This window comes from Rhododendron vialii, chromosome 5a (assembly GCF_030253575.1).
Source record: "Rhododendron vialii isolate Sample 1 chromosome 5a, ASM3025357v1".
Taxonomy (NCBI): domain Eukaryota; kingdom Viridiplantae; phylum Streptophyta; class Magnoliopsida; order Ericales; family Ericaceae; genus Rhododendron; species Rhododendron vialii.
The window spans coordinates 5,581,302-5,642,249 of NC_080561.1; the positions used below are offsets into that span (position 1 = coordinate 5,581,302).

Genomic DNA, 60,948 nt, shown 5'->3' on the forward strand with positions numbered 1-60,948 from the left:
GGATATGCGGAAGATCTAAAACATTTATGATCGATCATAAATCTTCCGCAGATTTGGATCATAAAAAATACAATTCAATGACTGAGAACAAAAATTCGAATCTAACACAAAATTCGGACATCCTGAATTGATTCTCAGTGTGTAACATATATATGTGTGTGGTGCACAAGTGCTTATCACCTTTGACCGCATGTTCGTCCACACCTAAGGGTGGATACTTTTTTCCTTGGCATTTGGAATTTAATCTGGTCTGGTGCGGAACCTTAGGCTTTTTGGATCTGGTGGGTAACTTTTGGCTTTTCTGATCGGTGGGGAAGACTTGAGGGAAAACTTTGCAAAAATCGAGGATCATAGCAAGGGTGGCCAGCTTCAATAAATATTGGTAGACATATTTTCTGAATTCAAAATTATGGAACCGAGCAATTTCGCTCTTACAAATTTCAGAAAATATATCTACCCGAAAAGATTGATCGATCGGTTTAATTTTTAATTTGGGGTAAGGATGGATTTGATTGGTTTCGGTCCAGACCGAACTGAATTGATCAATTATTTATGCCTGTCAAAAAAAAAGCTTTAATTCTTGATCAGTCAGAAGATATCAAAATGCATAACCCAGACCTGCGCCTTGTTGTCCCAGCACTCATCAACCTCACCCTCTTCCTCCTCCAACACCGCCGGGAAGCCCACTTAGGCCCTGTTATAGAAACTTTCTTACAAAAATAAGTATTTATTTCGAAACTTCTTAAAGAAAAATAAGAAGGATTATTTCACAAACCCAAATAAACAGCTTATTTTACGTTTAGTTTATTTTATATTTTCAAACTAAAAAATAATGTAAATAAAAAAAATTTTCAATTTTTTTTTGGCACCGTATTAAAGATTTTAATGAGATCTATCAAACAATATTCATATTGATAAAAGATTTATTTGCGTAAGAACATAATTTTTGAGCTTAAAATTACCTTCTTAAAAAATAATTACTTATTTACCCTTTTGTAAAATACTCCCTCCGTTCCTTTTTTATAGTCCTGTATTTCATTTTGGGCTGTCCCTTAATAAGTGTCTATTTTGTAAAGTTAGTAGGTAAAGTTGGTGCATTATCTATTTTATCCCTAAAAATAGATTTCTTTTTGAAAAGTAAGTGAGTAAAAGTGTAATGATGATGGGTAAGTATGGAAAGTTGAGGAAAAAATTGATGTGAAAGGTATAATGATGATGTTTTTTTAATAAGTTGAAATTACGAAACAGAACACTTAAAAATGGACAGAAGGAGTATGTCTTATTAGACAAAAAATACTGTTTTTTTTCACGTTGAACGGGCCCTTACACAGTTACATACATGAATGGGAATGAATCTGACCAGCTGGTTCTTTTGCATTAAAATAATCCATCACTGTCACAAGCCCTGCTGACTCTGCATGTCTCCACTTTTTTTTGTTTGATATGCAGCACTCAGGCGTCCGTTCGACTAAATAACTTAAACGGCTTATTTTTTTTGTCTTTATTTAAAAAAAAATCGTATTTGCTAGTTTTTGGTTAATTTTTTGAGAATTATTGCTTCTTCATGATAAGAGGAAAAGTAAAAAATTGCGATCGAAATTCAATTTTTTTGAATAAAAACGAAAAAACTGGCTTATTAGTTTATTTTTGTCTTTATTTAAAAAAAATTAGGTTTCGATCTTAATTTTTTACTTTTTAGATTTCTTTTGTCATAACAAAGCAATAATTCCCAAAATATTGATAAATAACTAATAAATGCGAAATTTTTTTGAATAAAAATAAAAAAATAAGCAACTTATCTTGTTTAGCCGAACGCCCCCGACTACACTCTCTACAGTTAACGCGGGCAACTTCCTAGAAACTTTCCAAAACGAGTGGTGTTTCACTTTCTCTAAAATGAATTTTTTGAAAAAAGAAGGTAATTTCAAATTTAAATATAATGAAAATGAAAAATATTTTTTTAATTTTTTTTGCACCGTTTAAAAGATCTTAATGAAATCTATCAAACAAGATCTGTATTGGTAGGAAAATTATTTGGATAAATATATAATTTTTGAACTTGAATTGGCCTTCTTTTTCAAAAAATTACTTTTCTTACAAAGCGGAACACTGTTGTTTTGCGTATGCATGACACTATGCATGCCCCACTGATGATGTCAAGTTCTCCATATATGTGTGTGTATATATACACACACTCCACGCACATGGAGGTAGGAGACAGCATTCCTCTCATTAATATTATAATACCTTCCTTAGTTCCTTCCGTGGCTTCCGTACGTAGTAAGGCTTGTTTAAGGTAGTACTAGCTTGTACGTTGGAAATCTTACAAGCTTAATTCCTCTGTCAGAAATCGGAATGTATAACCTTGATTTGCGCCTTTTTGTCCCAGCACTTATCAACCTCACCCTCTTCCTCCTCCAACACCACCAACCTGGAAACCCCACTTTCAACATGAATCTGAGCAGCTGGTTCTTTTGCATTGCGGTTCTGATGATCTTCCTCACCACCTCGGTCAAGCTTCCTCTTTCGGTGACCGCGGAGCGCATCCGGGTTCGAGCCGGAGACTTCTCTTTCTTCTTGGCTATCTCATTGTTGGGCTCTGTTTTTCTGCCACAACCCCATTTCTGGTTTTGGTACATAGTCATCATTTGTATCTCTCCTTGGCACGGTTTTGTTTCGGGATTATTGGTGCGATTTCTTTTCTGGATTTGGGATATCTTATGTGGGATTCCTGTTCTCATTATCTCTTGTGTTGTCCAAAAACATCAACAAGATGAAAGAGAAACTGATCCTTCTCCCCAAGTTATACTAATTGTAGCTGATGATGACATAGGATCAGGAAACCCGATATTCCTCGACCAACCTACCTCAGAGCCTAGTACTGTTCTTGCTGTGGAGCCTTGAGACGTCATAGGTTTTTTTTGTTTAGGGATTGGACAATCTCCAATTCTATAAATAGACTTGAAGGTCCAGTTTCGGCCCATTTGGGGCCATTTTCGGGCTCAACCGAATGATCCAAAGAATTCTCTTTTTACAATTCATTGAGAAAATGTACCTAACCAAAAATCAAATTAATCGCATACCGTTTGATATTGTTTTTAAACACAATTATATTGAGAAAAAAAGAGAGAAGGAAACACTTGGATCGAAACCCAAAAAATCCATTTTATCTCAAAATAAACTCATTTTCAAAATCATTTCAAATGTTATACTGATTAACTTGATTTTTAAAATACTATATACGTTCTCAACGTATTCTAAAAAATGAACAATTTGAATCATTGACGCGGACTTGAAAAAAAATGCCTTAAACGGGCCGAAACTTGACCGTCCAGTCCATTTATATATTACTGGAGACAATCCAATTCTTTTTGTTTATTTGTGTATTCACCTATTTAGTCCGTATCTTCTTTTCTTTTCTTTTCTTTTTTCCTTTGGATTTCTCTATTTGAGACCAATTATGACTATATTTGGACCGCGACCCTAAAAACTTCAACGACAAAAAAAAAAAAACGCCGGGATATGATAGTCCAAATTAGTTTGATGTTATTGATGTATGCTACTTTCGGCTTATTCTATTAGCTAGTATTTACATTTGTGTTCTGAAATAGTTACAGAGAACCTTAATCTCAACAATTCGATCAGCTAGTGCTCATCCTTGTTCGGTTGTGGGTTTGGAAAAAAAATTTCAAACCCAAATTCACTCATTACCTATGCTTTCAATCATTACTTTTATTTATCTCTCCACTCATTATTCCTATATCCAATCATTAATCTCATTTCTCTCTTTATCTCTATCCACTCATTATCTATATTTCAAATTATTATCCTATTTTCTTTCCTCACTCATTATCCAAAAATCAAACCCAATATTTTTTCAAACACACAACCGAACAAGGTGTAATATTTCTCAAAATAGACAAGCAAATTTGGTAGTATGAAAACTCTATTTTATTTGGGCGTGGTCCTAGCTGATATGACATATTGTTTGCTTTGTTTGGTTGAGAATTTAGTTTAATTTAGTTTTGGTAGTGGGTGAAGAGAGAAATAGAGTAATGATTGAAGATATGAGTAATGATTGGAGAGAGATAGAGAAAGATAAGAAAGTAATTATCCTATTTTCTTTTTTCACTCATTATTCAAAAATCAAACCCAATATTTTTTCAAACACATAACCGAACAAGGCGTAATATTTCTCAAAATAGACAAGCAAATTTGATAGTATGAAAACTCTATTTTATTTCGGCGTGGTTCTAACTGATATGACATATTGTTCGTTTTGTTTGGTTTGGAGTTTTGTTTGGTTTAGGTAGTGGGTGGAGAAAGAAATAGAGTAATGACTGAAGTTAGGAGTAATGATTGGAGAGAGATAGAGAGATATAAAAAAGTAATAATTGGAGAAATAGAGTAATGATTGGAGAAAGAAATATGATAATAATTGAAAACTAAAATAAAAATAAAAATAAAAGGTTAACCGAACAAAGCCTAATACTGTGTTTGGATTTGGATTTGAAATTTTTTTTGAAAAAATAGTAGGCATATAAATGGAAAGAGATAGAGAAAAATGTTGAAAGTAGAAAAAATCTAGGGAGAATCTAGGAATATTTTTTGAAAAATACTTTTTGAAAAGCAGACATAAGTCATTTCAACTTTTTGGACTTTCAGTTGCCATGATCTACTTTCCTAATATTCCAATTCTATAAATAGACTTGACAGTCTAGCTTCGGCCCATTTGGGGCCATTTTCGGGCTCAACAGAATGATCCAAATAGTTCTCTTTTTAGAATTCGTTGAGAAAATGTACCTAACCAAAAATCAAATTAATCAGATACCGTTTGATATTGTTTTTAAACACAATTATGTTGAGAAAAAAAAAAAAGAGAAGGAAACACTTGGATCGAAAACCAGAAAATCCATTTTATCTCAAAATAAACTCATTTTCAAAATCATTTCAAACGGTATCTGATCAACTTAATTTTTAGAATACTATATATGTTCTCAACATGTTTTAAAAAATGAACAATTTGAATCATTGACGAGGACCCAAAAAAAATGCCTTAAACGAGCTGAAGCTTTACCGTCCTGCCCATTTATATAGTATTGGAGACAATCCAACTCTTTTTGTTTATTTGTGTATTCACCTATTTAGTCCGTATATTCTTTTCTTTTCTTTTCTTTTTCTTCGGATTTCTCTATTTGAGACCAATTATGACTATATTTAATTTGGACCGCGACCCTAAAAACTTCAAAAAAACAAAAAGAAACAAGGGACAAGATAGTCCAAATTAGTTTGATGTTATTGACGTATGCTACATTCAACTTGTTGTACTAGTATGTACATTTGTGTTCTGAAATGGTTGCAAAGAACCTTAATCTCAACAATTCGATTGCTCATACATGTAATATTTCTCAAAATAGACGTAATTAAGCAAATTAGTTGGTTGTATGAAAACTCTATTTTGGGCGTGGTCCTAGCTGATATGACGACATTGTAAACTTTTTGGACTTTCAGTTGTCACGATCTACTTTCCTAAGAAATAAAATGATTATATTGCATGTTTCGGCTACACCCTCTGTCCGCTCTGATGTGAGCGACAGCAGCCTATTGCCCTGGGGCAAAGCGATATTGTCCCGAGTCTGGAAACTTAATTCGAAATGTTCACTTGAAAGATCTCATTGCGTACTATGGTTCTGCAAAAAATTAAATCGATCGAACATCGATAACCTAGTGAAGGAATTGCTTTGCTGCCTCAGAACATTTTATAACTAATCTCATAATCTCAGGATGATTGCTTGACTAGATTGTGACAGTTAAAAAAAAAAAACTATTTATTTGAACGGCCTTAAAAAAAATATAGGTACAAATATTTGAATGAGTTGATTTTACAGAGAAACCTTTAAAATAATGTTTTAATCAAATTGAACAACTCCAATCATTAGATTTTTAATTTATCTAGTTAAAAAGTAAAATTACTTTAAGCTTTAGCTTGCAATATTTTTGTTCATGTAGAGGCGTATAAACATGAGGAGAAGAAACACTCATGTGATAATAGAGTTATGTTACTTCTTCATCTTTTTATTGGCAAAAAGATTTTATTGAACTCGACAAATGGTACATTGAGAAGGCCAACTCTAGATGCAATGCAAACTTGAATCACAGAGAAAGCCAAAAGAAAAGAAGAAAAAAGAATACTATACTTATAACTCAATTTAAATTTCAAAAACAAAATAATTAAAATATCATAATATGAAAATCTAAATTCTCCGTGATAACAAACACGGCCATGTTTCATTAGAGCAAATAAAAGTGAACAAAAACCAATAGAGAGAAGAGCGTACCAGTACTGGAGAAGGAAACGATCGAGACGGGATGAAATAAAAATGATCGGGATCTCCTTGGTATGTTTGTGTTCCCCCCAAAAAAAAAAAAAACTGGGGCAAACCCCTTTTTATAGTTTCCATAGTTTATAAAAATTCTAAAAAAGTTTATGAAAAATAAAAAAGTAGAAACATGTTACCAAACAAGTTTTCTTCATTATTAATTTCAAAACAGTGAAAACAAAATGGTTACCAAACACTCCCTTAATTAACAGCTGTATTCCGATATATGCGCACACAAATGTGACGGGAACCACATTCAGTCCACCAATCCTAAATGTTAGCGAACACTTTAGCATTGGTCAAAAGCTAGCTGAGTCTGGCTACAATTATCGCAAAGAAATAATTGTGTTTCAAACTTTGAAAAATTTCACGATGGATTTAGAGAAGCAGAACCTGCACTGATTTTTCAGGCTTAAAGCAAAAATAAAAAATTATGTCCTTTTATTGGACTACTAGAAGGAGTAATAAAGTAGGAGAGCCTCCAGAAATTCAAAAAAAGAAAAAACAGAGGCGTAAAACGATACAAACCCAAATTTTAACTCAAAGCCGGCTCCGTAGAGAAGCCATGTGAAACCCATCACGAAGGTAAGTGGTCAAAAGAGTTGGCACCGTAGAGAAGCCATGTGAAACCCATCACGAAGGTAAGTGGTCAAAAGAGTTAAGTTGTACTTACGGTGTCGGTACTCCACTTACAACTTTGATGGTGTCCTAGAAAAACCATTGCTGACGTTACAAAAGTTACAACTAAAGGTGATCAATTATACTCTCTCCGTCCCTTTTTAAGTGTCATGTTTCGTAATTTCAACTTATTAAAAAAATATCATCATTATACCTTTCACATCAACTTTTTCCTTCACTTTCCCTACTTACCTATCATCATTACACTTTTACTCACTTATTTTTCAAAAAGAAATCTACTTTTAAGGATAAAATAGACAATGTACCAACTTTTACCTACTAACTTTACAAAATGGACACTTTTTAAGGGACAGCCCAAAATGAAATACAAGACTATAAAAAAGGGACGGAGGGAGTATATGACAACACACAAATGCTAGTAGAAGAAAACTCGCTATGTTGCAAATTCAATCTGCAGGTAAGCAAGTCCTCTCAATAAAAATGCCGTTTCACACCCTCGTATTCCAGTACCGATTGTGCAACATAGAACAAATTGTGAAATTCACGGGTTAGAACTTACAGAAAGGGATGAAAAATATGGATTTAGGACAGCAAATGACAACATGACGTGCCTCTCATTGATCTCACGGGTTATTTTTCTAACTCTAACAACCTAATATGTTTGATTAATATATAGTGTTAATGTTTTAATGTAAGTTTGATGACATTTCTAATTGTTTAGTGTTATACAATTATTGTGTAATAAATCTGAAGCCATAATTCTCTCTAATATACTACATGAAAAACCTGACATAGTTTGCAATTTGAGTCATGATTTGTGGCCTAAATGATACGTGATCTTTTTTCTTGAAACTGGGGAAGTAGAACCAGTAAAATGGTCAAAGAGAAATTTCTCAGAAATACTGTAATAAATTAGGATGTAATTAAGGAAGAAGGACAGTCTTTTGGCCTTATTTGTTTTCTCTCTTTGTGTCCACTAGTGTATTTGTTGGAAAAAAGGAAGAATTGTTCGAATATTTCTGCGAGCTTAAATATGAACATATTCATTTGAAGGATGAACGATAATTCTCTCGTTATGCGAATCAAAAAGTTTACTTAAGGGAGGACGCACACATGCTCGCCGTTTACTGAACACCTGGACGAACCAACTCAGGCCTCGTGGCCCGTGGCATATGGTTTGAGACTCTGAGGTTTGTGACTGGGATAGTTTGAAATTGATTTGGGTAATGGACCCAAAATCCTTAAATAACAAACTTGGGCTTGGATTGGACTTAGACTTTTTTTGGGTAAATGATTGGACTTAGACTTGTTAGATCTAAATTTTAAAATAGAGATTGGGCTTGGAGCCACAGAAAAGTGGATTGAGCTTCCACCTATACTACTTCAACTAGCAAAATGCATGGCATGATTACCACATAATTGTGATTTTAAAATCCACGTTTATCTGTATAAATTTTGCACAATTACGTATTAAAATAAAATTTTAGACATGTATTTACATCTTTTTACGTGCTTTGTTGTTCAGAGTGCAATTACACCACCTTCTTTTTTCTTTTATTTTCATGTTAATCTCTCACATGAGCCCGTGTTATGCATGGGACGAATTTTTAAAAAAAAAACTGTCAGTATTTATCTTTTTTAATCAGCTAAAATCAAAGGCAAAGCTATGCTGGAGTTCGGGCCCGAGTTTTAATTTTTTTGTATACTTGATTTTTAATATTATCAATAATTATTTATGTATAGGTACTTATAGTCTTAATAATTTTTGGTTTGATTTGATAAAAAAATCGATTATTTTACATTTTCTTTTATAAATAAAAAATAAGTATGTGACTATTGAAGTAGCCTAAAAAAGGCAGAATGATTGGTATAGTACTTTAACTGCATTAAGTTAGAGTCATTTCAATGTACAAATTTAATGTATTGAAAAGCAAAATCTTTATAATATAATAATAAGTATACATTTTGATAAAATTTATATGTCTATTAAGCCGCAAAAATGCCAAGGACACATACATTTGTACACACATCTTGCACATACACTTTTATGGAGCCCACCTCGGGTCCCACCAATATGATCCGAACTGCTCATTATTTTTAAAATAATTTTTTAAAAGTTTCTGCAAAAAATCAACTCGATAGGATATCGCTAACGACTTTTTCAGAAATCATTGGGTGAAACAGTCTGATTCGCACTGCGATTTCTGAAAAAGCCCTTACCAATATCCTATCGAGTTGATTTTTTACAGGAACTCTTAAAAAATTATTTTCAAAATAATGAGCGGTTCGGATCATATTGGTGGGACCCGAGGTGTGCCCCATAAAAACGTATGTACAAGATATGTGTAAAGGTGTATGTGCAAGTAGCATGACTGATTAAGCCGGCCGCCCTCAGATCAAAATTCTGGCTCTACCACTGGCTAAAATAGGTATTTTCAACCAAAATGTATATTGAATTTACCTTGTATCTTTTCTGGCCGATCAATTCACACTGCTTGAGAAATAATATAATAGATGGGTTCCGAGGAGATGTCACAAAAAAAAAAACTATAAAAAAATTAGTCTAAGGTCCTCTATAAATGTTTGGACCAAAGTCTAATCTATGTTAAACATATTTAGCAAGGTTTTTTTTTTATCCCTGTGATCTAAGGACCCTTTAATGATCTTATTATCCCTGTGAATTGTGCAGACGTATTCGCAGTCCTAACTTTTTGACATTACAATGTATCAAATTGTTTGTTCATTCTGGAAAGACTAAGAATTAGTAATTTCTACAAAAATGTCGTTTTACCCTTCTCTCTTGATTTGCCGTTCGTCACCAATACAATTTGAAATGAAGAGTCTTGTAGAACAGTTGAAATTCTTGAAGTATAATCAACCGGATGAACAAATTCAGACAGGGAGCGTTATTAGGAAGAAGATTTAGAAAAAGTCCCTTCACTTTTCGCGTTCTCTTGCCATGCCGTAGTAATGCATCATCGCTTTCATGTTCATCACTAGCAAATACCTGTGCCGGCGCCTGAGAATGCCTTCAGTAAATAAATTCTCTTTGAAAAAATCTTGGAATAGAGCACTAAGAGGACAGCGACTTAATAGTTCAAGATTGTGGTGATGAGGACGGCGACGATGACTTAGGTGATACATACAGCGATGATTAGAAATAGGAAACAGATAGTTGCTGGGCACCATATTAGTTATGTCTATCATAAGAACCGGTTTGAGCATTATGAATCTTTGTCAAACTGTTCTTGCATGTTTTTCATCATAATCGTAATTCATGCTTGCTGTTTAGAGTTGCCCTATACTTGGAAGCCTTTCGTTTAAATTTGGACATATGACTGAACAATTGGTTATTCCATAGAGTTTGCTACTATTTCACTTCCTTCTATGGCCGAACTGTGATGAATGTATTTGTTACGCAAGAATTGCAGTTTTGTGTTCCGCTGTGTTTGGAATTGAAATTTTGAATTAGGTTGAGCTATTTGTTACAACATTATGCAGTTCTCTACATGGGAACTAGTAAATCCAAATCCCTCGGTGCTACTACCATTCCCGGCTTTTAGAATTTCAGCAATAGGCAAAGAGAAGTGCTAGCCGTACCGACCAATTTCAAACCGAAACCGTACCGACGGCCGCTCCGGGCTGTCTCCGGCCACCGGACGACCGATCCGAGCCGTTCAAAAATTCTAAAAAAAAAAACCGAGGGGCCTTACGCGAGAATAAACGGCATCCGATGTATGTAGGGTGGTTAGATCGAGTACCCTATTTTTCGCGTATACATATATAAACGAGTATACACGAAAAATAGGATACTCGATCTAACCACCCTACACACATCGGATGCCGTTTATTCCCGCGTTGGGCCACTCGGTTTTTTTTTTTAGAATTTTTGAACGGCTCGGATCGGCCGTCCGGTGGCCGGAGACAGCCCGGAGCGGCCGTCGGTACGGTTTCGGTTTGAAATTGGTCGGTACGGCTAGGATTTCTGATAGGGAAATGGTTTGGATGAAAGTTCCCCATCTCTTTCTACAGTTTCGACCGTGCAGTTGATTTGCCTATTCCATGTAGGTTTGGTATCATTTTGAGTAGTTATTTGAGAGTAGTTATGATGGTGCCTGGCAAAAGGTTTTGAAGGGTGAATGTATCAGGAACATCACTTGCTTTGATGGCCTGTAATTTGTAAGTGGTTTCCAATGCAACGGCAGGAGCCACGATTCTAAATGCACAACATTTGAGTTTCAGTGCACAGTAGTGTAATTCACTTTTACATCAGCCATACATAACTTACGGTCTTGACAAGTATTATAAATATTACGATTTCGATCATCGCAGTTGATTAAAAAAAACGATACAAAGATGATCCAAAAGGAGGGATTAGTCCCTACAAGGGGCGGTAGAGGAGTTCCTTTGTAGAATGCCAGGGACTCCCCAGAAGTGGGAAGCAACTGCAGAATTGCAAACCAAACATTAGAAAATTAAATACCCTTTTTCTTCTTCTCTCTCATTTTAGAACTCATTCTTATCTCTCCATTCTCTATCATCTGCAATTCATATATTGTTAGGTCACATATTGTTACCAACACTCCTCATAGCTTGACCAAAGAAGTATATTCCACAATGATTAGAAAATGCATGCTGCTGCGAAAAATTCTCAATATTGCGACACTAATAATCAGAGAATGTATAGCAAAAACTTTTGAGAATCTTTCACCGTAACTAGAGAACGCTGATGTGTTTTCCAGGAAAACTATGTTGTTTACAAATGCTCTTGCACAAGACTATACAGTATACACCATTCCTAAACTAACCAAATCAAACCAAGTTTTGTGTCTCAATCAATTGACAATGTATGAATCTGGATTGCAAATTCACACAAATGACGTGTATCGTGGAGCTTCATGGTTCACCAAGTGACCGGAAAAAACAATGGAGATAGAACTTGTAACCACCCTTTGAATCACAACGTGACCGGAAAAAATCTCTCAAACTGCTAATATCTTACTGTGGGCAAACTCACCGGTTATTCATAACTGGTGTCAGATTTCCATGGTCACAAATGGTTGAATCATCATACACAAATCAGATAGCTTCTTCTAGACCCCTTCTAAGCCCTCCACTGGTAGGCCTGAAATAGTTTCAAGCATAATTCAATTTACGAGAAGAGAAGCAAAAATTAAAGGGGCAGTAGAAATACTAGACTAAATTACATATTAGGGGGAAAGAACATATTCCACCAGTTCACAGAGAATAGGATTGACTCTTATCACAAATTTCTTCCAATAGCATAAAATAAGCCTAAATCGTATGCCAACAATTAACCTATACAATATGGACAAACATCTCCACTGGCATTTCTGTTACTTCGTTTTTTGTTTCTTAATGGCTCCATCTTTTCCCAACGGATTAGAGCAGTTAACTTCCATAAAACAATACAGATGATCTAATACTGTAGCAAACAAAGAACCTTGTTTGATGGAAATGGAGTAGATTGTTTTGAAGCAACTTTGGAAAAAAGTTTGTGAACAGGTATGTTTAACTTCAGATCTAATCAATCTTTTGGCACAATTTCAATATCTGCATGCACAAATGTGACAGCCATATTCAGGTCCACCATTCTTGGATCAAGCTGGACATCTAATCGAATTGGTTTAGCTTCTCGACTTACTTGAGTACAATAAGCAGGATTTAATAACAGAGTGAGAGGGCTTAGCCTACCTCTTCTATACCCCAAGATTGGCAATCTATCTTCATATGGATGGATGTGAGAGAATTCTCAATATCCAATGTCAAAGCTGACTAGCTGAGGCTACAAGGTGGGATATCACTGAGTTACAAAGAATTGTGTTTCAAACTTAATTTGAATGTGCACGTAACCTTGTAAAGCATTTGGCTGAAAACATTTTTCATGGTGGAACTATGGAAGCCATACGATTGTGAAGCCCATTAGAAAGGAAAGTGGTCAAAAGAGGTGTACTTACAGTCCACTTAGAACCTTAATGGTGTCGTAGAAAAACCATTGCAAGGTTACAACAGGGCCCACAAGGGTCATTCGGATTGGAAGACTTCTAGTGAACAAATTTACAAGCCCAATGTCCTTCACAGCCTGAACGACAAAAAATCAAACTAACAACTAGTTGGAGTTTAGATAACTTGAATTGAACAGAAAAAGAGCTTCTGTAAGGGAATACCTGCAGCACGGTGTCTGCCTTCCTGTTGTAAAGACTTGAAACAATATTGTCAGCAGGGTTGGAGAGAATAGTACCAACAGCCCCAGCTGCATAGCCTGCTAAACATGTCACGCCAAGTTGTTGGGCTCTTGAGCAATCTTCCTTTCTTCTTTGGATAACATGGCAGTATATATAGTCCACTGAGTGCTCAAATGTTGTGAACATTACCATAGAGACTGTCAAAAACATGGTCTAAATAAGTAAACAACCAAATAACAAGGCTTTTAGCAGATTGTAAGTCAAACCAGAATATAATTAGTGATAATCAGTTGATCACAAATTGAAGATTGAAATTCAACTACACTACAACGATCCAAGCATGCTAGCCAAGTTAAAGATTGTCTTCGTGGAATTCAAGGACACTGAGCTGCAAACTTCTAGAGCAGATCCTGTTTGAGAGTGACTGTGTGTTACTGGTTGTCAACCAGTTTAAATGACAACACTCATGGTACCAGCAGGCACCAATTGAATATTGCAAGCCCAAACATTGAAAAAAAAACACCGAGTGGCCAACCAGAAAGGTATTGTTAGCAGACTTAGCAACAAGCCATGTATTTCACACTGTGCGCTATTGCTATGGTCAACCAAAAAGAAGAAAGCAATAGGGAAAAAAACATAAATACAGAGAAACTTCCACCGGTCATTTCCTCACAACTAAGGATTACCAAGCGATTGAATAGAAATTTGCAATCACAAGCCAAAAGGAAAAAAAAAAAAGAAAACAGCATGAATACAAATCCATGACTATATAGCAATTCATGCAAAGCCATCTTACTCATTTTATATAAGTTGAATGCTCATGATTGACAGGGATGCCAATTTTAGAGGACTATTACATCTATCTAACAACATTCAATTCCGAATTGACTGTTTCTCGGGGTGTAACTTTAGCCTTGCAATCGTACAGCCCATAGCAAAGTAGACCACAATGTTGACCAATGCATATTCAATCACAAAAAAAAAATAAAAAAAAATATAAGCTAGCAAATTCCCAGACAAGTAATCAAAATTTGCAAAAAATTATAGTAAAGTAGAGAAGTACATGGTAGATTGCGACCCCAAAGTGGATAAAGTCCCCTGTAAAATCTGCAATCAAGCGCAAATGCATTCTAGAGTTATTAATTAGACGACAAGCATAGCAAATAACTGAAAACGCAAAAGCTAGTCATGGTATGGATGATATACCCAGTAAGTCCTTCAGAAGCATATAATTTGGGAAATCCATCAGCCAAGCCCTTTGCAAAATGTGGCTGTGTTTGAACACGGACTTTAACAGCTTCAAATGGACATAGAGCCACATCAGCAAATACCTGAGCAGATGCACTGCTGACAAAGAATATTGTACTCTTATTATGATCTACCAACACACCGGAGTATAGCTTCTTAAAGTATTCATAGAGACCAAATTTGCATCCACCTTGAACCCCATATCCAAAGAATTTGCCAGACCAACCTCTCCAAAGGGAAGAAGGGCCTTGTTCCTTCCAAAGTGTACTGAAACCTGATGAGATGCTGTGGTACTTGACTGGGTTCACCTATAATAACCATACTGTCGTATAAACACACAAAAATTGTACAAAGAAACGATTTTAGACAAACCTACGATGTTTCTAGGAACATTATGAGGCTGAAGTAGCCGGTTAAAGTGCATAGTCATGAAAAATGGCAAATTTGACAAATAGCAAGAAAAGGAAAAAAGAATAGGAAAGCACAAATTCTCTCTTTTCAGAAGAAGTAATTCAATTATGAAAATGACAACTGAAAATGCATGAATGGAAAACATCAAGCTCAAGTCTGAAGTCCAAGATCACTTATGATCGGACAACAAATTGAGCAGGGACCTTACCCAAAAAAAAAAAAAAAACAAATTGAGTAGGGACCCTAAACAAATATATTATTGTGTAAGTGATCACTTCTATCTGTTAGCAATACATGCCCATTTGCTGACAGGATATAAGAGGCAGATATGCTATCACCCCAGATAACATATCCGAAGTACTTATATCTAATGTTTGTCACTTGGATATTATATCGGACCACATGCGGATATAATAAGGATAAGAGGAGAGGTGGTGTTACTATACCCGCCTTCGTATCCGCCTTCTTAATTACGGAAATGCAGTGTTCTAAATGGCGCTTGGCGCTAGTCGGGCGGCGACCCGCCGCCGAGCGATTCGGCGTTTTTTTCCAAAATATTATTTTTAAATATTTTTAAGGCAATCAAACCCTGCCAAGCCCGCCAAGATGGCCGTCTAGCTCCGCCAAATCTCCCTTAGCCGCCAAGCTCCGCCGAATGAGCCGCCAAGGGTGAAATCATGGCGCCGAGCAGCCGCCAAGCACCTGGCGGCCGCCATTTAGAACACTGATTTTATATCCACATAATCATATCAACCCCAAAACAAACCAAGCATATACATATCCCCTCTTCTATAAATTACTCAAACAAACCATCCATATCATCCTCGATCCCTTTGCATATTTATTCGCCTTTTATCATATCACCCCTTATATTATATCCACCCAAAACTAATCATGCCCGCTAACGATGGGATATGACAATTCTGATTTTAAAAAAACAAAAAGCTGAAGGTTGTGAAAGTTGTCAGTAATAGCAGATATCATTTTTTAACAACACCACAAGTACACCATTTACATAGTACTAAATTAACTTAACACACCATATTGAGCCCTACTTTTTATACTTATGTGTCATATCATATGACAACACCATTTTAGCATACGATTGGACATGGCTTGACAGAGTGTGACAGAAAGTCAACAGAACCAAGGGGGTGAAGGAAGAAAAAGCCATTGCCGGGCAGAAGAGGACAAGGAACCCACCAAGAATTCCCCCGGCACATTCAATTTCACGCAATTACATAACATACCCAGTAAAAATAACATTAGTATGAGACACCCCAGATGACAGAACATAAATAAAAACACAGAAATTACGAGGAACACCATGCCCTGGCATTCTGAGACAAGGTAACCTACCAAGAATTTCCATCAGCAAAATCAAATTCAAGCAGTTACACAACATACCCAGTAAAAATAACATCAATATGAGACCACCCAAATGACAAAAGTCAAAATAACATTAGTATGAGACACCCCATATGACAAAACACAAACAAAAAACAATAGAAATCACAAGGAACATCATACCCTGGCATACCGAGACAAGGTAACCCACCAAGAATTTCCATCAGCACAATCAAATTCAAGCAGTTACACAACATACCCAGTAAAAATAACATCAATATGAGACCACCAAGATGACAAAAGTCAAAAGACAAACTTTTTTTTTTTTGGATTGGCGACAAAACACAAACTTACTACAGAGAAAACCATAACTATCGGACAAAAGCTCTAGAAAAAGGAATAAAAGTACAAAAAAATAGAACACCAAGTGTTAGTGTTACCACTTACTTGCATATGAACTTTGAGGACATCAAGAGGAGTGATGGCCAGATGGGTGGTCCCAGCGCTGAGCATTCCTCCAATTGTGCATAGCCCGTAATACCCAGCCGAGAACTCCTCAAACAGCCGCTTTCCTTCTACCCCAACTTTCACTTCCCCCATTTTCTTGGCTCCTTCTTCGTTCCTCTCTCTCTCTCTCTCTCTCTCTCTCTCTCCTACAGCTGTGGGTTTTTTCTCGGTGGTTCAAAGGGGCGGAGGCGTTGCTGGAACGCCAATTGGAGTCTGCGAGTATTATTCGAGGCGTGAATTCTTGAGCTTTCGACTGCTGGCTATACGTCCACGTTTACAGTGCTAAAATACAAGGCCACAAAACAGAGGAGATTCCTCATAATTAGGTTTTAAATGGGACCACGGAAAGGAAGACTTCGATTTTAATTGATTGCTTGTAGAGTCCCTAGAGTCCATTCTATGGATATGTGATACACTGCGTTGTGTGGCACCTATTTAACATTTAAGAGTTTCACATAAATGATCGGAGTCGTTCAATTTATTCAACACATTTTTTTAAGGATACCCGCAAAAAATCAGCTTATTCGAAAATGGTTTAATCAATTCTCCGCTTAATTTCTTGTTAGCAAGTTTATCGAGAAATTGATCAAGCACTTATCGACATCTGACTGAGCTAATTTTTTATTAAAATTCTTAAAAAATATTATAAATAAATTAAACAGTTTCGATTATTTGTGTGAAACCTTAAGATAAGTTTTCATACAATTAGGTGTACCTTTTGTGTACATGAAAGGGTGTACTCATAATTTTATTGTAGTCGTGTATGGTAGACTTTTTGCAGGCTTAAATTGATGCAGTAGTGGAAAAGGACAGGAAGCACGGGCAGTTGTTCACGCCACGCACGCTTTTTATGCTGTAACGAAAATACATGTTCTTCTCCCGTCCCCAATTTGATGGGAGATGCTCTCAAGCAGTCGATCTAGCCATTGTTCTGAGTAAAAACAGTTCGGATTTTATCTAAACGCATAAAAATTTAAACAGAGCGTTGCTCAAATTAAGATCTGAGTCGTCAATTGTCGAGATAAATAATCAAATCGAGCACTCGACAGCACTGCTACCAAGCACCACCGCTTGGCATTATTCTCAAAAAAATTATTCATAATATTGTATGTATAATGTATGTACATGTAATTTGAATCTTATTTGATAGATTTTAACTATTTCTATTAAACAAATTTTTTTATGAAAATAAAAAACGTTGTAGATCAAAGAATATAAAGTAATTTAAAAATGACACGCATGTCAAAAATTGGACAAAAAAAGAAAGGGGTATTGCTTGACCTCATTTCCGTGCCCACTTGTCCGTGGAGCAAGGACATGTGATACTCTAAATATGTCATGCTTCTTAAATACTGCGGGACTCATAACTATTGTTTTGGTAAATTATGAGATAAGATGACATGTAGTGTCAAGGACGGAACCATGATTTTATCCTAGCAGTGACGAAATGTATATTAAAAATAAAAAAAAATGCATTACAATATTAATAGGTATCGGCTCTAGATAAAAATTAAAATAACATAATAAAAACTATACTAAATGATGTTTGTCATGTACACATAAAGTACCAAAAAAGACAAATTTTAATTTTGGACATTGATAATGGCATTATAATTAAATTCTCTTAATTTTTGTAAGGTTAAGTTGTTTTAGGGTTAGAGTGTGGAGTTTTTTTTTCTTAATTACACATCATCATTTATATTATTTCACTTTAGCCCAAAATTTAGTTTTGGAATACTTTTTTGGATCTCTTTTCTTGAAAAAAAATAGAAGATTTATGACTAGTGTATAATAAAAAATAAGCAAAAAACCTAGAAATGGGGAGACTATATAAGTTGGGGATAAAAAAAAATTCACATATAATAATGGCATTTTCTAAAATTTTCGATATTTGAAATTGTGGTCTTTCTCTATTTCCGTTAAATTTTTATTATTATTTCCATTCTCTATTCGTCATCTTTCATCCCATTCTTTCCTTTTCTAGTTCTATGCTTCTATGAACTTTTAGATTTAATATAGATACAGATACAATTGCATAAAATTCGGACACAAACATTAGATATATTCGAAATCGTCCAGTGCATGTGAGTATTATGTGGTAGATGTGAGCCCCATACAAGTCAAACGATTACGATTTTGAACTCATCTGTATTTGAATCTATGTCCTCTGATACAAGGGCGGAACCACTTGGAGGCTCTATTGGGCTATAGCCCAAGTGGTTTCCGGGAAACCAAAAAAAAAATTATTAGAAAATTAGAGGCAGGTCCCCTTTTCTAGGTTTAGTTTGATCCCAACCCTGAATATTATTTTTGAACCTAGATTGGCTCGGATATGTTGAATAAAGTCTTTTTTACCCCGTTCCAACTGAGACGAAGAAAATCTCTTCTTCTCTCCTCCCTTCCTCTCTCTGCAACCATTCTCGCCATCTCCTCAGCATCGCTTCCACTCTCACCCACTCCAATCTCCTCGTCTCTTTACCTCCTCCTCTGCTGCCTCATTCGCCGCCGCCACCGGCAACGGCACATCTGCCGCCATAGATGAAGGCGACGCCCAAGACGTAGATCGGCAACTCACGCCGCCGTCGACTGCGGAGTCTACAATAGACTCGGATTTGGCAAAGTTGGAGAAAGAGTCGAAGTGCTTGAAAGGCAGGCGATCGAGGGTCGTAGCCTTCGTATCTGTCCTCGTTGAAAGCCTGAGTTGTGGGAGCGGGTGAGTCATCGCTGAGTTGATTGAACGAGTCAGTGAAGAATGAAGAGGCCATGGGTGTTGGAAATCTATTTGGTGCTTCAGTGCATTCAAAGTCAAGTGCATCATTTTGTTTGTATGTGTAGAGTTTGAATTCAACAAAAAATTTCTCGCACTAATTAATTACTGTACAAGGGAAAATAAGTGCGTCATTTTTTTTCTTTTCTTTTTCCTTTTGCTTTTTGTGATGATAAAGTATATATAAGTTGGTTTTGGAAATTAGAATCTCTTTTTTATTACTTTTTTTTTTTTTGTTTTTGTTCAATTTTTATTCGTGTGTGTATTTTCTATGAGTACTGTGTATTTTTCTATAAGAAATGTCTATGAGAACTGTGTATTTTTCTATGAAAAATGTATATGAGAACCATGTATTTTTCTATGAGAACTGTGTATTTTCTATGAGATTTGTGTATTGTCTATGAGAACTGTATATTTTTCTATGCGAATTGTCTATGAAAATTGTATTTTTTCTATGAGAATTGTGATTTTTCTGTGAGAACTATCTATGAGAATTGTGTATTTTCTATGAGAACAGTGTATTGTTCATGAGAATTGTCTATGAGAACTGTATTTTTTCTATGAAAACTATGTATTTTTCTATGAGATCTGTGTATTGTCTATGAGAACTGTCTATAAGAACTATGTATTTTCTATGAGAATTGTGTATTTTAGTGTGTGGGGAGGCTATTTGAATTGTGTATTTTTCAGTTCTCATAGTTCAGCTCACATAGCCGAGCAATTATTATAAAACTGACTATGAGAATTGGCAATTCTCATAGCTAGTTCACATAACCAAGGGTATTTTTCCCCAAAGTTATTTGAGCAATTGAATTGTAATTAGTGTATAGCAAGGCTTTGGCGCACATAAAGCTAACTAAAAATTCAATTCTAAATCAATTTATTACCTATGTGAACTATTACTTTTTTAAAACATGGCGGTGAGAACATTTATAACTGTATTTAATTTTGATTACCTTTTTTGCTTTTGTTCAATTTTTGTTCATGCGTGTATTTCTCTGAGAACTGTGTATTTTTCTATGAGAACTATGTATTGTTCATGAGAACTGCGTGTTGTTCATTGGAACTGTGTATTTTTCTATGAGAACTGCGTATTTTTCTATAAGAACTGTGTGTTGTTCATGAGAACTGTCTATGAGAACTGCGTATTTTTCTATGAGAACTGTGTGTTGTTCATGAGAACTGTCTATGAGAACTGTGTATCTTCTATGAGAATTGTGTATTTTCTATGAGAACTCCCTATGAGAACTGTATATTTTCTATAAGAACTATCTATGAAAACTGTATTTTTTCTATGAAAACTATATTTTTTTCTATGAGAACTGTTATTGTCCATGAGAACTGTGTTTTTTTCTATAAGAACTATATTTTTTAGCATGTGGTGAGACTATTTGAACTGTGTATTTTCTATGAGAACTATATATATTTTATGAAAACTGTGTATTTTAGTGTGTGGTAAGACTATGTGAACTGTGTATTTTTCAGTTCACATAACCAGTTCACATAGTCCAGTTCTCATAACCAGTTCACAAAGCTAGTTCTCTATGAGAACAGTCACTTCTCATAGTCAATTCTCATAGAAGTGACTATGAAAACTGGCAGTTCTCATAGAACTGACTATGAGAATTGACAGTTCTCATAACCAGTTCATATAACTAAGGGTATTTTTGTCCGAAACAGTTTTCATGGGGACAGTTCTCATAGAAATAGTTCTTATAGACAATTCTCATAAAAACAGTTCTCATAGAATTTTCTCATAGCAAATGGTATTGTTTTAATATTTCATAATTTCATATTCAATATGGATCTTGTTTAGTAGATATCGTCGAGTAGGTTCCAAAAATATAATTTTTTTTAAAAATGAATAACTACAACAAAAGATATGACTTTTTGAAATTTAAACAATGTTTTAATGGTGCACCAGTGCTCATGGAGCATTGGATAATTTTTCTATACTAGATGCTCCCTAGTTCTGTGCGCTGATGCGCGTGAAGGGACAAGGTTGGAATAAAAAATACAAATAATTGTACAGGACTAAATGAAGACCGAGCCTAAGTTTTTGGGCCGGCCTAAAAATTCCCCAAAAATTATATGTATAATTTTCGGCCAAATAATTTTAGCTCAATTCATTTTTTCTTTTAACCCAACCCATCCCACCAACCTATTTTGACCCAAGCCTTCTCAACCTCTCTGTTGTTCTCTCTCCCTCTCTCCTACATTCTTTCTTTTCTTGCGTTCTCTCTCGTGCTCTCCCTCTCTACCACCGTCAAGGGCTGGGTTTGTGCTGATTGTTCAAAACTGAAACAAAATTAAATCAACTCAATAAATTTCATGAAAACCCAGTTAAATTGGTTGGTGTGCTTAGATTTGCTCTTATGTTGTTAAATGCAAAGCACTGGCCGATGTGCTTAAATTTTTATTGCTTTAGTTGATGTAGAACACTAGCTGGTATACTTAAATTTTAAGATGTTGGTTTTTACAATCTTACTCATTTAGGTTTAAATTATAATGGAACATCAAAAATAATCTGGAACGTTTTTTGAGATTCGTTGATGTCTAAGGATTTTATGGGAGCGTTTTTTTTCTTCATATTATGTATGTTAAAAATATCAATGCATTAACTCTTCAGAAATAGATATCTGATGCCCTCATTCGTTACATGGACATTCAAATATGAGAGGTCAAGGGTATGATGGTGCTAAAAATATGTGCAATGCATGAATAGATTACAAACCTTATTTCATAGAAATTATCCGAATACATATTATATACACTATTTTATCCATCAAAATTTTTTTTGGTAGCCCGGGCCGGAATCCATTCCTGATTCCGCCCTTGCTTTGATATGGGTCCATAGCATTTTGATAAACTTTTTCAGAAATGATACCTACACAAATGAAATATGCATAGATCTTACACTGATCGAGATGTCGGGCCCACTACGGGTCCCACACAAACGATTCGATCCGTTCATTAAATTTAAAACATTTTTTCAAAGGCTCTCGTGAAAAATCAGCTCAATCCGATGCCTATAAATACTTGATCCAATCATCTAATGTTTTGTTCAGTTTCAGATTTGCACGAAAAGTAAGATGATTGGATCGAGTGATTTTTAGCGAGAGCCCTTGAAAAAATGTTTTAAATTTAATGAACGGATCGGATCGTTTGTGTGGGACTCGTAGCGGGCCCCACAACTTGATCAGTGCATGATCTGTACGCTATTCATCTGTGTGAATAGCATCCCTCAAACTTTTTATTCATCGGAGCTTTCCTAATCCAAACTTAAAGAAAGAAAGTTCATTGATCTCGAATATGGGCCAAACGGCCCTACAGTTAATTACTAGTGCATGTTTAGCACTGGGCTTCGGCCTGAATTGGCCCACATAATTGACGGGTAGGGCTTAGCCCTATGGTGGGCCTTCGATTCACAAACCAACCAGACAAAGAATTACATACATAAGCTAAAGCCAGCCCGTATGTATTGTCCACTATATATGGGAGTATTACAAGAAAGTACAAAGTCTGCGCTCACCGCTCCTTTTCACTGCTCCCCAATTGCAGCGATCAATCTCACCGTCACCTTGATAATCAATTATCCAGATTTTAAAAGAACTCTTCCTTCAGTCCCTTGGCAGAGTTCTTTTAAAAGATAGATCGGTGAGATTGAGTGCGATGAAGAGAGCAATGAAATAGAGCGGTTGGCGTAGACTTCTGGTACAAGAAAGTTCATATGATGTGTAGCTAAGTTGATTGGGCATTTCTAATATAGTCCAGAATATTAATCTTGTAGTCCTCCCTTTTCAAGTTTATGCACTTAAGTCACATAATGCAGGAGCAAATCCAGAAGTGAGAGCTTCATTTATGAAAATACTTGATGAGCGGAGAGCTCTGGACTCCTACAGAGTGTGCATGTATATACATTTTCATCTTGTCTTAGATCTAATCTCACGTAGCATTAAATAAATGAACTTAGCCGTTGGTACATTTTTCGTCATTTTTTGTTATTATTTCCGTTCTCTTTTCGTCATCTTTCATCCTCTTTTTCCCTTTTCTCTAATTCTATGAACTTTGATATCGATACGATACAATTGCATAAAACTCGGACACAAACATTAGATATATTCGAAATCGTTCCGTACATATGAGTATTATGTAGTAGACGTGAGCCCCATACAAGTCAAACGACTTTGAACGCGTCTGTATTTGAAACTATGTCCTTTGATATGGGTCCATAGCATTTTTGATAAACTTTTCTATTCATCAGAGCTTTTGAGGCCAAACGGCCCTACAGTCTGTTACTACTAGTCTATGTTTCGCATTGGGCTTGGGCCTGAATTGGCCTGCATAATTGACGGGTAGGGCTTAGCCCTTTGGTGAGCCCGCCCATATGTATAGTCCACTATATTTTTTCTCTCTTTGGAGCATTATAACAAAGCAGAAAGTCTACACCCGCCGCTCATTTTTCACTCCTCCCCCTATCGTTGCGATCAATTTTACCCTTTGTCTAGGTAATAAATGGTCTGAATTTTAAAAGAACTCTTCTCTCAATTCCCTAGCAAAGTTCATTTAAAATATAAATTGGTGAGATTGAGTGCAATGGGGAGAGCGATGAAATAGAGCGGTTGATGTAAACTCCTGGTACAAGAAAGGTCATATGATTTGATAGCTATGTTGATTGGGCGTTTCTAATATAGTCCAGAATATTAATCTTGTAGTCCTCCCTTTTCAAATTTACGCACTCAAGTCACATAATGCGGGAGCGAATTCAGAAGTGAGAGCTTCATTTATGAAAATACCATATGAGCGGGGAGATCTGGACTCCTCCAGAGCGTGCATGTATATACATTTTCATCTTGTCTTAGATCTAATCTCTCGTAGCATTAAATAAATGAACTGAGCCATTGGTGAATTGTTCGAGGCTCAATTCAGTAAAGGTTCATTTTAATTCGAATTGTCTACTAAATGAACCGAACCTAAGCCTCAATTTTAGGTTCATTTTATATATAAGCCGAATATGTATTTTCAATATTCGGCTCGTGAACCTGGAATATATATATATGTTTATCATGGGAATTTTATATATGTACATAATGACACAAAACTAACAAATACGGAAAAATTTTGAATGGGGAAAAAACGAAAAGGCAAGTTGGCTTTTTAAGTGAAATAAGTGCTTGTGGAATCTAATTAGGTATTTTTTTAGGATATTACTATCGTGTCTCCGGTCATTTTGGAGACACTGTAAATTTTGGCATAAGAAAACCATTTACAGCATAACCAAAACCATTGAATGACATAACATGTTATGCCATTGTATGGATCAAGGGTATAACCGTACCTTTATTATTATTATTATTATTATATTAGGTCATAACATTTTTTCAAAAATAGCATAACAAACCACTCGAATGTATAACACTCTTTAAAAGTAGCATAACAAGTGTTATGCCCATTATTCCAAAACTGACATAACATAACCACTCAAAGGCATAACAAAAAAACCTTTGGGAGGCATAACCAGTGTGCTATGGTGTCCCTTTTGGCCGGTAGACACCATAGCATTTGCCATTTAATGCTATTCCTGTTCTTATTACAGTAGGTTAGGGATTTAAATGAAATCAACATTAAAGTAGTATGAGCGCCCCTGGCCACCAATTCTGGCTCCGCTATTGATTGTTGCTCTCCCGATGAGTGGTGCGAGCCAAGGACTGTTGATGTGTCAAAGTCAAACACACATGCAACGTTAACTAGCTCCTAGTTTTACTAAGAAAGGTTGGAATACAATACCAACTTCTAACTCTTTTTGGTCATAGTTTCTGCCAAACTTAAACATGCATGAAATGAAGAACACATTTTAATTTTTAGATTGACCAACTTGAAAAAATGGTCAATATCAGGTAGTACTATAAGGATATGATGTTATGGCGTCCCCGGTCATTTTGGGGACACCGTAAATTGTTGGCATAACTTCACCATTATGAACATAACTAAAACTCATTACAAGCATAACAAAACTCAAACAAGGCATAACCAAGGAATATCCAAAAAATCAACCAAGGCATAACAAACAAGTTATATATGCCTTCTTATGGTTTTGTTATGCTTGTAATGGATTTTGCTTATGCTCATAATGGTTTTGTTATGTCAAAAATTATGGTGTCCCCCAAAATGACCGGGGCCACCGAAGTCATTCCCGTACTATAATTGACAAGAGAACTATTTTAGGATGATGCTATGGTGTCTCCGGTCATTTTGGGAGCACCGTAATTTTTGGCATAAACGACCATTACAAGCATAACAAAAACCAGTGATATGTATAACCAAGGCCTTACAAAGGCGTATATAATGTAGAGACATAGTATTATCCCCGGTCATTTTAGGGACACCGTAATTTTTGGCATAACTTCACAATTACAAGCATAACCAAGACCAATAACATGTATAACCAAGGCATAACCGGTTATACATGTCATTGGTCTTGGTTATGCTTGTAATGGTGAGATTATACCAAAAATAATGGTGTCCTCAAAATAACCAGGGATACCATAGTTTTTCCCAGTATATTACAAAAACAATGGGGAAGAACCCTTTTTAAATAGTAGCTAGGATCATATATAGGATCAACTTTGTTTTTGTAGCTTTCCAAACATGTGAATGCTCCATATGATCACTTGTGGCTCCATTGCAACAAAGATACTAATATTCCCCTCACGGCCACGTGAAGTGGCTCTCGAAACTTGCAAATACACACACATCATTGCACTAAATAAATGCAGCCCTTTGGTTGTTTACTCTCCAGTGAACATGTGGTTGTTATTCTTCTTGTTCATCTGCTTAGTTTGGGACCCCAATACTAGTAATTAATTTACACCCAATGAAACAAGCTCAATACTATTTTTTTTCAGTACAGGTGGTCCACTGTTCCAGGTCAACTTGCACACATTCCATACTAATTTCCTACAGTCCTTTTCGTGCTTACATATTACATGGGCGGAGCTAAGTAGAGGGGTGAATGGCATGGCCACCCCTAGTTTCGTAAATAGTGCAATTTTATACTTACAGATTATGCACTTTTTGGAGTCCAAACATCTTGGTTTTCCATACAAATGATGAAAAAATAGTGATTTAAAAAGGTGAATGGTTTGGAACATCAAGAAGAAAGTCTTGATGACTTTCATTTAAAAGACCACATGAGAATTGAATAAGTCTTTATTCGTTATAACAGAAAATCAAATATTGATATTGTATTCAATTTAATACACTTAACCTTTCTCTTCACATTATTACAAAAAAAGAAGAAGAAGAAGTTTAACAATATAAGTTGAGCCACATTAATTGGGGCCACCACGAAATATAAATGCTGCCTTTGTCATTGACGTTAGGTGAGGTGGCCCCAATATTCGCTGGTAAGGAAAATCGAACCTGTAACCTTTGAGGGAGTAGTCCAAACAAAAGAAGACCTACAAGTGAGGATTCAATGGTTTACCTATAGCTTGTAGTCACTGATCAATTGTAGCAATTCATCCGCTTTGCCCTGCTACTGCGCAGTGGGATTAGTGCTTCAAAATTAATTGAGGCACTAATTAGCTGACTCAATTATTCCGACATATTTAAAATAAAAAAAAACTTTTTTCTCTCATTTTGTTTTGTAACCTATCAAAGAGCATTGCCGTCAATACCATAATGCTAAAAATATACTATTAATCTCTACCAACTGACTAGAAGACTTGAACTGAAGTATTGAACATGAAAATAAATACTTACCTGCACTCTTAGATCTATAAAAACCGGAACTGCGAAGGTAAATGAATATTTCAAAATAGAACACTGGACAAACGAAATGGGACAGGAAAAATATGTGTCTGGTAACAGACTAGTACTTAATTAAATGGAGTATGTGTCTGGTTTTTTTATTCTGAGGTTTAAGAAAATCTAAGGTAGTTATTGTGGGTCTGAAACAAATATTTGACTTCGATATGTGCATAATTTAAAAAACAAAACTTTTCTCTCATGTGGCTTGTTTGGTACATTTTTTGCTTCTTATTTTTAATTTTTAGAAGTCTGAAAATTGTCAATAAAACTATGGTTTTGTGTAAACCTTATGCACAACGGATTGTGTGGGACTCATTTCAGATCTCACACAAATGATCGGAGCCATCAAATTTGTTTAAAATACTCTTTTAGTAACTCTAAAAAAAAATGTGCTCAGTCGAATATCTATAATATCTTGATCAATAATTCAACCAAATTCTTTACAAAAAAATTAAAAAATAAAATTTTAAACAAATTTAACGGCTCCGCTAATTAGTGAAATACCGAGATAAATTCCGCACTAGGCTGGACTCGGAAATTGTTAACAAACCAATCGTTTTCTTTATGAATTTGGCTTGTCTGCAATTCAGTTTTGGACTGCAAAGATGCGATCTAAGTGATCGCAGTCGTCGAATGAAGTTTTTAAGGGTCCAGATTTATTTTCAATTTATGACCGATAATAAACAAATATGACAAATAATAAATGTAACAAATCTAAACTATTGATTTTCAAAATGAACGATTTAGATAGAACCGCAAGTCTTTCTCAGCGGTCAACTGCCGACTAGCCGGGTTTTTTTTCTTATAGGAGTAAGTAATAAAGTACGGAGTAACAGAGAGATGGTGACATGTCAGCAATGGACGGGCAGGAAGCCACAAGGAAACGTGTAAACAGTGTAATCACTACCTGGCATTTGGAGTCTTCTCCATCATTGCTATTAATTCACTCAACAATAAAGGGGGAGTGATTTTTTTATGTTCACATTCTAATTTCTTCTTTTTTGGTCGAAGTGTATGTATTTTTTTATAAATAAATAAATAAAAGAAGAGGGCAGGAATTCAAAAATAAGAAGTGTGAAAATTATTTGCATTAATAATTATTTTCTTTTTGAAAAATACTAAAAACTGTCCGATGGGCTACTATTAAGATTTGAAATGTGTAAAATATGTATAAAAAAAAGTGATTGAAAGTGTACTGAAAAATATAAAAGATGCATTAAAATATGTATTTTTATACTTTTTTACCTTATCTTACCGACAGAGGAAAGGACCCTTTCTTTCTTTCATTTTGTCTCAATGACCATTCCTATTGTTTCACCTAGGGTTAAGCTCCTCTACATCCTATAAAGATACTTTATACCCCTCCAAAACTTTTGCCTTATGATTTTTATTGCGGGCTCACGCCTATCAATCGATTCGTTTATTTTGTCAGTGTGCCACGAAATAAATTTTCTATAACAAATGAGTTGATCGAATATCATTAGAATCATAAGCAAATCACTTACGATACATGGTTTCATCTGAAATCACATTTGTCCACAATTTTCTCAAACAAAATATGAAATCTTCTTATGGTACGTACTTATCTATTTCTTGTCAAATTGACTTTTAATGTAGATATTGTCCAGTACAAGGGCTTCAAATCAAACAGCTCAGATAATTTTTACGAGCTAAAAATAAGACTAAAAATTAGAAACTTAAAGGGGTACGACGAGAACTTAACTGATACCTCGAAGACGGGTTTCTTTCATTTCTCACTATCTAGGTGGATTATTTACATCAATCAGCTGAAATGATGGACAATTGTTTTCTCTTGTAATTTAATTATTATTGATAAGTTATTACTACCTAATTATTATAATGTTAGCTTTTGCAAAAGGATGATACCTTGTTAATCAATTACAAGTTGCCATCATAACAACAACCACCCAATTATCTTTTGCCAAGTGTTCTAGCCTAGGTGAGTGTGAAGGCTTGATTGATATACAATTTTTATTTTTTTATTTTTGGGTATTAACTCAGCAAACAAAGGAGGTGAGTCATGTGAAAATGAAAAATTAATTCGATATTTCTAGAGCTTTACTTCATCTCTGACAATATTGTACGAGTCCCCTCTCAAGTTTGTGGATTTCGCATATAGTAATAAAATGAAATAATATTCGAGCATGGAATAATCTCTATATGTGACTTTCCTTGCATGTGCGCCGGATTATAACTTGACGTGTCATTTTGGTTTCAACCTACCAATTAATGACACGATTATTTTCATCTATTGTAAATCTCACTCTATTCCCTAGTGGTCGAATAGATGGCTACCTCTGGACTAATTCTTAGAGTGTGCATAATTTCTTCCTTTGTTGATTCAGTAAATTCGAACTCGAGAGCTCTTCATAATTAAGTATTCGAACTCGTTTCAGATCTCTCACTTTGTTTTTTGGGTTGCCTCAATTTCTTTTTTCGAATTGAATGGCTTCTACCTAAGAACAACTCAACTCTTGTTGACGATGCAAGTTGGGTATGAAATCCACCACAACTTGCGAATCTTCTAATTTATAATGTTCAACGTATATATAATGCAATAACCATAGATTTTATACATATTCCAGAATGTTTTGATCAAATGACAATCATCTTAATAAAGGAACACTCAAATTTTGAATAGTCGATCGATTTTGTAAGACAACCATTATCCCGTCAAGAATTTATTGATATCTCCACTTTTTGGAATGGGTCATCCAGTTGGAAGGCCAATACAAAAAACCGATCATCGAAATAAAATCCCGTCATAAAAAGCCGTCTTACTAAGTTACTAGTAATTCGAGGTAAATGTCCGACTTAAGCACCATTTCACTAAGGTTCATATTTTTTAAATACTTATTTTTTGTTTTATTCGATAGATTATTTTCTCAAATTACATCACATTTAATTCAAAAAATAAATATTTTTTTAGCGAAACGTGGCCTTAGATGTTTACTTTCTCTTAGGTTTTCAAATCTTCCTATATGCGTTGTAGTTATGAGAGGGTTTCTCTCGATTTTAAAGAGTGAGCTTGTTCACAGATGACACGGCGGGGTTGATTTTTTTATAAAAAATTAATTAAGATACGCATAAACTGATTCGAGCAATATAATAAAAGTTGGAAAACAGCCCATATCTTATCATTGAGGTGGAGACAATTGGTCACAGCCCAATGAACGAACCTGAGGTGGTTGGCAGGTGTCGCATAACTAGGGGCAGTCCAACTCCATTATTACGTCCATGTATAAATTTTTATTTTTTGGGGTTTAAATCATGTATAAAATTTTTTACTCATATACACACACAAACATACATATACTATATTCTTATATTCTTCTCCCTCTGGCACTCTGCACTTGTTCTCTCATTATTAGTGCCACCCATAACCCCTGATTTTCTTCTTTGGCCAAAAGGGCAGCCTTTCTTGGTGTGTGACATATACACACCCACCCTCTCTCTCTCTCTCCATTCCTCCCTTTGTGAGAAGATTTTTCTCCATCAATGCGATTTTCTCTATCTGGGTACTATACTAATTTTTTTTTTTTTGGGGAAGGCACTATACTAGTTTTTGTAACTTAAAAGGGGTCGATGAACCCGAGACTGGTGGTATTTCTACATCTCATATCCGGATCCTTTATTGAATATCCCACCAAGTAAGGTAACTGAATTTGATTCTTTCTACAGTCCTACTTCTTCTTTATTTGTTTTCTTGCTATTTATCCCTTGTTTCCTACTCTGCCCAGGATTTATTTTTCCCAGATTATTAGACTTGTGCAATATTTTTTTTTTCAATAAAAGAAGAAGAACAGATTAGACTTTTGCAGTCCCCATATCTGGGTTTTCATTGTTGAGGTTGATTAATGCTTTACTTCTTCTCCTTGCTCCAATTTTCAATTTTATAGATTTTTGCATTTATGCAAAGATTATTATTATTATTTTTTTCTGTTTGGGAAGAGTAAGAACTTCATTGATAAAACCTCCCGTGTCCATATATACATAGATGCTTGTATTCATATCTCATGGTTTCATGAAACTGTGATCCGATGTAGCTTTGGTAAATAGTAGGAGTAATAAAGTAAGCACTGTTTATCGAGAATCTGCTGCAACTGGGAATACTAGGAGTAATAAAGTTTGGTATTTTGATTTGCTTTCTTGTGTTGGGTTTACTGATCTTTTAAGGGTTCAAATGTCTGTTTCAGGTTTCTTTGTGGGTTCTACAGTAAAGCAGATTTGCAGTTCTTATATATTAGAAGAAGATGAGTGGAGCTGTGCTTGTGGCTGTTGCTGCTGCAATTGGCAACTTACTTCAAGGATGGGATAATGCTACTATTGCTGGTAATTTGTTCCTTCTATATATATAGATACAGATTACATAAATGACATGGTCGAAACTCGAAAGATATAGTCTTTCGTTCCAATTTTATCGGATGTCCCCGAAGGGACGAAAGGTATAGTATTTCATTCCCTTTTGAGTACTTTTTCATGCCATGGGCTGAAAAAACACTACCCTGCACATTAAAGTTGGGTTTTATTTCTGTAGCAATCGAATTTTGTTCACCGAACTTTTTGGTGGAATTCGTTCTCGTACTTCATGTAATTTTGTGGGCTTTTGATTATCTACTCACGTGCTGCATAACAGTAACTATTTTTGGCTATCACAACATATTCTTCTTCTTTTACGACAGGGGCTGTATTATACATAAAGAAGGAATTCAACTTGGAAAGTAACCCTACTATAGAGGGGCTTATTGTGGCTACGTCACTTATTGGTGCTGTAGTAATCACTACATGCTCAGGAGGAATAGCAGATTGGCTTGGCCGTCGGCCATTGCTTATAATTTCTTCTGTCCTTTACTTTGTTAGCAGTCTAGTAATGTTGTGGTCCCCAAATGTCTACATTTTACTGGTAGCAAGGCTTCTAGATGGGTTCGGAATTGGTTTGGCAGTTACTCTTGTTCCGATCTATATATCTGAGACGGCACCACCTGAGATTAGGGGTACATTGAATACTTTGCCTCAGTTTACTGGCTCAGCTGGAATGTTTTTGTCATATTGCATGGTTTTTGGAATGTCATTGATGGATTCACCAAGTTGGAGGTTGATGCTTGGGGTTCTCTCTCTTCCCTCCCTCATTTATTTTGTATTGACGATATTTTACCTGCCTGAGTCTCCAAGGTGGCTTGTTAGTAAAGGGCGCATGCTTGAGGCCAAGCAGGTGTTGCAGAGACTTCGTGGCAGGGAAGACGTCTCTGGTAAGTTTTCTGTGCCCAATAGATGCTAAATTTTTTTCCTCTTCTGGCATGCAAGTGAAGCGGTCAAATTACTTCTCGTCGATGTAAAGCCCTGTGGATATGAATCTGACTTAATGAACTCCAGCTAGCTAATTTCTACACTGTTTAGTGGTTTAAGTTGTGGCTCTGTAGACTTTGATGTATCTTTCCTCTTTCCTTTTTACTTTTTGTTAAACTTTCAAGTCACTTAAAACTTCATTTATGGCAGATGAATATGACTGTTTCAACATGTTATGGGAAAAAAATCTGCACTTTGGAGAAAGGGTCTGCAGTTTTATAATGACGCTTACAAGTTAATTTCACATTCTATTTTGTTAATTTCAATGTGTGTTGCTGTTGAAACGAACCTTTTAAATGCAAGGAAACTGGTCATCTGGACAGATCAAGTTAAATGGAACTTTTAGTGCAAAGAGTTTCTTTTGAAGTGAATTTGTTACTAGTCCCTCGTGAGCATAATGGTTTTGTGACGTATAATTACATAACTATTTAGAGAAGGAAGGTTTATGCTAGGGTGGTTTAGCTTCTCAAATAGAGAATTAGAGCCTTAGTTTATCTATTTGGGAAGCTCAAGAATGTCCACATAGTAATCAGAATGTGAAGTGAATATCTTTCTTTAGTGTTTGGTTTGACTTTCCGATTATATTCATAAAAGAGATGATGAAATGAAAATTTTGTCTTTAATGAACATGGCTGGCCTGGACACCTTGATTTGTAAAAAAAAAAAAAAAAAAAAAAACTATTGATAACCATTTTTTTGCTATTACGACCCTTTCTTTCTTGCATCATGTGGGTATTCTTGATTCCCTCTCTCTACAGGAGAGATGGCTTTGCTGGTCGAAGGTCTAGGAGTTGGGGGTGAAACATCTATAGAGGAATTTGTACTGTGCCCTGCCAACGAACTCACTGGTGACCAGGAACCAACTGCTGAAGGTGAGATAATCAGGATATATGGGCCTCAAGAAGGTGTCTCTTGGGTTGCTCGGCCTGTCGCCGGGCAGAGTATGATTGGTATAACATCACGCCAGGGAAGCATTGTTAACCAGAATGTGCCCCTTGTGGACCCACTTGTGACCCTCTTTGGTAGTGTCCATGAGAAGCTTCCTGAGATGGGAAGCAAGGGAAGCATGCTTTTTCCGCACTTTGGGAGCATGTTCAGCATTGCAGGGCAGCAACAACCTAAACATGAAGAGTGGGATGTAGAAAGCCTTGCAAGAGATGGAGAGGATTACATGTCTGATGCTGCTGCTGGTGCTGATTCTGATGATAATTTGGAGAGTCCATTAATTTCGCGCCAGGCAACAAGTTTGGATAAAGACATGGCTCATCCAGCTGCTCATGGAAGCCTTTCAAGCATGAGGAATCACAGTCTAATGCATGGGAATACAGGGGAACAAGTTGATAGTATGGGCATTGGTGGGGGTTGGCAGCTGGCATGGAAGTGGGCTGAGAGAGAAGGTCAAGATGGAAAGAAGGAAGGAGGTTTTAAAAGAATTTACTTGCATCAGGAGGGTGCCCCTGGATCTAGGCATGGATCTTTAGTATCTCTCCATGATGGCGATGTACCTGTTCAAGGCGACTTCATCCAGGCCGCTGCTTTGGTGAGTCAACCAGCTCTTTATTCTAGGGACCTCATGAATGAGCATCCAGTTGGACCTGCTATGGTGCACCCAGCTGAAACTGCTACCAAAGGGCCAAGTTGGAATGACCTTTTTGAACCGGGAGTCAAGCATGCGTTGGTTGTTGGGGTGGGGATCCAAATACTTCAGCAGGTAAGTAACAGAATCTACCGAGAATTTTTTTTTGGTCATTTTGTTCTCATGTAGAAGAAGCCTAAGCGATAGCCTCTCTGGTTACCCTTTCCTTTTATCATTCTGGTTATTGAATGGTTTCCAGTTTCCATGACTGCTACAGTACAAAGGGTTGGTTCATTGTATTTTCGTATCTGTCTATAGTTCTATCTATGAATGAATACTGCTTGATTGGGTTTGGAACTACGTAAATCTCATTTGCATATCCCCTTGGAGTGACCCCGAGGTTATCCCTCTAAGGCTACAATCCTTATGCTTTCTACTCATTACCCTTAATTCTCTTGATTTTATTTCAATATTTAGCTCAGTTTCTCTTTTTTCATATTCCTTGAAAACGTCATCATTTGATTATTTGATGAAAGGTTTATGCAATAAATTACAAACTATTGCATGATATATTGTTGAAAATTTCGTTTACAAGTCATTTGTTAGAAATCTACCAAATTATAAAAGCGCATGTGGTTCCCTCCCAGTGATCTCATATGGTATCATATTGATCTTGACATCAACTTGGATTGCTAATTGGTCATACATAAAATTTGAAGTTTCTGCAGATTAAGGACAAGTTTCCATTAGTTATCGCTTTTCGCAGTGACCTGGTTGAATTGGCACATGTTTTTTCGTTGATCCATTTATGTAAAGTCTATGGCACATCACTTGCTTCATTTTTGCAAAATGAAGATCTGAAAGTGATGCAAACCACCTTTAGTTGTTATATAGTATTTTGTCCTGTTTTATATGGTCAGTAACAATTTTCTTGTTATTATGCGATGTAATAAACTAGTTCAAACTGATACATGTGATACTTGGGCCGAAGTAATTTCTGATTACCAGACAAGTAGATGCAGGAGTGCCCACCATATTGTCATTGCTTAATTTTATCTTCATTGTTTTCCAAAAAAATAACTAGAAGAATTTCTCATTCATTTCCCTAATTATGTAATTTTCTCCTTACGGTGTCCCTTCTTTATGTAGTTCTCGGGCATAAATGGGGTTCTCTACTACACTCCTCAAATTCTGGAGCAGGCAGGTGTGGGAGTTCTTCTGTCAAATATGGGAATAGGTTCAACTTCTTCTTCGCTACTTATCAGTGCCATCACGACCTTGTTGATGCTTCCTTGCATTGCTGTTGCCATGAGGCTTATGGATCTCTCTGGCAGAAGGTAACTTCTGTTCTGTTATCTGCTCTTGCATAATTGGAGTTCTTGCTTGAAATTTGAAGTCTGGGGAATACATTTCTTCCAAGACCTTTTGGTGAAAAAGGCTGTACTGCACATCCTTTTCTAGATTTCACATTTACTGTAGGGGATTTTTGGGAGTTATAGGTTCTTGTTGAGACGACTTTTACCTCGCTGTATGATTGTATTTCGGATGAAGAAAGGAACAGAAAGGAAATCAAATCATCAAGTAGTGCTAAGAAGTAAGAATTTAGCCAGACTAACATGTAAAATCTTAAATTCCCAGTCCTTATTAAGTCTTCTACTAACCTTCAGTATTTTAGTGCTTAAGCAAGTCCGCTTTTTGTGGTGTGTCGACAATTCTTTCCATTATGGCCACATAAATGCTCCCACAATGCTACTAAGCACTAAGCACTAAGCACCACTCGTCTGAGACTCTCAGGTGCATGGATTTATAGCATTACAGTATCCTTTGAGATTGTAGAAGTTCACTACAGTTTGATTATATATCTCAGCTTGCCATTTAGCTTGGGATGGTTAACTTTGTTGTCCTTTGTCGATGACGTTCTTTACCCGGTAAAGTACGACGACAAGGAGCATTCTGGTTCAGATCCCCATTGGTACCAATAGCTAAAGACAGTAGTGTAGAATGGGTTAAAACACGTTGAGTTTGGGAGTACGGCATTAAACAACTCTGGTATTGAGAGTAATGCTCCCCGACGAGTATGTGAAGTAGCCTACCTAAATATTCATTTCAGTATCAGGATGTCCAATTTCCTTCTCATTTATTTGTCCTTTATTCATCCCTAGGTTCGTTAACCCTCTGTTACTTTTTTTTTCTTTTCTTTTGATCTTGAACCCTCTGTTACATTTGCAGGACCTTACTTCTCAACACAATCCCCGTCCTGATAGCAACCCTAGCCATCCTTGTTCTTGCGAGTCTCGTGAACTTTGGAGCTGTCGCGAATGCATCCATCTCAACTGTATGTGTTGTGGTCTACTTCTGTTGCTTTGTCATGGGCTTTGGTCCCATACCCAACATACTTTGCGCGGAGATCTTCCCCACAAGGGTTCGCGGCCTCTGCATCGCCATATGCTCCCTCACGTTTTGGATCGGAGACATCATTGTGACCTACTCGCTCCCCGTGCTGCTCAACTCCATCGGTCTTCCCGGTGTTTTCGGTATGTATGCTGTCGTTTGCGTCGTATCGTGGGTTTTTGTTTACCTCAAGGTTCCGGAAACTAAGGGCATGCCTCTTGAAGTGATCACGGAGTTCTTTTCTGTTGGTGCCAAGCAGAAAGCCGCTGTTTCCAAGAGCAATTGAGTTGTTTTCTCTGTCTGTGATAAAAAAGAAGAAGAGGAGAGGTTTTGATTGGTGTTTTATTTAATTGGATTTGTTTTCCTTTTTCCTTTGTATTTAGAATTTGTGAGAAGTTTCAGAGTTTTGAAATCTTTAGGAATAATTTCCTGTATTTTGTTCATTTGTTTATCTCATTATTTGTGACAAGTCTTTCCACCAACCTCCCAACACACACACACACACACACACACTCTCTCTCTCTCTCTCTCTCTCTCTCTCTCTCTCTCTCTCTCTCTCTCTCTCTCTCCTGTATTTTGTTCATTTGTTTATCTCATTATTTGTGACAAGTCTTTCCACCAACCTCCCAACACACACACACACTCTCTCTCTCTCTCTCTCTCTCTCTCTCTCTCTCTCTCTCTCTCTCTCTCTCTCTCTCCTGTATTTTGTTCATTTGTTTATCTCATTATTTGTGACAAGTCTTTCCACCAACCTCCCAAAACTACACACACACACACACTCTCTCTCTCTCTCTCTCTCTCTCTCTCTCTGACTATTTAGTTCCTTCAAATTTGGACGAGATCTATACCATATGCCAAGCACATGAATGACACACGGCACACTCTCCTTTTCAAGAAATTAAGAAAATTCCACAAAAATTCACCTCAACCACAGTTGTTCTCGCCTATGAAAAAAAAAAAAAACCACAATTGTTCTCTCCCCCTTTATTGGTTTTTCACTAAACAAAAAAAAGAAGTCTTTCAAACTTCTCACAATTTTCCTCATATTCAAACTTACTCTTTTAGTGGAATCTTTATATTTAAGGTTAAATCTTGCATCAATGAGGAGTAAATATCATTAAATACAACCATTTTTTTCCGTGCTTCCGTATCCGTTGAAGGACTACATCTGGTACCGGATCAATAATTTGAACTAGATGACCATGGAATTTTTTTTTTCAGAGTCCACTTCCATAAATTTTGCATGCCGACCCTAGGTATTTTTTCGGAGTCCGCTCCCATAGATATGGCATGCTTGACACATGCAAGTTGGACGGGAAGTGGTGTTTCAAGCAGCGGAAGTGCGAGTTACACGTACCTATTGAGGAGTAACATAAGGAGTAACATATTTTAGCCCATAGAAATCGTGCGAAGTTGCGGAGTTTATTGCAAGAGAATGAACAGTTCACTGCAGGGCGCTTTGATTCCGATAGTTGATGGTTTGGATTTGGAAAAACGTCAATCAAATTCACATTGGTTACGTATTAATGGTTTACAATCCGGACGTTATTTTCCGTGATGCTGCAGCGTTTAACCCCCTCGACGCTGTAAATTGAATGACCTTTCTATTCAAGCAAGAAAAGAGCAGAGGAATGAGGATACAAATAAATGAACAGCAAGCCAGTTCCAGGGTCCAATCTCCTATGTCCCGAAAACCCTTGTACTTCTGTGTCGAGGGATTTTCCGACTATTAACAATGGCCTAACGGCCAGAAAAACCCCTCAACATAGAGGCACAAGGTTTTCGGCACATAGGATCTTACCTCACCAGCTCCACCCTGCAAGTAAAATTCCACATTAACTACATTTGTGACAAACTCAAATCCGAAAAAGAAACGAAAAAGCTAAAAATATGCACATGGAGAACACCGCGATTGAAGAATACAGAACAAAAATATTTTCCGAACTATATAGCTTCTTAGATTCGGGTTCGTTTATATTACCCGTCGGACATGGCGCCAAACGATCTTCACCCCAATGATGCTTGTCGTGTGGTCCGTGTGGATTGTTGAATGATGATTGTAGGTGAAAGAATACCAGTGAAATAAATCTAGTGACAAGTATATAGCATGTATGAAACAGGCAAAATGTCATTTCCAATGCACGGGACGAATCAGAGTACACACGGTTAATATAAAACCGAGGGACGAATTCAATTCTCATTAGCTTTATGGAAATGATTCAAGACAACCTCAGCTTCTACATAGAAGTTCCTAAAACTAGAAGCGGGTTAGGACAGTTTTACCCGAGGGATTAGTCGATGCAAAATTTTCGGACACCCTCGATAAGCAAAACCAAAAAAAAAAAAAACCACCCAAGTTAAGGTTAGAAGTGCATGGTAACATGCTTTCTTCTATTTGGACTTGGTCATGGATACATTGGATAGAACAGCATTTGGAGTCATCTCAACCACTTCGTGAATGAGCAGACCATTGATCTGAGGCCTGATAATATTCTTCCTCTTCCTGCAGAGTTGCAGCAACTCCTCCACCACCCCATCCATCCTCTCCTCCTCTCTCATCCTTGCCTTCTCACTCAGCTGTCTCTCTCTCTTCCTCACAAAATCGCCACCTTTGTCCACTACCACCTCTTTGACCACCCTGGCCACTTCCTCTCTCACCAGCTTCCCACTCCCATCTCTCTTCACCTCCACGCCGACACCAATCTCTGTTAGAAGCCGGGCATTCACCGGCTGATCTAGGTGCATTGGAACCGCGATTATGGGAATGCAGTACTTGATCCCCTCCATGACAGAGCTCCACCCGCAGTGACTCACGAACCCTCCGATACTGGGATGTTCTAAGATTTGTACCTGGGGAGCCCATCCTTGGATTATCAATCCTTTCTCCCCTACCCTCTTTAGAAACCCTTTTGGCATAGCCTCCTCAACTCTAGTTTTTTCTCCCACTGGAAACCTGACAACCCATATGAAATTAACCCCGCTAAGCTCTAACCCATGAGCCATTTCTTCCATCTCCTCCTTGGAAAGGAAATATTCGCTCCCGAAAGAAACAAACACAGTCGAGCCAAAACACTTCTTGTCAAGCCACTCGATGATGTGCGAGTGCTCATCTTCAAGAATAGTAGTAGTAGTGGTTTCAACTAATGGACCGACCGGTACAATCTTCTTTTTAGCCAAAAGAGACAAATGATCTATATACTTTCCTTCGATCTCGTTTAAGCTCTTAATCAAGATCATCCCGGATGATCTCTTAAGGCACTCAAAAAACCTGTTTTTCCCTTTATAGTGATTCTCCGAAGATTGTATCAAATGAACTAGATTACCATCCTCATGATCATTAAGATATATGTCCTCGAAAGGGAATTCGGTACCTGGATATTTGTAACGATGAAGCATGAAGGAAGTCATCGTGGCACTGGTGGCCACGAAAGCCACCGCGGGGATGTTGTGCTTGGAAGCGATAACGGGAGCCCACGGTTGGATGGTGTCGTATATAAGCAAGTCCGGCTTGAAGGTTTTCAGCAGTTTGGAGAGGTTGTTGGCCGATCGGTCGAAGGCGGTTTTGAGGGTGGGCATGAGGTGGGAAGGGAGGTTTTTGGTGGTGTGGTAGTTTTGGGGAAGGCCTGGCAAAGTTGGCACTTTGATTTCGACTAGGGTAATGGAATGTGAGTATTTTTCGGCTAGCTTCTTCTCGATGCAAGAGAGGTTCACCCGGGTCGAACACAGGTATATGTTGAAGTTTCTCTTGGAAAGTGTCTTGGCCAGCTCCAGGAAGGGTGAGATGTGTCCATGTGCTAGCCATGGAAACATGAAAACATTGGTTTTTCTCTGTTGGTACTCCATCAACTCTCTCTCTCTCTCTCTCTCAAAATCAAGTGAGGTTTTTCTTGTGGGGTTTCTTTGATCAGCAGTTAGGATATATATGCAGTTGAAGAAGGCCTAGAACGGAATCATCCACAAATCTTTGTGTCTTATGGCAACTTTCTTTAGAGGTTGTTTTTCATACTAGGAGAGATTTTTAACGGTATCAACTAAAGATTCAATTTCCTATTTGAGATTGTCTTATTCACGGAGGCGCTTGATCTCAACCGTCCGTTTCAGCAATTAATAGTTCGGATTTAAAAAAAAAAATCCAGGAAAGAGTTTCCGGAAAAAGTTATTTTAAAATCGAAATCATCCAAAATATTTTGAACGCATGGGATTCACCTCCGCAAACACTTTTTTACAGCACACTACGTAAAAAAGTTGTTCTCTTCCTATTTAGTGGACTGAGGAGCCGTGTTGTGCCCTTAAGAGACAGCAAGTTGTTGTCTCGGCCTTGCGGGGCCTGCTCAAGTCTCACTTCGACGATCGGAAACATTCACTTTGTAGAACTCGTGGAGTAGAACAATTGTGAGAAAAATCAGATTGATCGGATATCATTAAATGTCTAATTGAAATATTTTTATTTTGAAAAGAATAGATCAAAAATACTGAATTAAATCCACTAGATTCCATTATTGGCAAGTTGTATGTATTCTAATCAAACACTTAATAGTATCCAATCGAGCTGATTTTTTATATGATTGTTCTATTCGACGAGCTCTACGAAATGAACGTTTCTAATCATTAGAGAAAGACCGGAGCGGGTCCTGCAAGGCTGGAACAACACCGTGCTGTACCTTGGAGGGCATAGCGCTGTCCCTCAGTCCCTATTTAGTACTCCATCATATCTCTCTCTCAAGTGAGGTTGTTTCTCTTTTAAGGGTTCCTGATCTACAGTTATGCAATTCGAGATTTGGATGCAGTTGAAAAGGCCTTAAATGGAATTACAACTAATTCCTTTAGCGGTTCTTTTGTGCTAACGGGGAAAAAATATCCATAATATAAAGCAAAGCAGAAACTATCTAGGCATACAAACAAAATAACATCTACTATACGACCGTTCGAACGCATTTTCAATATTTATTACTAAATTATATAGATAATATTTTCCTAATAAATCTACCTCCTCTCTCTCTCCTACACTTTTAGGCAATCTATTTATCTATACTATTGAGTATTGCAGAATTACTTTTCATGAGGAGGGACATCGTCGATGGGACAAGTGACACTTATTTCTTTTCACTTTTTTATTTTATACACTCCAAGAAAAAACCCTAAGAGGCTGAGCCAAAAAAAAAAAGAAAAAAAAACTATAAAAGAAATGATAATGCCGAAACTATAACGTATCCTCATACCATAGTTTTGGGAACTAGCAACACGGGAAACCTAACGGTATCGTTCTTTCTAAATTGAATTAATGATTTTTTTTCAAGTGATTGTGTTTTGATTTTTTCCTCTTCATCTATTCTCTCAAAAGGAAACGAAATGAATTTTGATTTTGTATCTAAACAGAGGCATCCCATCTACTAGGGCGAAACACAAATGAATTTATCCGAGAGAATTTTTTTTTCCTATGGTAGGCAGAATAAACGGAAGTATGGTAGGTGGTATCCATGATTGTTACTATTTTTCGTGGTAGAAACTAGTAAGGAGTTTTGGGTGCAAATAGGGTATGGGACACGTGGCGCTGGCGCGCATCCGAGCCGTCCAAACGTGTTTTGGACGGCCAAGATTTGAGAGAGAGAGAGAGAGAGGAGAGAGGGTGTTTGGATCGTCCAAAACATGTTTGAACGGTTCGGATGCGCACCGAACACGTGTCCTATACCCTATTTGCACCGAAAAACTTCTCGGGAGTAGGTATGCCTAGAATCGATGGTTACTTTCTACACTTCAAAGGAAACAACTCCACAGTGTAATTACATTTGAATTGCCTTAATTAGAATCAGTTTATTAGGATTAATACCTTATCCAACTGCTATCCATAACGGGTTGGGGAAGCATACTATTTTTTTTACACTCGATAGATCATAGATGTCTAGCGAGAAACTTTTATATATCCCAGGTATAGGAGGGGACTCGGTATATCCTTCCAACCCGTTTTCAATTTTTCGATCATTTTTCGAGCAAACTTAATTTGAATATCAGCTTCATTCATTTTGTTGAGCTCGGCGAGAACTTTAATCTTGTCAAAAATTATGATCATCGGACTTTAATAAATACATGATCGGTATACGTGAAAAATGCAAGAAAACAAAAACTGGGTTCCGATTCAGTGTGTTTTTTGATTCAATTTTTGTTTTTCTTCAATTTTTTTCAAGATTAATGTTATCGCAGAGCTCTACAAAATGAACAAAACCGATCATCAAAGTGTGCTCAAAAAATAGCCGAAAAATTTAAAACTGATCGGAATGGGATACCAAGACCCCTCTTATACCTGGGATATACAAAAGTTTCTCGATGTCTAGCTTGCTCTCCTAAGGAGATAGAGAAGGGGTACCGTCAAGCGGAATATGGGTGGGGGCAAGCCCAAAGGACATCAACCACCACACAAAGCACTCGCGCTTTTGACGAGAATCGAACCCCCATCTTCCATGTAAAAGAAGTGAGGAAGTGCCATTAGACTGCAAGCCCGTTGGTGGCGGAACATACTGTTTTAAATGTCGCCGTTAAAATTGGAAAATCGTATTTGGAATTGGAACGCATGATTTGAATTTCCCATAAAAAAAAATTCTTAACGCTTACCAATCTACTTGTTGATTTACCTTCTTCGTTCGTCCCCCCGCTTCCTTGTGAAAGTTGAATATATACCGCACTTAAATTTTAATTGAAGTGAAAAAAAAAAGGTGGTTTTTTTTTTCTTTTTCTATTGCATGTAAAGGATAATTTATTTCTACTCAAATTGAAAGAAGAAACCAAAATGCAGGATCCCAACTTCACAGTCTTGGCAAGCTAAAACTATAATTTTTGCTGGATTCCAACTTCAATATTAATTTTCTTCTCTATCTGCTAATTTAATTTGTTGACATGTTTTTTTTTGAAATGGCAAAATATTACTCTTAAAAAACTTGATAGGGTACATTAAGTGTAGGGATAGGAGAAAAAAATCTAACCGAAGGCTGGATAACGGGTCCAGTCTCAAACACCTGTAGAGCATAGTCCGAAAAAACGGGCCAAGCTTGAAACACCTATGAGCGTAAAAACCCAAATCAGACATTACAATCGGATTAAAGACCTGTCAGCCCAAATATGCAACAACAGCTCAAAACCTATCGGGCTTGGCCCAGCCCAATAAACCGCTGAGCCCAGACCACCACCCAGGACCCTAAACTACGCAGACTCCACAGCTGCGGCACCTCAACCGCCGACCACCACCTCAGCCCAAATTTTTTTTTTTTGGTAATGTTACTGGTATTTTTTTCTTTTAATTTTTGGTTGCGGATTTGGTCCTTCCTCAAATTTTCCCCCTTCAAGGTGGTGCTATATATTATATCATAAGTACTACTATAATCTTTGTAAATTTGTAAACATTTTCCATTTTTGAAAAAAATTCTTTCACCGGTTAAGGATTTGTTAAGCTGTTTTTCTATACCATATACTCTCTTTTTCTATACCAAAATTGTTCCTAATTAAAAGGACGATTTAAGAAATCTGGAGCAAAAAATCTTTGCACATTTTAACCTACCTAATTAAAATCAATTTTAGACTTCTAAGTTTTTGTTTGTATTTCTTTCTATCTGTTTTTAAGTTTTTGTTAGTGCCACGTGTCACGTCAAGGTTTCTCCTCACGCAACGGCCTCCTGCTATACTATAGAAGAAGTATAGATAACAGTACTAATAGAATTTTTTTTTCTTACTTCCGTGCATAACATGGGTAGGACCCTTGTTAATAATAATTCATTAGAAAGGGAATAATTCTTTACACAGTGAAAAGGAAGAAAAAATACAAGATTTTTTGCATCTTGGAATTTGCAAGACTGATAAAATGAAAAATAGTAGACACTAGACAGAGTATTTGGAACTTGGAGGCATATGATCCTAAGTTAAGCTTGATAGAGATTAGAGTGCGGTGTTAGGTGTGCCCCATACTAGTTAATAAGGCTAGTCTAGTTGACTCAATCCACGGTTTGTAGAGGGTTGATAGGATACATGAAAAGGGTCCAGGCCACTGATTTCCCTTTCATGGGCCCTTTTCATGTATCATAACATTTTCCCAGTTTCTAAGCTCTAGAAGTCAACTCAAAAGCTAGTACTTTCAACTGCCTCCATACAAAAGCCCTTTTTTTTTTTTTAAATACATTTCAAATTCCTAAAATTTGTGAGACTAAGAATTGAGATAAGGTTTTCATTATCATAAAGCTCACAGCTTTCCAATGGTAAATTCAAGAAAATAGGCAATGAGGTTTTCCATTGTATATTCAGTCTCTTTAAGTTATTTCCTGCCATTCTTCCAAGAGAAAGAACTCATTTTCCCAGATTAGGATCCCAGATTCAAGAACATATGTATGCAACAGTGAACTATTAAGGATCAAGCGGACATTGGCTTCCGCCGGCAGTGAGCTCTTAACGATCGCATCCTGTGCATATTTCTATATCATAACCTGCTACTGATTCAGCTTTCGCTTCTGGGTGATCAAAGAGAGCTCCATTAGTTTCTCCCAGACAAGAAATAGATACACGAACATAACCCATACGGGGAAGTTACAAGGGAATACCAAACATATTTGCTTTTGCACTATAGGAACATCGGTTAAATTACAAAAACCTATACGTATTAGTGCAGTATACCAGGAGCCCAGCCAGAACCACAACTGCAAGTTTCCCTGCATGTGGCTCATCGGTGCTTCCTGGTTTTTGTTCGCTGTTTGGTTCATCATCTTGTCCTATATATCCTTCAGGTTTCTCTTTTCAATTCTGAAAACACTCCTTCCATTGTCTCTGGAAGCACAAGCAGAGAAAAAATGTTTAAGACGTCCATTCAACAACTAATCAATGAAGCCAAGTATCGCTTCCAGTTTCTATTCTTTCTGATCCATTTGTAGATTCGAGCTCCCTCCTACTAACATCAGATGAAAGTTCAGACCGTTTCCTCTTCAACTTGCTTTTGGATACCTCTGCCTTCTCATTCACAAACGAAAAGAACGTCTGGACTCGTGCAGAACGGGAGCTGCCATGGATAGATGGATCATGTACTTCAGTAAAGTATCTGCTGAATTTGCGCAGCATCATGCAGAAATACACAAGGAGAGCGAGAATGCACGCGACGCCACTGATGACAAAGAGTCCCCAGAAGCTGTTCAAATGGAGTTTGCTCGAGTCAAGCTGAGATCTCTCTGAACCGCAAACGTCTTTGTTCAGCCACTTGTCGTGAATCTTTTGAAGCTCACCGTTTTCTGACAGTGCGAGAATGGCAGTCGACATGTCAATGGCTAAGGGAGAGTCTCTTGGAAATGCCTGATAATGCATCAAAACGACGACGAAAACAATGATTCAAAATCACACAATGAAGACAAAATGATGACGTTACAAACTAGAAGACTTGGCAATGAACTTCATATTACCAGTGATGAATGGTCCTTTTTGGAAGATGAGTGTGTCTTTAGAAGAAGACTCGTGGTAGAACAATGAATTCCATCGTATCGATTTATATGTTTTTGAGGAAGCAAAAGAAGGCTGAAGGGATTGGATGTTCAACAAATAATGGGGCTTTCAACCTTCAAAATAATGATTTGTTTGCGTCTGTAAAGCACCCAAGACTATGAAGACGACATGATACAAGGATTCAAATTCAATTGAAACCTTTCTCATTTGGGTCGACTTCAAGCACACAGAGGTCTTCGTTACATTTTGCTCTGATTTTTTCCTACACGAAGACACTCATAATCTGTTCCTAATATGAATTTTGTAAATTGGAACTTATGATTACTGAGAGAATTTCAAACCAAGTAACATAGATAAAGACTTGTTATTACTTGCTCACTTCTGAGATACTTACAAATCCCCACCCACTTTTCGTGAACTCTTGACCGACAACGGAGAACTTGCAGTAGGTCGAGAGGAAGAGCTCTATGTACGGTCGTTCATCAACCACAGCAGCAACAGTTCCTTTCTCAAGGGCCATAGCATATTCTTCTGGCGAGCCAAGTGCAACAAGCCTAGATTTGGAGATACCAAGTTCTTCACTCATATAGTTCTCTGCAAAAGACCCGACCTGGAAACCAATCGGGACATTGCTGGCTATCAAGGTGTCAATCCCTTTGATGTTTGAGGCTAGCTGTTGCACTGTGAGAATTGATGTCAGGCTTGCAGTATAGCTTGAGTTGATAATCAAAACCACAAATAGCCAGATGATTAGGATCATTCGTCCAAGCGTGCTCACTGTATTTTCTCCTGAAAATTTGAAGCACTTTGTGTCACTACCATTTGATTAGGGCTACCAGTCCAAAATAACTTGAAAGGATTGAGCTTGATTTTCTGAGAGGCTACTTACGGTGGGCAAAAAACATAGTTGAGAAGCTAAACCTGCAAGTAAAGAGAACAAGGGCAGATCAGGAATTGCGAGCAAGTCTGATGAACATGTTATAGTAGAGATTATCAGATGATGAAAACAGACTATATCTTCCAAAATAAGGACAGTACTATGAACAACTTGAAATTTTTCCTAAAATCTAATGCAAGGTTATTGTTACCTAGATGGATTAGCGTATTGGTCTATGGTTTTCAAGGAGTTCAAAATACTTAAATACATTCTTAAAAGATGGCTATAAATCTTACTATATCCAGCATATATTATGAGATCAAATGAGATAACAGAGTACTCACCACAGAATCGTCATTAACTGTTTCCTAGGAGGCCCGCGAAATTCATCATTTATCCTATGCTCCAGAATCCACACCACTGCTCCAACTATAAGGAAAAAGGCTGCAGTGACTCCCCACATTAGGGGAGTGAATGGCTGCAAGAAAGCCCAAGCACTTGAGTTCAACTTTCTCAAAGGCGCCACTATGACTAGCCCCGATTCTATGTAAGGCTGAGTAAAATCCACATTTTTTGTACGGTTTGTGACAATAGCAATGTCACCAACAGCAGCATCAAAGACCTAGATGGAAATTAGCAGAAATCAAATACCCAAACTTTTTATTTTACTAATAGAAACATTGGTTAGTTTTTGTACTCACATTGAATGCAACCTTATTTACAAGTTCAGCATAGCTTGGGTTCTTGTGACCATCTCCAAACAGAATGAACTTATAAGGCACCCCATAAGGAAGAAGCTTTACCGCAGCAACGAAAACATCTATGCAATATCCTTGGACTTTATTAGTACCGTTGACTCGTGAAACGAAAGCCTTATAACTAGCGCGGTTTGGAACTCCAATTCTTAACTGCCTCCCATTGTTTGGAAACACCCAACCACGAGGCTTAATCTTCGTGCCCCCGGGCCATACCACACTGTGCAATTGTTGGTTGGAGCTTGAACGGTTAGGCGGTTTGGTGTAAAGCACCTCTGGTGATTCAACAGATAGTCCAGAATAGTTAGACCAGTATCCTATCTGCTGGAACCCACTCCCAATAACGTTGATGATATCATAGGAGGGATGTATTAGAGATCTGTCTGGATTAAATCCCAGAGGACCAGTTAAACCTGTCATATTGGTTTGCAATATGTTGCTAAGTAACTGCTTCCCGCCATCAAACACGCTCAACGCAGCAAGATTAAGTGTCCCTCCACCCAGACCACTTAAACTCGAGTCGTTAGAGAATGAAATGTTGCCACCATTTTCCAAAAACACTTTCACCGCATTAGCAATAATCCAAACAGTGTCATAAGCATATAGAGCATAAGCATTCAACCCAATTGAGTTGTTACTCAACTGATTCCACCTAGTTAAGAAAGCCCTTTTCTTTTCCGAGTCTGGTGTGTGGTGACGAAGGGTGATAGCCCCTTGGATGGATTTGGCAGTATTATGAGAAATTGGCGAACTAGAATCCAAAACACTCGAGAGCCAAGTAGAAGCAATCCAAACATACCCACTGTCCATCATCCCAAGATACTGGGCCACATCGAAAACCAGAAGGCCTGTTATCTTGAAAGTCTGTAGAACAATGACTCTAGATTCCATCAACCTAACCTTAATCAATGCATTCTTAACGTCCTCTCGGGTTGCAGTGGGATCAGGGGGAAGGGCTGCTTTATATGAAATTTTACAGCGTCTCTCAGCGAGTATGTCACCTAGCACACTTATGCCATTTCGGCTCTGCTCATCATCAGAGAAGACCGCAGTTACCTCTCTATAACCGAAATAACTAACCATTTCCGCAATGGCAGTCATCTGAAACAGATCATTGGGTGCTGTTTGGATGAAGTAAGGGTATTGGAGAGGTGAAAGGGTGGGATCCAATGCAGTGAATGACAGCATAGGGACATGGAGTTCATTTGCAAGATATGAGAGTACATGAGCCATCACGGCTGATTGTGGACCGATAATGGCTACGGTGTCAAGCTCCATGTACTGTAATGCTGTGAACAATTAGAGAGAAGATATTAAAAAATCACAAGATCTGAAAGGGTATGGTAGGATGAGAGCAACATGACACTGTTTATTTAGACCTATCTTACCAGGAACACAGATTGTTCCAGTAGGAGGAACATGTACGAGAACGAGGTATGTGACATGTCTTAAATTGTGGTATGGTAGGATTAGTAGGCTTCTATAGATTACAATATAAGAAGAGGTAATCTTCTAATAAAATGGAGTATTATTTTGTCCAATTGTACATATAAAACACAATTCTAGAAGTATCATGGCCAATTCTCTTATGATTTATCTTGATAGATCTTCAATCTCTCTGATTGCTAAATGAATAACTTCAAGATCACTTTGGATCGCTAAAGTCACCGTTTTGGAACAAAGGTGTACTAGAACTAAGTTGTACTATTTTTCTTCAGGCGAGTTCCAAAAAGTACCTCAAAATAGTATTAGCGTTTTGGTAACATGGAATTGGACATACAAAGAAAAGAGGAATTAAAATCCTTAAGACAAATTATGATGAATGGAAATGTTTTGATTACCCCCCATAATGCTGAGAAATCCACTGTAGTTGGAATCATGCATAGAAAGAGCCAGTTTCTTTCCACCAAGAAAATTGGGATCAGAGTTGACATCCTGTACAGCAGCTTCCATGGCAATTTTTGCCACTTTTCCATTGATGGTGCTAAATGTGAATATTGCTCCAATATTCACATCACCAGGTTCTGCAACTGCTACAGACAATGCCCCAATGATAAGAAGAGGCATATGCACTAGCCAGACCAAACTCCCCATTATACCAAATACTGAAACTGCTGCCAAAATGAAGAGAATAACTGGAGAATATCAAAACCCTCAAATAGAAGGACGGTTATGCTATTGACAGGCTGACAGCCCAACCTGTTGTCAATAAATACAAAAAAAAAATACTGTTTCCGATGCACTTTTTGTTGGGAGTCTGAGGGAGTCTGATCCGCTTGAGGTTCTCCGGTGCGCGCGCAGGCCCAATCCGTTGGGGAGTATCCACAGAGTCCACACCACTTCACATGGACCCAATATACATTGAATGACCCATATCTACTTAAAAAGGCTAAGTCTTGTAAGTGGTGAGCCATTAAATTGTATATTAAGGTCCAACTCTTTTTCTATTTATCCGATACGAGACTCAATCTTTCACACATGTTCCCAGCACTTTTAACACTTTTCAAGGTACTTTAACAAATAGAAAACTGTGTTTTTTTGTCATTTCCTTGCCTTATTAACATTTTTCATAGAGGTATTGGAGGGAACAGTCAAAGGGAGTAAATCAATGGGAAATAACCTACATGATTCGTTACCACATATACAGAAGAAGGGAAGCACAAAAAACCCACAGCATCCAGTCAGGACTCTGAGGGCTAAATGAAGAACCTCTGGAAGCTTCAAACCTGAAAGCACAGAAAAAGTGTTAAAAACAGAAGGTTGTGGCGTTCAATTTCTCACCCACAAAAATTAGTTAAAGTAAACTATTAATAGAAAGGAATAAAACAGACACACCCAAAACCCAAAAGAAAGCTGAAAGAAAAAGAGGACTTACTAAATACAAGGTGCTTCGATGCTTGAGCTAAATTTCCATTTAGAAACCAAAAGGGTAAGGGCAGAAGGATTGAGTCTGACACCTTGAATCAAGAAAGCAAAAGAGAGGCCAGAAAAAGATGAATTTGTAATCCTAGCTCAGTATCTCCAGATAATAAAGCCGAAATGCCAAGCCAAGATTTGAAGCTTGTGCTAGAAAAAAGGGGTGAGTTTTGTTTCTTCGGAGAATACTACTACTAAAACTGTAGGAAACAAAGTAAAGGAAGACAAGAAACATTAAAGAGAGCATTCCAAACGTGAAAAAGATCTAATTAAATAACGATTTCATGGGAGAAAACTTGAAGAGAGAGAAAGAGAGCACCTTGTTTAAGTTTTTTTTTTTGATCCGCGCACCTTGTTTAAGTTGGGTTTCCACTTCAATTCTGCTATGAGTAGAGACATTGGTAGAGATTCTGGTAGAGACAAATTTAATTAATTACACCTTATACCTTCAATTTTAAACTATTATGGTTTAGTTCTAATTCTGAAATGGTCTCGTTCTGTGATACTGGAGTTTTGCTTCTGCTAGCTGGTTTTCTAATTCTCTAAGCTTATCCTGTTCTTTTCTTATAAATCTGGTAAGTGTGGTACTATATCTAGGTCTGTGAATATATATGGGCGTCCTTAAAAGTGTACCTATTAAAAAATTCTGGAAATGTATTTCTTCTCGTAATCTATGAATATGAATTAAAATAAGTTCTTTCTTGTTCATATATGCAAAGGGTTTGTGATCAAATATTTGTAAATCCTACTCGGTACTTACCACCACATGATCCAGATGAACTGTTTAAAACAACTTAAATACTGTTAAAATCATATATCGTATTACCCATTGATTAATCTTTCTTTTCATTATCATTTTCTCCTTATGTGTCAAAAATTTTTGTTTAGAGAAATTTCTTATTTTCCTTCTTAACCTACCTCCGAATACTACTCCCTCAACGCCACCTTTGGCTAAACGGGTACAAGACTCAAGAAGGCTTTATGGTTTAAAGGCCTGAAGTCATTACTCCTTTAAAAATTTTAAATTTTAAGGTACCATGATATGAAAACTGGATTAAAATTCTTTGGGTAATACAAGCATATGGTTTATACAGTATTCATTTTGTTTATAATCATAGGGGTGTTCCCTTTCGGGAGTCCCTTAAGAACAATAGAGAAATGAAGAGAGACTTACGATATTATTGCAAACTGCTGATTACAAAGACTCAATTGCTGAAGATTGACTCGACCAATTGCAACAAATGCTTACAGATAGCAAGTGTTCAAATGCTAGGAGAGTCGTATCTACAAACTAAAGACTTGACTCTATTTATAGACTATCCTAAAGTTACATGACCGGTAACCTAATAAGAAAAGTGATCCGGTTTTTCAAAGAGAATAGTAGATGCCGCGTGAACTCTGGCCCGCATCATCACATCTTTCAACTTTCCTTTTGAAAAAGAAGACCGTCCTTCTATTATTACAAAGACTAATGACCAAAAGTAGCTGCACTAATTATGTCTGGCTGGTGAGAAGTTGTTGAAATAGCGAAAGCTGTCCAGCTGGTGAAGAGTGGTTGGAATAGTGAAAGTAGTTGTCAGTCAATCTTTTGCTTTCGGCAAATACTTCCAAATTTCCTAAAGTATCGACCCATGTGATGACAGGATTGCTGTCAGTCAGTCATGGTGGATACCTTTCTTTTTATCCGTCCATAGTGTTGTTGAGATTATGAATGGCTTCATCATCGAAATCATAATCTTCATCTTCTTCCTTATCAGATGGGATGGATGGATCATCTTTTGCTATCATGGTTCTTTGCTGGTTTTTCTGCTCTAAGTAATACCTGACTAAATTATCATGCCCTGTTTCAAAATGAAATTTTAGTTCTGGAATGTGATCATTGGACCTAATTTTTTGAAATAGGTCTTCACATATTAATGGTGCCTTCCCGTAGTCATACAGACTATCATAATGAAATCCTTCAGCTATGGTAAAGGCAATGGAATGTCTGATCTGTTTTCTTATTGAATTTGCCTCGCAAATCCATGGGGTATCATTATCACAATGATAAACGCGTCTGAGGATTGTATTGGCTGGATTGGTGTTGATGTGAATATTATGATAAGCAGGAATGAGTTGTCCTGTAAGCGTCCATTCTGGAAGTTTTGATTCCACAACCGCTTCTACTGCTGTACCCTGTTCTGCCATGGAATTAAGAACACAAGCTGCAATCTTTCTTCCAAATCTGTTAGTATCTTCTGGATCATGGAATATAATTTGTTGAATATGCCCGAAATCCAAAAGAGTTGCTTCTGTAATTTCTACCATTTTATCCTTGAAATTAAGATAAAAGGGTTTGAAATTCTTCATGTCTATGTTGGCCATGGGAATGCTGTAAATGAGTTGACAAGTACAGGTCATCCTTTCCAAAGGTATTTGAATGCAGGTTGGTTTGATTTCTGGACATGGGACAACATCTTTTTCTTGTAAATAAAGAGTTTTCCAGGAAATTGTGAGACCCGGAATACATCCTTCATTTTGGTTGATTTTGATCAGCTCTGAGAATAAAAATTCCTGGAAGTGAGCTCTATCTTGTCTGGCTAAGTGCTGAATATGGTTGATAACATCTGGAGGGAATTTTGAGAGAAAGGTAAAAGCTTTTGGCTGTAAAAGCTCAATTGGATCGTATTCCTTACTCCACTCACTCTTTTCTTCATCTTCCAGTGGGGAAGACTGCTTTCTCACTTTTACCAGTGGGGTAAAAGGGCTTCTAATCTTTTTGAGCTCCTTTTCTGATTCTAACAACTTCTTTTTGAGAGTTGTTATTTCTTCTTCAAGCCTTCGCTGGTTGTTGATTAACTGTTGATTGGCTTGCTCAAAATCTTGGTTTTTCTTATTTAAAAGTCTAAAATTTCTAGTCATTGTTTCGCAATGACTACAAAATCTTATTTGCTGACCGAATGGCTGGTTAGAAGGTGGTTGATTGAAAACCTGGTTATTTTCAAAACCTGCAGTCTCAAGGGCTGCTTGGGTATTTAACCTTCTAGAAGATTCTGAAATATAAAAATTATTTCCAATGGCGCAATTTGCCCATTGAGCTGCTTCTGTAAAAGTATGAAAACCTTTCCATGTTGAGGAAGGGATTCCGTCTACCTGTTTTAAAACTTCTGGCCAATAGGAATAAATTCCTGGAACACGGCCTATGACAACACAATAAAATGAAAATCTTTTTGTTGGGTTTGACCCATTTTGTTGATTAAAGAAAATGTTTAGAGCGTTTAGACAACCTAAAAATCTAGGAACATCTTTGTGAGAGTCCCAAAGATTATCTAAAAGACACTTCTGTTCCTCACTGATATTGTGGATGAGGTACCTGAATTTAGATCTGGATTGTTCAGGAAAGACTTTGAGAGTTACGCTCCCAAAAGTTAAAAACTTCTGATCTGTTCTGGTTGAACTGGTTATACTGCTGGAAGATGCCATCTGAAAAATCAGAGATATTAGTATTTATTTCTCTGGATAAATAATCTGCTAAAGTGTTTTCCTTTCCTTTGATATGTTCAAATTCTACTGTGTAACCATTACCTGTTATTGTATCTACAAAGTTAAGCCATCTACGAGTGCTAATCTTTTTCTCATTGAGAAGCTTATGGAATTTAACAATTGCTTCACAATCTGTTCTAACTGTAAATGGTTTAAATAACCATAATTTAAAACTGTTAATGGCATTAATGACTCCTAGAATTTCACAGTCTATACTGGCTAAATTTCCTTTTTCTTTATATTTTCCACTGGAATATCTACAAATCTTTTCTGTTGATTTTGCCGAATACTTGGTTGGTTTACTGAGGAGTATTGCTCCCCATCCCTTCTCACTGGCATCTACCTCTATTACTATGTAATCAGATTCTAATGGTAAATCTAGTTCTGGTAGATTTTTGCAAATTTCTTTAATTTTTCTAACAAGATCAATATCTTGCTGGTTGAAGTATTTTTGACCTGTTGGGGTCGTTTTACTGTACAAAGGTCCTATGATTTTGCTGAGATCCTTTATATAGGGTCTGGCATAATTCAAAGTTCCTAAAAATGACTGAAGCTTTTTCTTATCTTCTATTTTGTCAGGAAATTCTAATATCTTTTGTGCAATGTGTGGTTGTAACTGGATCTTTCCTTTTCCTATTTTTACTCCTAAATATTCTATATAGTCTTTATTTAATTCCATTTTCTTCTTACTGATAATTAAACCATTGTCTATGAACAATTGAAAAGCTATCCTAAGATGCCTATAATGTTCTTCCTGTGTCTTACTGAAAATGAGAATATCATCAATATAAACAAGAATAAAAGAATTATAATTTTTAAATATACTATCCATTTTTCTTTGAAAAATACTAGGAGCTGTCTTCAAACCAAAGGGCATGACTATCCATTCATAACATCCCTGAGGACATGTGAACGCTGTCCATGGTCTGCTGGACTGATCCAACATAATCTGCCAAAATCCTGATTTACAATCAAATTTACTAAAAATTACTGCATCTTGAATACTATTAATAAGCTGTTCTTTACTAGGTATATCATAACTATCTAACTGGATATTATCATTAAGGCGTTTATAGTTTATGACCATTCGCGCCTTGTCTCGTTTAATTTCTGCATGGTTTCTTACCATAAAAGCTGCACTTCTGTGAGGACTGATACTTTCTGTTATGACTTTAAGATTGAGTAATTCATTAATCTGTTTTTCAAATTCCTTTACGTCTAGAGGATTGTATACTATTTTTTGGGTACTAATCTTAAAATCTGGATTAATGATTTCTAGGTGTGCTAGGGTTTTGGTTTTATTCCAATGTTTGATTGGATTTTCTCCTAAAATCTGGGTTTCTTCTGCTAACCTAATTAATTCTTCTAACAGGTCTTTATCTGTTCTTTTCTTCTTTTTGCGATCAAGAACTGACAAAGAATGTTCAATTTGGTAAAAATCTATTATATCATGGTCTATCTGGATTAACTGTTCTTCTAGCTGTTCTTCCATTAACCATTCTAATTCTGTTTCAACGGTGTCATCTATGGTTTCTTCGTATGAATCTAACTGTGTATCTGGAAATGGTACGTCTCTTAACGCTTCTGCTATTTTCTCTTTTACTATTCTATTTTCTTCTGCTATTTTTTCAGTTGTATCTATGGTTCCACCACGCTTAGCTGACAACTCTGATTCTATATGCTGGGCATGAAGTGTTTCTACCTGTAGACTACGTTTATGAAACGTCACAAAGTGTTTACTAAATGTGATGCTTCCATTCATACTGTCTATAAAGTTTAATCCTAAGATAAACTTATAGCTGTGATTAATATCGCCTATCCATACCATGGGTAATGGGTAGGTATGTTGCTGTTGAAGTCTGTTGGTAAATCTAATGCTGCTATTCATGAGACATGTATCATAAATAATGCTGGTGTTATTCATAAGATCTGCTCTAGCTATATATCCTGGTTTGGTAAAATATTCTATTGGTATAAGATCACGACTAATGTGACTCTTACTGGCTCCTGTATCTACCATAGCTTTGGTTTCTATGATTTTACCTGGATTCTTTCCTTTAGCTGGTAATAAGATCTCGCAATTTATTTCTATAAGACTGTTTTCGCCTATTCTGTTAACCGACTCAACAATGTTGCAGTGGTCTTCTAATACCTCTACTGATTTTAAAGGCTGGTTTTTCTCATGTAACTGATTTCTTAATCTACCATTTTCTATTCTATATGTTTCTAATTCTATAGATAAAATTTCTATTTTCTTTTCTAGCTCTCCTACTTGCTTTTCTAACTGAAATTTGGTTCTGTCTAAATCTAACCTAATTGTAGCTGCTTCTAGCTTGGCTTCTTGGAGTGCTAATTTAGAATTCTGGTTTAACACTGGTTGTTGTATGCTACCACTTAAATCTATCAAATCTCTATCTATCTGATAATTTTTCTTGAGACAAAATTTGCAAATATTTTTCTTACAATGTTCACAGATGCTTCTAAATAATCTAAAAGGATAACCATTGCATTCTGAGCAAGGTTCACTGTCTTGACCTATATTGTGTTTCCACTGGTGTACACATTCTGTACTACTTTTAATCATAAAAGTATATTCTGGTAGATAACTGGGAAGTTCATCTTCTGAACTACTACTGCTATCACTATTACTTTCTTCTAAAAAATTTACCTCTTCTGGTTCTGTACTGATCAAACTGTATATTGATTCAGTGTCACTGTCTTCTAGTTTTATTTCTATAAACTCTATATTATCAAAATCTCCTAATTCTGCCATAAGATTGGCCTTTTCTACATTTCTCTGATTTTTTCCTTTATTAGGGCATTTATTGGCTAAATGATCTTCTGAGTCGCATATAAAGCATTTACATTTTCGGTTTTGGGTTGATTGAACCTTCTTCCTAAAATGTTTCTTGGGTTTTGGTTTAAACTGCATTCTACTGGATGCTTGTTCATAAGACTGACTTTTCCTATATCTCTTTCTAGGATAATAGCCATGTTTCTGGTATTTATATTTTCCTGTCTGTGCTATTTTCTTATGGTATTTACTGGCTTTCTTCTGATATTTATAAAATTTATTTTTCTTTTTCTTTCTTTTTTCTTGATTATATCCATACTGTTGTGGAGTATATATGACTTGGCTACAAAAATTTAACTTGTTTTTCTTTATGCCTTTCTGGATCTCAAGTGTTGTACACTTGTCTCTTAAGACTGTAAAAACAAACTGAATTCTAGGACCTATTCCTAAATGTTGGTTTTCATCTCCATTGGTGACTTTCCACTTTTCCCATATTTCTTCTCCTAATGGGCCTGGAAGTTTTCTGAAGAATTTATCACTAATTTCTAGATCTAGTGCTCTGCCTGTCTGGGATGCAAGGGCTATAAAGTCATTGCAAAAATTAACTATATATTTCCATTTATGCAATTTAAGCTGTTCTAACTGTCTTATAGCTACATTCTGGTAGGTGGTGTTTCCTCTATTAGGATCTGCTCCTATAATTAGGGTTTTAACTAAACTTGTGAAATTGTAGACATTTGGTCCTTGGGCTATTAAAGCCGCATATTGTATTTCAAAATCTCTTTTGTATGCTTCTACAATCCCTTTTGCTGTGTCTCCTAAAAATGATTCGCAATATGACCACATCTCTGCTGAAGAGTGCCAATTGGTCATTTCTAAAAGTTTTCTAACTAAGGCTTGTTCCCATCTGTCTATTACTGCTTTGTGAAACTGAGGATCAAATGCTGCAATGTCTAGCATTAATCCCGTGCCTGCTTGTGCCATAAGGGTTATATTTCTATCTGCTGGCAATCTTTTCCCATATGTTCTAAATTCTAGTTCTTGAGCTGATGGCTCGATTCTAGATCTGCTAATTGGAATGTTTCCCATTTCATAAACCTGATTTGGGAGTACTGGTGGAGTACTATCGTATGTCTCCATCTTGACTTCTACCATATGACTTTCTGTATTTTTAACTGGTGGTTGGTAATATCTGGATCTAGGGTCTGAGTGGCAAAACATATCTTCGACTGAAAGATTGTTTTTTCTACTAGTATCATATTCTAAAAATTTTTCTTCCAAGACAAATATATTATTTTGTATTAAATATTGTCTCTGAGAGCTATCATCTATTTCTGGATGCTCATACTCAAGTTTTTGAGTATAATATCCTTCTAGGATCTGATAATCATAATAATCTAAATCTGGTCTATAAACTGGTTCTAGGAGTTCCTTTAACCTGATTATGTCAGATTCACTAAATTTAAATAACTGATTAAAAGTAAACTGAGGCTGTTCGTATGCCATATAGATGTGTTCTGTTTCTATTTCTGACTGAATAGAACTGCTAACATCTGAATGTCTTCCTATAGAAGTATAATCGCTGAATCTGAGATTAACTTCTCCTGAACTCGTAGTATAAAAACTATTATTATTTGGTTTAAGCTGTGTTTTTGGAATTAGGTTAGTGACTTTCCATTCAAGTCCAGCTAACATTTCTGAATCCCGTTTTTTGGCTTCTATTACTTGAATTCCTCTGGTACCTAAAGCTTTCAAATATTGATCTGTTCTGAGTTTATATTTGGTGCTACTATGGTTACTTAATTTTCCTATGAAGCTTACGCATGCTAAAAGGTTCTGAGCATTGGGGATCATATGATATCCTCTTGTCTTAATTCCTATTCTTATATGCTGGTAGAATTCATCTAAGGTTACCTGGAAACCTGGTGTGCAATATACAATCTGGCAGTTGTTGTTCATGTCTAATTCCATACTTCCTATCAAAGCTTGCTCTTGATTTGTAAATCTATTGTCAAAGATCATAACCAAAACTTTGGTTCCTAGATCTTGTCTGGCTAATCCCTTGATTCCTATGGTAATTAATCCTAGGTGTATAAGACCTAATCTTAATCTTTTGAGCTTGTTGAAGCTCTCTTGGGTAATTATTTCTAAAACTTCTGTCTGATCTTCTGTTACTACACTAATTGGTTTTTCTTGGTAACTGGTGTAAGTTCTGACTCCTCTATTGAAGAAATTTTGTGATTTGTATAGAATCTCTGGATCTAATATCTCTCAACTGTGATTTCTAAATCTATCTAATTGTATTTCTGGATCTATGATTCCTTCAATTCTGTTTTCTTCTATTGGCTGTTTTCCAAATATTCTATTGAATAAAGGAATTCCGCTGACCTTGGTCTTACTGCTAGATGCCATTACTGAGTTCCTGAAGACTGAGGAATTTCTAGTTTCTTTCCTTTGTTTGGATCTGGGGTGCCAAATATGTTATAATAAAAGGTATTGTTCTGTAAAGTTCCACTGGATTTTTTGGGTTCTAAGTGCCCTGTTGAGGACGAGATACTGATCTGGTTTATCTTAGAAGTTAAAGCTTCTAACGCGTTTCTTTCCTGGAGTTTATCTACTCTAGTAGATAACTGATCTATCCTTTCTGATGTCTCTGCTAGTCTATGGCTAAGACTAATTAGAAGTTCTATGATAGTATTATTTTGCTTAATGACAATTTCATCTGTTTTTCCTGTTGGTTTGAAGCTGGATAATCCAATAGGATCAGACTGAATTTTTCCTGAGTTTTCTAATGCTATCAAATAGAATAAACTATCACTATTATTCTCCATTTGCTAATTTCTTCACTTCTTCCAAAAGATTCTCCATCTTCTGGAGTTTCTCGTCAATTTCTCTTCTGATTTCAACTGAGTTCTGTTTTATTCTATCTACTTCAACTCTGAGGTCTTTAACTAAATTCCTGATTTCTGTCTCAATATTTTTTGGCTGAGTAGTATCTAATTTACTGGTTAAATCTATTAAATCCTGCTTGCAAGGCAATTTTTCTGATATAACTAACTGTTTTTCTTCTAATTTATTTATTCTTTTAAGTATTTCTGAATGTAAATCTTTAAAGTAATCATTCTAAACTGATTTTCTTATCTAAACCACAACTGAGCTGTTCTACTAACTGGAACCCTGTTTTAATCTGAATATACTGTCTAGACTGTTGAGATCTGATTTCACTTAAACTAGGACTAAATGCTTTTAAAAGTTCTTCAATCATAGAACTAAACTAATCGAGAATAAACATTAAACTAAACAATCTTACTAAAACTAAACAATAATCTGGCTACTTGAATTAACAAATAGTACTGTAGGCTCTGATACCAATTTCACCGGGGGTACTGTGTAAAATAAATGCGGAAATAAAAATTGAAAGCATAGAATAACCTAGAGGGTTCTGACTGTGAATATCTAAAAATTCTGGGAGATTGTTTCTAAGGTACTGTTATTAGTTTTAAAACTAATGGAAATATTGGTCTGTAATGTAATTATTACTCTACTTTACACGTAGGATCAGGATGAATATCGGGTTTCTAGTCATTACTGATAGCATTTCTGTTTCCACTTGTTCGACTCTCTTTTGCCTTGCCTTGTGGGGGAACGTACAGTGCTCGTATGGAGTGGATTTTGATTTTTCTTGTGGGGAATAATCGGGCACTACTCACTAGATCAGGATTCAGGACCAGATAATGGGTTTTAACTATTACCCAGAATGTTGGGTATGTGCCTTCCGTCTCATTTTTATTGTCCATTTTTGAATTATATGTCATTTTTTAATTATTTATATCTTTTAATTTATAATGGTTTTCATAATTTTTAAAATTTTGTATTATAGAACTAATCGAGATCTATCAAACAAGATCTATATTGCATATTTTTTAAGATTTATGCTAAAAAATATAAGCAAAAGACATAAAAAAAAC

At 36.5% G+C, this 60,948-nt stretch overlaps 4 protein-coding genes across 14 annotated transcripts; 1 reads left to right on the forward strand and 3 right to left on the reverse strand.

Annotated features, from left to right (window-relative positions):
- Positions 1–11,658: 11,658 nt before the first annotated feature.
- Positions 11,659–17,127, reverse strand: LOC131325522 (mitochondrial phosphate carrier protein 1, mitochondrial-like). Of its 3 annotated transcripts, none has more exons than XM_058357825.1 (7): positions 16,679–17,073; positions 14,664–14,781; positions 14,432–14,522; positions 14,289–14,332; positions 13,208–13,422; positions 12,998–13,122; positions 11,659–12,144 (listed from the first exon to the last, which is right to left on the reverse strand). In XM_058357825.1, the coding sequence occupies exons 1-7, from the start codon at positions 16,829–16,831 to the stop codon at positions 12,099–12,101; spliced, it is 792 nt and encodes a 263-aa protein (XP_058213808.1). In that variant the 5' UTR covers positions 16,832–17,073; the 3' UTR covers positions 11,659–12,098. The 3 variants fall into 3 exon arrangements, with proteins under 3 accessions (XP_058213808.1, XP_058213807.1, XP_058213806.1); XM_058357824.1 differs by having other exon boundaries at positions 14,616–14,781; XM_058357823.1 differs by having other exon boundaries at positions 14,432–14,781; positions 16,679–17,127.
- A 13,555-nt stretch (positions 17,128–30,682) lies between these two features.
- LOC131325523 (monosaccharide-sensing protein 2-like) lies at positions 30,683–37,120 on the forward strand. Its single transcript, XM_058357826.1, has 6 exons — positions 30,683–30,993; positions 31,535–31,670; positions 32,021–32,587; positions 33,443–34,395; positions 35,410–35,597; positions 36,490–37,120. Exons 2-6 carry the CDS (start codon positions 31,592–31,594, stop codon positions 36,935–36,937), a joined length of 2,235 nt encoding a protein of 744 aa, XP_058213809.1. The 5' UTR covers positions 30,683–30,993; positions 31,535–31,591; the 3' UTR covers positions 36,938–37,120.
- Positions 37,121–38,995: 1,875 nt separating this feature from the next.
- Positions 38,996–40,509, reverse strand: LOC131325524 (UDP-glucosyltransferase 29-like). Its single transcript, XM_058357828.1, has one exon. The coding sequence runs from the start codon at positions 40,495–40,497 to the stop codon at positions 39,046–39,048; it is 1,452 nt and encodes a 483-aa protein (XP_058213811.1). The 5' UTR covers positions 40,498–40,509; the 3' UTR covers positions 38,996–39,045.
- Positions 40,510–45,141: 4,632 nt separating this feature from the next.
- Positions 45,142–50,969, reverse strand: LOC131325525 (glutamate receptor 3.2). 9 transcript variants are annotated; one of them, XM_058357837.1, is made up of 8 exons: positions 50,624–50,969; positions 50,373–50,474; positions 49,590–49,862; positions 47,695–49,037; positions 47,338–47,615; positions 47,006–47,037; positions 46,488–46,905; positions 45,142–45,969 (listed from the first exon to the last, which is right to left on the reverse strand). In XM_058357837.1, the coding sequence occupies exons 3-8, from the start codon at positions 49,840–49,842 to the stop codon at positions 45,945–45,947; spliced, it is 2,349 nt and encodes a 782-aa protein (XP_058213820.1). In that variant the 5' UTR covers positions 49,843–49,862; positions 50,373–50,474; positions 50,624–50,969; the 3' UTR covers positions 45,142–45,944. The 9 variants fall into 9 exon arrangements, with proteins under 9 accessions (XP_058213820.1, XP_058213818.1, XP_058213817.1 ...); XM_058357835.1 differs by having other exon boundaries at positions 46,511–46,905; positions 50,385–50,474; positions 50,706–50,964; XM_058357834.1 differs by having other exon boundaries at positions 46,511–46,905; positions 49,590–49,859; positions 50,706–50,964.
- Between the last annotated feature and the right edge of the window lie 9,979 nt (positions 50,970–60,948).

What these genes read in the sequence shown, in the direction of transcription:
- LOC131325522 (XM_058357823.1), bottom strand. Translation starts at nt 16,831, where the DNA reads ATGGGGGAAGTGAAAGTTGGGGTAGAAGGAAAGCGGCTGTTTGAGGAG. An exon ending in AGGCAGACACCGTGCTGCAG is followed by an intron (nt 13,123 to 13,207) that starts GTATTCCCTTAC and finishes TTTGTCGTTCAG; the next exon opens with GCTGTGAAGGACATTGGGCT. An exon ending in ATTAAGGTTCTAAGTGGACT is followed by an intron (nt 12,145 to 12,997) that starts GTAAGTACACCT and finishes AAACTATTTCAG; the next exon opens with GCCTACCAGTGGAGGGCTTA.
- LOC131325523 (XM_058357826.1), top strand. Translation starts at nt 31,592, where the DNA reads ATGAGTGGAGCTGTGCTTGTGGCTGTTGCTGCTGCAATTGGCAACTTA. An exon ending in GGATCCAAATACTTCAGCAG is followed by an intron (nt 34,396 to 35,409) that starts GTAAGTAACAGA and finishes TTCTTTATGTAG; the next exon opens with TTCTCGGGCATAAATGGGGT. An exon ending in ATGGATCTCTCTGGCAGAAG is followed by an intron (nt 35,598 to 36,489) that starts GTAACTTCTGTT and finishes TTACATTTGCAG; the next exon opens with GACCTTACTTCTCAACACAA.
- LOC131325524 (XM_058357828.1), bottom strand. Translation starts at nt 40,497, where the DNA reads ATGGAGTACCAACAGAGAAAAACCAATGTTTTCATGTTTCCATGGCTA.
- LOC131325525 (XM_058357835.1), bottom strand. Translation starts at nt 49,842, where the DNA reads ATGGGGAGTTTGGTCTGGCTAGTGCATATGCCTCTTCTTATCATTGGG. An exon ending in ATTTCTCAGCATTATGGGGG is followed by an intron (nt 49,038 to 49,589) that starts GTAATCAAAACA and finishes AATTGTTCACAG; the next exon opens with CATTACAGTACATGGAGCTT. An exon ending in CAGTTAATGACGATTCTGTG is followed by an intron (nt 47,038 to 47,337) that starts GTGAGTACTCTG and finishes CTTTACTTGCAG; the next exon opens with GTTTAGCTTCTCAACTATGT.